Genomic DNA, 57,163 nt, shown 5'->3' with positions numbered 1-57,163 from the left:
AAACTGGCTACAACATATGAAGTTCCCTTGTGAAAAACAGTGATTCTCTCCTCTCCTCTCCTCTCCTGTCCTCTCCTCTCCTCTCCAATCAAGGACCAATCAAGCCAAGCTAAGGCTTTGCATGCTCATTGTCCTCATATCATCCCTCCATCTCCCCTTCCCCTTGACCCCAAAGCCATCATCCTCATCTTCATCCTCATCCCTATTGACACAATAAAACCCATCCACCTGACACAAATAAGACCCATCCACCTGAATTAAGAAGTGAGGGATTACTGGGGCTTCTTGTGACAGTGGCGGCACATAACACCTGGTGTTATCTGTTAATTACTCACTGCTACTTACTTAGACACCACTAGACCAATAACTCTGCCATCTTGACATTTTAGGCTCCTTTCCTATCATTATATTGTGTCTGTCGAGTGGATATGCGGCAATGTGAATCTACTTTATACTTGATTCTGCCATCCAGCATCTCTTCATGAGGCACACTGACTCCAATTCTCAGAATTGTTTTTAACACACTGATTAATGTTGTCTGCTACATGTTATTGGTGTATTGCTTTTGTTTTGTCTTTTCATCTTATGTGAAGCGGCTTTGTGTACCTTGAAAAGCACTATACAAATAACATTTATTACAATTATTATTATCAATGCACCTGATATGACATAAACTCTTGGCTATACTACATGGTACATATAGCTTCTATACTAGTACTAATATTTCATGTTGTGTATATATATATTGTGTGTGTGTGTGTGTGTATATATGTATATATGTATATAGTATAGTATATTTCATATTGTGTATATATATTGTGTGTGTATGTGTGTATATATACACTACCGTTCAAAAGTTTGGGATCACCCAAACAATTTTGTGTTTTCCATGAAAAGTCACACTTATTCACCACCATATGTTGTGAAATGAATAGAAAATAGAGTCAAGACATTGACAAGGTTAGAAATAATGATTTGTATTTGAAATAAGATTTTTTTTACATCAAACTTTGCTTTCGTCAAAGAATCCTCCATTTGCAGCAATTACAGCATTGCAGACCTTTGGCATTCTAGCTGTTAATTTGTTGAGGTAATCTGGAGAAATTGCACCCCACGCTTCCAGAAGCAGCTCCCACAAGTTGGATTGGTTGGATGGGCACTTCTTTGAGCAGATTGAGTTTCTGGAGCATCACATTTGTGGGGTCAATTAAACGCTCAAAATGGCCAGAAAAAGAGAACTTTCATCTGAAACTCGACAGTCTATTCTTGTTCTTAGAAATGAAGGCTATTCCATGCGAGAAATTGCTAAGAAATTGAAGATTTCCTACACCGGTGTGTACTACTCCCTTCAGAGGACAGCACAAACAGGCTCTAACAGGTACTATTTAATGAAGATGCCAGTTGGGGACCTGTGAGGCGTCTGTTTCTCAAACTAGAGACTCTAATGTACTTATCTTCTTGCTCAGTTGTGCAACGCGGCCTCCCACTTCTTTTTCTGCTCTGGTTAGAGCCTGTTTGTGCTGTCCTCTGAAGGGAGTAGTACACACCGGTGTAGGAAATCTTCAATTTCTTAGCAATTTCTCGCATGGAATAGCCTTCATTTCTAAGAACAAGAATAGACTGTCGAGTTTCAGATGAAAGTTCTCTTTTTCTGGCCATTTTGAGCGTTTAATTGACCCCACAAATGTGATGCTCCAGAAACTCAATCTGCTCAAAGAAGTGCCCATCCAACCAATCCAACTTGTGGGAGCTGCTTCTGGAAGCGTGGGGTGCAATTTCTCCAGATTACCTCAACAAATTAACAGCTAGAATGCCAAAGGTCTGCAATGCTGTAATTGCTGCAAATGGAGGATTCTTTGACGAAAGCAAAGTTTGATGTAAAAAAAATCTTATTTCAAATACAAATCATTATTTCTAACCTTGTCAATGTCTTGACTCTATTTTCTATTCATTTCACAACATATGGTGGTGAATAAGTGTGACTTTTCATGGAAAACACAAAATTGTTTGGGTGATCCCAAACTTTTGAACGGTAGTGTATATATAGTGTGTATAGATATATATAGTATATTTCATATTGTGTATGTATACTGTGTATATATATATAGTATAGTATATTTCATATTGTGTATGTATACTGTGTATATATATAGTATAGTATATTTCATATTGTGTATGTATACTGTATATATATATATAGTATAGTATATTTCATATTGTGTATGTATACTGTGTATATATATATATATAGTATAGTATATTTCATATTGTGTATATATATTGTGTGTGTGTGTGTGTATATGTATATATGTGTATATATATATATTATATATATAGTGTGTATAGATATAGATATATATAGTATATTTCATATTGTGTATGTATACTGTGTATATATATATAGTATAGTATATTTCATATTGTGCTGTGATATGATTACTCGTTAGCCCGTTGGGAGGCCAGTATTCTGGAATTATTCTGCTGCACGCTGACGACACTCGCGTGGGTGGCTTTGGATGAAAGCGTCTGTCAAGGAAACGCGAACGCAGACGTGAACGACACGTGTGACCACTTCCTGTCTCCCAGACGCGAGAAAGCGAGACCCCAACAGATGACACGGTCGTCTTACAACCGAAAGTGGGAAATCTCCGCGTCATCTTACCCCCCCCCCCTCCGCCCCTCTCTGAATGACATATGCCACACAGGTGGGAAGGCTGCAAAACGAGAGCCCCCCCCCTCCCCACTCCAGCCCCCCCCCCAAATAAATAGATGAACGTTGAGCGTAATTTAGCCATTTAACAGTAACACGAGCAGGAGGAGTCGGTGTGTGTGGGAGGACGTCTCCTGTTACAGGGGGAAACGCGCGTTCACGATGGGTGCAGAACTGTTTACATTGTGGCGCCACAAGATGGCGCCACAATGCTTCTGATCATCTTGAAGGCGGATCTTAGGACTTGTTGCTCCATCGTGTGGGGAGAAGGGCACACTGCACAAACAACGGCCTGCAAGCGTGTCGTTGCACACTTCGACCAAACCTTGTGGTGCAGTTTATTAACCACATGACACCACATGTAAGCGGCCCGTGGTAAGTGCAGGACCCACTGGGGGCAGTTGCCCGTGGTAAGTGCAGGACCCACTGGGGGCAGTTGCCCGTGGTAAGTGCAGGACCCACTGGGCAGTGACAGGGCGAGGAGCCGGACCCCAGCTGGCGTGGCGAGGGGAGCGCGACTACAACAGAAGACTAATGGGACTGTCCTGTGAGCCGGTCTGTCACAGCTGGTTACACCTTCCCTTTCCGCCAGTGCCTCTGTTCAGAGTGCGTCTGGAAGCTTTGTGTTCAGCTTCCCCTCGCTGGGCGAAGAGAGGACGTTCACTCCAGCAGTTTGTAGTCATCATGGCGGACTCGACGACACACCACACATCAGATGCGTGTATTATTTGCTTTGTTTTGTCTGATTAACGGATTTTCTCTTAGGCCGGCACGGTGGTTAGCGCGGTCGCCTCGCAGCAAGAAGGTTCTGGGTTCGAGCCCCGGGGTGGTCCAACCCTGGGGGTCGTCCCGGGTCGCCCTCTGTGTGGAGTTTGCACGTCCTCCCAGTGTCTGCGTGGGTTTCTTCCGGGGGGCTCCGGTCTCCCCCCCACAGTCCAAAGACATGTAGGTCAGGTGAATCGGCCGTACTAAATTGCCCCTAGATGTGACTGTGTGTGTGTGTGTGTGTGTGTGTGTGTGTGTGTGATGGCCTGGCGGCCTGTCCAGGGTGTCTCCCCGCTTGCCGCCCCAGTGACTGCTGGGATAGGCTCCAGCAACCCTGAGAGCAGGATAAGAGGTTCGGATAATGGAGGGATGGAAATAGCCGTCGTTCCTCTCCATAGGGTTTATATCCAGTGTGTTTAGTGCCACCTGCCTTTGGGTCAGTATAAAAGTCCCTAAGTGGGATCAGTGCGTCACTTCCCTTTCGGTCCTCCAGCCAGCCAGCCATGCCCGTCAGTGATTTTAGCTGTTGCAGCATCTCCTATTGAACAGTTTAAACCTTGGCTGATGTGCCGGTGGCGTTTGTGCAGCTATTCACCCCTTGAATCGGCCATTTGCCCTTGCCCCTACCGATAAGCTCTGCTTTCTTGTCTGTATCTGCCACGGCTCACGCCACCTCGCTCCTGCAGCCCGCCTGGCCCGGCGGGGACGAGAGCTTCTACTGAGTTCAGCTGAGGTCAGTATGGCATCTTTTGGCCTCAGCGGGGAGATCCCATCCAAAAGTAAGGGTGTGTGTGTCTGTAATATGTGTGTTACAAGATGGGCGATGGGACACTCTGTCAGGTGGCTCCTCCGGCACTTCCTGACTCAGTCTCCGTGCAGAGACACACACGCGCACTTTAAGTCATCCAACAATTTCCTTTAATACGATTTACGCGCTTTAATTTGTTCTTATTTATGCATGTTTATTTTTTCATGTACAATATGTACACTTAGCAGTTCGTGCCCAACTCTTTAGCTAGCTCTCTCTCTCTCTCTCTCTCTCTCTCTCTCTCTCTCTCTCTCTCTCTCTCTCTCTCTCTCTCTCTCTCTCTTTCTATCTACCTCTACCCCCCCTCTCTCTCCCCTCTCTGTCTTTCTTTCTATCCTCCTCTCCTCTCTCCTCTCCCCTCCCCTCCCCCTCTCTCTTTCTATCTACCTCTCTCCCCCGCTCTTTCTCTCTCTCCCCTCTCTTTCTACCTCTCCCCCTCTCTCTTTCTATCTACCTCTCTCCCCCTCTCTCTCTCCCCTCTCTCTGTCTTTCTTTCTATCCTCCTCTCCCCTCCACCTCTCTCTTTCTATCTATCTCTCTCCCCTCTCCCCTCCCCCTCTCTTTCTACCTCTCCCCCTCTTTCTATCTACCTCTCTCCCCCTCTCTCTCTCGCCTCTCTCTGTCTTTCTTTCTATCTACCTCTCCCCTCCACCTCTCTCTTTCTATCTACCTCTCTCCCCCCTCTCCCCTCCCCCTCTCTTTCTACCTCTCCCCCTCTTTCTATCTACCTCTCTCCCCCCCTCTCTCTCGCCTCTCTCTGTCTTTCTTTCTATCTACCTCTCCCCTCCACCTCTCTCTTTCTATCTACCTCTCTCCCCCCTCTCCCCTCCCCCTCTTTCTACCTCTCCCCCTCTTTCTATCTACCTCTCTCCCCCCTCTCTCTCGCCTCTCTCTGTCTTTCTTTCTATCTACCTCTCCCCTCCACCTCTCTCTTTCTATCTACCTCTCTCCCCCCTCTCCCCTCCCCCTCTCTTTCTACCTCTCCCCCTCTTTCTATCTATCTCTCTCCCCCCCTCTCTCTCGCCTCTCTCTGTCTTTCTTTCTATCTACCTCTCCCCTCCACCTCTCTCTTTCTATCTACCTCTCTCCCCCCTCTCCCCTCCCCCTCTTTCTACCTCTCCCCCTCTTTCTATCTACCTCTCTCCCCCCCTCTCTCTCGCCTCTCTCTGTCTTTCTTTCTATCTACCTCTCCCCTCCACCTCTCTCTTTCTATCTACCTCTCTCCCCCCTCTCCCCTCCCCCTCTCTTTCTACCTCTCCCCCTCTTTCTATCTACCTCTCTCCCCCCCTCTCTCTCGCCTCTCTCTGTCTTTCTTTCTATCTACCTCTCCCCTCCACCTCTCTCTTTCTATCTACCTCTCTCCCCCCTCTCCCCTCCCCCTCTCTTTCTCTCCCCCCTCTCCCTCCCTCTCTTTCTACCTCTCCCCCTCTTTCTATCTACCCCCCTCTCGCCTCTCTGTCTTTCTTTCTATCTACCTCTCCCCTCCCCCTCTCTCTTTCTATCTACCTCTCTCCCCCCTCTCCCCTCCCCCTCTTTCTCTCTCCTCTCCCTCCCTCTCTCTTTCTATCTACCTCTCCTCCTTTCTTTCTATCGCTCTCCCACTTTCTCTCTCTCCCCTCTCTCTCTCTCTCCCCCATCTCTCTTGCTCTCTCCCCACTCTCTCTCCCCTCTCTTTCTACCTCTCCCCCTCTCTCTTTCTATCTACCTCTCTCCCCCTCTCTCTCCCCTCTCTCTGTCTTTCTTTCTATCCTCCTCTCCCCTCCACCTCTCTCTTTCTATCTACCTCTCTCTCCCCCTTCCCTCCCCCTCTCTTTCTACCTCCCCCCCTCTTTCTAGCTACCTCTCTCCCCCTCTCTCTCTCGCCTCTCTCTGTCTTTCTTTCTATCTACCTCTCCCCTCCACCGCTCTCTTTCTATCTACCTCTCCCCCCTCTCCCCTCCCCCTCTCTTTCTACCTCTCCCCCTCTTTCTATCTACCTCTCTCCCCCTCTCTCTCGCCTCTCTCTGTCTTTCTTTCTATCTACCTCTCCCCTCCCCCTCTCTCTTTCTATCTACCTCTCTCCCCCCTCTCCCCTCCCCCTCTCTTTCTACCTCTCCCCCTCTTTCTATCTACCTCTCTCCCCCTCTCTCTCGCCTCTCTGTCTTTCTTTCTATCTACCTCTCCCCTCCCCCTCTCTCTTTCTATCTACCTCTCTCCCCCCTCTCCCCTCCCCTCTCTTTCTACCTCTCCCCCTCTTTCTATCTACCTCTCCCCCCTCTCCCCTCCCCCTCTCTTTCTACCTCTCCCCCTCTTTCTATCTACCTCTCTCCCCCTCTCTCTCTCGCCTCTCTGTCTTTCTTTCTATCTACCTCTCCCCTCCACCGCTCTCTTTCTATCTACCTCTCTCCCCCCCTCTCCCCTCCCCCTCTCTTTCCCTCTCCCTCCCTCTCTTTCTACCTCTCCCCCTCTTTCTATCTACCCCCCCTCGCCTCTCTCTGTCTTTCTTTCTATCTACCTCTCCCCTACCCCTCTCTCTTTCTATCTACCTCTCTCCCCCCTCTCCCCTCCCCCTCTTTCTCTCCCCTCTCCCTCCCTCTCTCTTTCTATCTACCCCTCCTCCTCTTTCTTTCTATCGCTCTCCCACTTTCTCTCTCCCCTCTCTCTTTCTCTCCATCTCTCTTGCTCTCTCCCCACTCTTTCTCTCTCCCCCCGTACTCTCTCTCCCATCCCTCTTTCTCTCTATCTCCCCCCTCTTGCTCTCTCTCAATCTCTCTCTCTCTCCCTCTCTTTCAGACACACACACACAAACACACACATGCACACACACACTGAGTAGAGCAAGTGATACGTGTCTCCGGTTCACGGCGAGGAGAGGGAAGGCCGGCTGCACAGCTCGGCCTGGAGGAGAAATCCACACTAAGGCACTGCTGCCGCCCTGCAGCGGTAGGGGCCTGGTTGTATAACACCAGCTACAGCGTCTTTAAGATTAGATTTGCGAGTTAGCCGGCCCGCTTCCATGTCACGGTGGTCTGAAGCCACAACAGCTGTCGATCAGTGCGGCCGGGCTCCCCGACTGTGAACAACCGTTTTCCTGCCGCGCATCAGCCCAAACTCTACGAGCACGCAAAGCTAACAATAAGCCATCAAGTAATACTGCAAATATCAGAGGGACTTGTCTTGAGCTTTCACTGCTTTCATGCAAACACACTTACACACATGCACACACACACATTATATATAAATATATATATAGCCATCATAATTTGACAGGTAAATATAGCATATCTTTTTTTTATCAAATGAGATGGATGCCTTTGTGCTATGTATAATTCTCATGTATATATGTATGTAACACTGTCCAACATTATGATGCATGACATACGAGTCCACATTTCTGTTACGAGCACCTGCTGCTTTTTACATTCAAAATAGATTGAGTGCGTTAATAAAATTGACCGCTGGAGATCCTCGACCCCGATCGTGGGAATAACGAGACGCGTGATTCCCCAGAACCGCTCCGGTGCGGCGGTACAGTCCAGCGGGAGCCTGCAGAACCTGCAGAAGAAGTCCCTTGTTGTGACATGACTAACCATTAGCATCTCCAACCGGCACAGCGGAGGGGGTGCGAATACGCTCCTTCAGGTCTGTGTGCGGTTTGTTTTTGCAGCTCGTTTGGTTTCAGCGATTACATTGTTGCCTTGTACGAACCCCCGCAGTTATCTGTATACATTATCTGTATACATCACACCGTTTGTGATACATTACCTATTGCAGATGCCATGCAGGAACAAGTTCAGGAGAGAGATATTAGCCGTAGGATTGTTTCATAGTATTGCAATGGCAACTTTTCACACATCTTATACTGCAAAAATTACTTTGTTGCTTTACTTTTAGAAAGCTTATTTACAAACCTGATCATCCATCCATCCATCCATCCATTATCTGAACCGCTTATCCTGCTCTCAGGGTTGCGGGGATGCTGGAGCCTATCCCAGCAGTCATTGGGCGGCAGGTGGGGAGACACCCTGGACAGGCCACCAGGCCATCACAGCCCCCCCTCCCCCCCACACACATCCATACCTAGGGACAATTCAGTACGGGTGATTCACCTGACCTCCATGTCTTTGGACTGTGGGAGGAAACCGGAGCCCCCGGAGGAAACCCACGCAGACACGGGGAGAACATGCAAACTCCACACAGAGGACGACCCGGGACGCCCCACCAAGGTTGGACTACCCCGGGGCTTGAACCCAGCACCTTCTTGCCGTGAGGCGACCGCGCTAACCACTGCGCCGCCGTGCCGCCTGAACCAGATTAACGTCGGTTGAATTAAATTGTGACCGTTACTGATGAAAGATGGAGTCTCATTTAACTTCTCACTAGTTGCCCCCTGATGACTCGCTGCAGTAACTGAGAACGCCTTAAGTCACAATTTAGCAACATATGAATAGTTCAGTTCCTCAACACTATTAGTTTGGACTATAATGGGTGGATGCAGAATTGCAGATAGGTGCCAGGAAATATGATTACAAGCTTAGCTGAAAAATAAAAAATCACTAGGGTAGGATTGCAGATGCCCCCAGACAAGGCAGATTTCATTACCACCGCCCCCCACTTGACTGCATGTCAGAAGTGAAATAAGCCTGAATATATAAACAATACGTTGAAATAAGTGGGGTTGACTCATATTTGCTCTCAGGTACTTATTTGCTAATTGAGACGATCTTTCTCATTTGTGGGCTGCGTACACTTCCTCAAGTGACTCATAAACCATGTTTGGTGAGTGAAAAAGGGAAAATGAGACCATGTTTGAAAACATAATACGCTCTTAATGTGAGTAGTGGTCTTAAAACAACAATCGATGTAGGACCCATTTCTCAAATTTTGATTTTTTTTCTTTTATGAAGTAGTTTACTTATATTGTTTTTTTTGTTATTGTTCTTTACATTATCAAGATCTCTCAATCAATCAATCAATCAGTCCTTCAATCAATAATCTGATGTCTGATGTATATGGAGATCTGTTCGCTGAGTTTGATGTGTGGATTTGTCGATCACTTCAGAGTACTGGCAGTGGATTATCTGTATGTCATATCCTGCTTGTTTACATGTTCGAAATAAATCGTCATTCATTCATTCACTCGATCAGTCAGTTGTGAACAACAGACTACCTGCTCCATCCTCTCCTCTGCCGCGGTGTTTTGTTAAAAAGCAGCAGAGAGGCTGTCCCTCTGATGACTCTTAATTGCGTGACCTCTGTCCGATAAGTAGATTTACAGGCTACCTGTTTCCTGATATAGCAGTAATACCCTTTCTTTGACATTTTTTCGAGGAAATGGTGGTCACCCAGCACACCGTATGTGGGTTAATGTGCTAATAGTCGCCATGGCATCATTTTGGTTGTGTCGGTCTGTCGCTATCCATCCGATCATTATGTCCCTTCTGTCTACTGGCTACATCTATTATATATATATATATATATATATATATATTTATATATATACACTGCTCAAAAAAATAAAGGGAACACCTAAAAACACAATATAGACCTCGATGAATGAAATATTTCAGCTGAAAATCTTTATTTATTAGACAGAGGAATGTGCTTAGAGCAAAATAACCTAAGAATGATCAATGGAAATCAAAATCATTAGCCCATTAAGGTCTGGATTCAGAATCATACTCAAAATCAAAGTGGAAAATGAGAACATAGGCTGATCCAACTTCTGTGGAAATTCTTCAAGACGATTCAAAATGAGGCTCAGTAGTGTGTGTGGCCTCCACGTGCCTGTATGCACTCCCTACAACGTCTGGGCATGCTCCTGATGAGACGACGGATGGTCTCCTGAGGGATCTCCTCCCAGACCTGGATCAGGGCATCGGTCAACTCCTGGACAGTCTGTGGTGCGACATCGCGTTGGCGGATGGTACGAGACATGATGTCCCAGAGGTGCTCGATTGGATTCAGGTCTGGGGAACGTGCAGGCCAGTCCATAGCATCAATGCCCTCGACATACAGCAACTGCTGACACACTCTGGCCACATGAGGACGAGCATTGTCATGCATGAGCAGGAACCCAGGGCCCACTGCACCAGCATATGGTCTGACAATGGGTCTGAGGATCTCATCCCGGTACCTAATGGCAGTCATGGTACCTCTGGCTAGCACGTAGAGGTCTGTGCGGCCCTCCAAGGATATGCCTCCCCAGACCATCACTGACCCACCACCAAACCGGTCATGCTGGAGGATGTTGCAGGCAGCAGAACGTTCTCCACAGCGTCTCCAGACTCTCTCACGTCTGTCACATGTGTTCAGTGTGAACCTGCTCTCATCTGTGAAGAGCACAGGGCGCCAATGGCGAATCTGCCAACCAAGATGTTCTCTGGCAAAGGTCAATCGGGCTGCACGGTGTTGGGCTGTGAGCACAGGCCCCAAGTGTGGACGTCGGGCCCTCATACCATCCTCATGCATTCTGTTTCTCACTGTTTGAGCAGAAACCTGCACATTAGTGGCCTGTTGAAGGTCGTTTTGTAGGGCTCCGGCAGTGCTCCTCCTGTTCCTCCTTGCACAAAGGACCAGATAGCGGTCCTGCTGCGGGGTTGTTGTCCTCCTGCGGCCCCCTCCACGTCTCCTGGTGTACTTGCCTGTCTCCTGGTACCTCCTCCATGCTCTGGACACTGTGCTGGGAGACACATCAAATCTTCTTGCCACAGCACGCATTGATGTGCCATCCTGGATGAGCTGCACTACCTGAGCAACTTCTGTAGGTTGCAGATACCGCCTCATGCCACCTCTAGTGGTGAGGGCACTAGCAAAATGAAAAACTAACCAAAGATCGGCCAGAAAAGATGAGGACAGGCAAATGGTCTGTGGCCACCACCTGCAAATCCATTCCTTTTATAGGGGTTGTCTTGCAAATTGTCTAATTTCCACCTGGTGGAAATTAGACAATTTACCAACAGGTGAAATTGATTCACAAATCAGTGTTGCTTCCTAACTGGACAGGTTGATATCTCAAAAGTGTGATTGACTTGGAGCTACATTGCATTGCTTATGTGTTCCCTTTATTTTTTTGAGCAGTGTATATATCAACACGGATACAGGCCAACATTTTCCTGTATCCGTGTTGATATTCCACTCCTCATTAGTTGAGCACTCACAACACCATTGATGGTTTCGGGAAAAAACACTATACTATATATATATATATACTATTTAGGCACACCTGTCCAACTGCTCGTTAACGCAAATTTCTAATCAGCCAATCACATGGCAGCAACTCAATGCATTTAGGCATGTAGACATGGTCAAGACGATCTGCTGCAGTTCAAACCGAGCATCAGAATGGGGAAGAAAGGTGATTTAAGTGACTTTGAACGTGGCATGGTTGTTGGTGCCAGACGGGCTGGTCTGAGTATTTCAGAAACTGCTGATCTACTGGGATTTTCACGCACAACCATCTCTAGGGTTTACAGAGAATGGTCCGAAGAAGAGAAAATATCCAGTGAGCGGCAGTTCTGTGGGCGAAAATGCCTTGTTGATGCCAGAGGTCAGAGGAGAATGGCCAGACTGGTTCGAGCTGATAGAAAGGCAACAGTAACTCAAATAACCACTCATTACAACCGAGGTATGCAGAAGAGCATCTCTGAACGCACAACACGTCGAACCTTGAGGCAGATGGGCTACAGCAGCAGAAGACCACACCGGGTGCCACTCCTGTCAGCTAAGAACAGGAAACTGAGGCTACAATTCGCACAGGCTCACCAAAATTGGACAATAGAAGACTGGAAAAACGTTGCCTGGTCTGATGAGTCTCGATTTCTGCAGCGACATTCGGATGGTAGGGTCAGAATTTGGCGTCAACAACATGAAAGCATGGATCCATCCTGCCTTGTATCAACGGTTCAGGCTGCTGGTGGTGGTCTAATGGTGTGGGGGATATTTTCTTGGCACACTTTGGGCCCCTTAGTACCAATTGAGCATCGTGTCAACGCCACAGCCTACCTGAGTATTGTTGCTGACCATGTCCATCCCTTTATGACCACAGTGTTCCCATCTTCTGATGGCTACTTCCAGCAGGATAACGCGCCATGTCGTAAAGCTCGAATCATCTCAGACTGGTTTCTTGAACATGACAATGAGTTCACTGTACTCAAATGGCCTCCACAGTCACCAGATCTCAATCCAATAGAGCACCTTTGGGATGTGGTGGACCGGGAGATTCGCATCATGGATGTGCAGCCGACAAATCTGCAGCAACTGCGTGATGCTATCATGTCAATATGAACCAAACTCTCTGAGGAATGTTTCCAGTACCTTGTTGAATCTATGCCACGAAGGATTAAGGCAGTTCTGAAGGCAAAAGGGGGTCCAACCCGGTACTAGCAAGGTGTACCTAATAAAGTGGCCAGTGAGTGTATATATATATACACATATATATACACATACACACACACACATATATATATATATACATACACTATATATATATATATATATATATATATATATATATACACACACACTATATATACATACACTATATATACACTATATACACAATATATATATATATACACACGTATAAAGACTATTTGTTGGCAAGATGTTGGTCAATAGGCCAAGGTTGATAATTTCTATTCAAAGCACAGGAAGGCATTATGTAGGTCCAGACTGCATGCAGGAACTGAAAAGAAGAAAAAAAAAAGTGGACAAAAGAGCCAGAGAAGGAGCAAAAAAGCACGTGATTGCATGTCCATAGACATTCAGCTTTGAATGCATGTTTTCTTGTTTTTTTTTTTTCACCATCTAAGATTTTGCAACACTGATTAATCCAACCTTCAGCCGTCGTGTGATTATCCGCGGCCATTACTGTGCATCGCATAAGTGAATGCAGGTTTTGCAGACGCACATTATGTCCAAATTAAATGTTCTGTTCCGAATGGGCAGATGATGACATATTAAAAGTCAAGGGAATTAATTCCTCATCAAGTTTACGCTTACAAAATCCAAAACGCTTGCTGTAAATGTGTTTACGCTTTTGAAGAACTTGCCTGCGGCCTCCCCCGGGCAACATTTGTCAATGACCACTGATGCTACTTCGAGTCTGTGCGGTATTGAACAACTAAACACTGAATCACCCGTCCATTACAAGAGCTACAGGAGGATATCTAGGTATATAAGGGACGGCTTGCATGTGATTTGTTTTGTTTTTTTGTAATGGGTTTGGTTTCTTGCTCTCCTAAGCAATGCAAACAGAAAGCTCGTGTCAGTTCCCCAAAAACAACGATGCATCGATTTCCAAACGCGTCGTTGGTTAATGCCCCCCTTTGGTTCTCTGTCTGCCTGTTTACACGGTGTGTTATGACTCATTATGTCTGACAAGGGGGCAAAAGGAGACGTGGCTGGAAACAGAGACAGGTAGGGGAGAAAGAGAGGGAGGCAGAAGAACACCGGGGCCACAGAGAAGGGTTTAATTTAGCAGTTTTGCCACTCTACATAGAAACCAGCGCTTAGCAACGGCCATCATCCAAGTCGCCGTTGTCATAGAAACAGGCAGAGCTTTTCAGACACAGCTTTTCAGACATATATCCATAAAGACAATTTCACATCAATACTCGCAAATTCCGAGAAACTATTCAATGCAAAGAACTCCAAACTAAATGTTTGACATTCACCACCGTGTGTCGACGCCGCTCCTCCCAGTTTGTCTCCTCTGGTGTCTTTCCTCCCCTCTTATTCTCGGCTTATCCGTCTTTTTAAAGAGACTTTCACTGGACACTCACATTTGTGTTTGTGCATATTTGGACAGGCGGCTCCACCACCTAAATTTGACAGTAATTGCAGGACTTTGTGTTATGTTTTGATTTTCTGTTTTTCCGCTTTTTAAAAGAAGAAGAAAAATAATTTACAAGGTCACCAGACGGATTTTAATTGATCTGGGTTGGGCCAGCCAGCCTATGCCGGCTATCAGCAACAAAAAAAAAAAAAGCCATTTATTTGGTTGTCTACACCAATGGAGGGGTTGATCAACATTAAATGATCACTATTCCAGAAATGTAGTACCTTTCATGTCTGAGTACGTCTGGTGAGACATTTTTAGTATATGCTGCAGAGACGTGCTACCCGTCTTCAACTTTAGCAACGTGGTCTGTGTGCAGCTGAGACAGACAGATCCGTCTCACATGCTGGCTTGCAACCATAAGACAGTAAGCCCATTTCCATATGCGTGCTTTTATTGTGATCTCGTAAAATATTTAGCGAGCAAGCTGAGAAACTTGTCTGTCCTTACGCAATAAAAGTTGGGGTATGTGTTGTCCATGTGCTGGTTTTGGTGTATTGGCATCGACGGATCAGTGCATACAGAGACACGATAATGTCCTGGACACTAAATATAGAAGACATTTAGGTGTATGTTAAGGCATGATAACTGCCCGGGATGATTTAAAAACAGTTCAGATAACTTCCTGCTGCAGTTGATGTAGATAGATCCTTGTCCGTCCGTCCGTCCGTACTCTTGTCCTCATGATTGTGGACGTAACTTGACATGTACAACTTGAATCCCCCCCCCCCCCCGTTTGCTGGTAGGTGCAGGTGAAAGTTTGTCGACAGTTCAAAAAATATGCCACTGTCAACAGCACACGCCAACAAACAGGAAACTGGTACGACCGCTGCAGCAGAAACCGGAAGTCAGGGGACTACAGTTATGCACACAGCCGATGGGTCGTGTCTGCGGGTTCGAAGCCGGATGTGGGTATGTGTCCTGGTCGCTGCACTAGCGCCTCCTCTGGTCGGTCGGGGGGAGAACTGAGGGGAATAGCGTGATCCTCCCACGTGCTACATCCCCCTGGCGAAACTCCTCAGTCAGGTGAAAAGAAGCGGCTGGCAGCTCCACATGTATTGGAGAAGACATGTGGTAGTCTGCAGCCCTCCCCGGATCGGCAGAGGGGGGGTGGAGCAGCGGCGGGGACGGTTCGGAAGAGTGGGGCAATTGGCCGGATACAATTGGGGAGAAACCCACCCCCACCCACCAAAAAAAGACAACAAATTGAAAAGAAGATATAGAGAAACATCTTCTTTCTGACCTTTTGTGTTACCGTGAGCTCGTTTCGGCAAACAGAAGTGCACCATTACTAGTTTACTGACTGTACGCCCTGCAGAGCTGCGCTGAATTCGAAATCAAGTTCTGTGGCCTGATTACTCTTTGATGTTCGAAACAGCTTAACCTTAATTATGCAACGTATACTCATAATTAAATCAGACCTCTTTCATCCTGAGGGCAACATTTCCATATAAAGCTCATTACCTCGGACCCCTGAGCAAGATGTCCAGTGGGAAACAGGGAGGTATGCTGCGCTAATGAGGCCCTCAGCCATGTACCTGGCCTCAGCAGGCTGGTCATGGGTTGACGAGGAGAGGGTCTGACACACATCAGGGGCGCTTTCGAGAACAAAAGTACATGTGACCACACCCTCCCCCGCCCACAATGCCTCACTGATACTGAAGCTGGGCTGCAAACCCCATCAGGCGGTACCCTCCTCAGCATCCATAGTGTCTTAGCATCGATGGGGATGCGTCCCGTGCGGTGAATTTACAATTACAACTTGTATCCGAAGCCACGTACATCTGAGAGGTTGGTTGGCTTTTATAGCATTATAGTCCAGACCACGGACTTTTACTGGAGGCTGGTCCCAACCGGTGTTTGAACCCGCGCTCTCCGGCGGCACCGCCGGCGTTCTTACCTACTGAGCTGTCCAGCTGCTATAACAGTGCAGTGTTATCAAGCAAAACATCGCATGCTTTTAAAAGAAATGTCTGGTTTTTGTTTGTGGAGGGACGCTTGAGGCTGATATAGTGATGTGTTATTTTTTACTCTCTCTCTCTGTCTCGCTCTCACACTCTGTCTCTCACTCTCTGCCTCTCTGTCTGTCTCTATGTCTCTCGCTCACTCTCTCCGTCTCTCTCTCTCTCACACTCTCTCTCTCTGTCTCTCGCTCACTCTCTGTCTCTCTCACTCACTCTTTCGGTCTCTCTGTCTCTGTCTCTCGCTCACTTTCTGTCTCTCACTCTATGTCTCTCTCTCTCGCTCACTTGCTGTCTTTTCCACTCTCTCTCACTCTGTCTCTCTCTGTCTCTCTCGCTCACCCTGTCTCTCGCTCGCCGTCTTTTTTGCTCTCTCTGTCTGTACCTCACACTCTCGCTCACACTGTCTCACACTCTCTCGCTCACACTCTGTCTCTCTTGCTCACTCTGTCTCTCGCTCGCTCTTTCTTGCTCTCTCTGTCTGTACCTCACACTCTCGCTCACTGTCTCACACTCTCTCGGTCACACACTGTCTCTCTCGCTCACTTTGTCTCTCTCTAGCTGTCTTTCTCGCTCTCGCTCTCAATACCCCCACCCCACACACTCACTCACACACACACTTTCGCTTACATTTGCACATGCATCCTTGAAGTAAGCATTATCAATATTGAAACCTCTGCAGTGATTGTTGCTCTGGGTGAAACATGAAACATTGAAACATGTTGACCCTGATGTAAATATTACTAGATGTATTATGTTAGCTGCCATGACCCTATGGTAAACATTACTGTATGTGTTATGTTAGCTGATGTGACCCTATGGTAAATATTACTGTATGTATTATGTTAGCTGATGTGGCCCTATGGTAAATATTACTGTATGTATTATGTTAGCTGATGTGACCCTATGGTAAATATTACAGTATGTATTATGTTAGCTGATGTGACCCTATGGTAAATATTAATGTATGTATTATGTTAGCTGATGTGGCCCTATGGTAAATATTACTGTATGTATTATGTTAGCTGACATGACCCTATGGTAAATATTACTGTATGTATTATGTTAGCTGACGAGACCCTATGGTAAACATTACTGTATGTATTATGTTAGCTGATGAGACCCTATGGTAAATATTACTGTATGTATTATATTAGCTGACGAGACCCTATGGTAAATATTACTGTATGTATTATGTTAGCTGATGTGACCTTATGGTAAATATTACTGTATGTGTTATGTTAGCTGATGTGACCCTATGGTAAACATTACTGTATGTATAATGTTAGCTGATGTGACCTTATGGTAAATATTACTGTATGTGTTATGTTAGCTGATGTGACCCTATGGTAAATATTACTGTATGTATTATGTTAGCTGACATGACCCTATGGTAAATATTACTGTATGTATTATGTTAGCTGACGAGACCCTATGGTAAACATTACTGTATGTATTATGTTAGCTGACGAGACCCTATGGTAAATATTACTGTATGTATTATATTAGCTGACGAGACCCTATGGTAAATATTACTGTATGTATTATGTTAGCTGATGTGACCTTATGGTAAATATTACTGTATGTATTATGTCAGCTGATGTGACCCTATGGTAAACATTACTATATGTATTATGTTAGCTGATGTGACCCTATGGTAAATATTACTGTATGTATTATGTTAGCTGATGTGGTCCTATGGTAAATATTACTGTATGTATTATGTTAGCTGATGTGACCCTATGGTAAATATTACTGTATGTATTATGTTAGCTGATGTGACCCTATGGTAAATATTACTGTATGTATTATGTCAGCTGATGTGACCCTATGGTAAACATTACTTTATGTAGTATGTTAGCTGATGTGACCCTATGGTAAATATTACTGTATGTATTATGTTAGCTGATGTGACCCTATGGTAAACATTACTATATGTATTATGTTAGCTGATGTGACCTTATGGTAAATATTACTGTATGTGTTATGTCAGCTGATGTGACCCTATGGTAAATAATGTATGTATTATGTTAGGGTTGTTCCTTGCTATTGTTCATTTCACAAGTTTCTTTATATGCTGACACAATACACCGAAGCGCTTTCTCTCGAGGGCTGGGGTGTGTTGTTTTATATGCTACGTACACACCCGTCTGCATGGACCCACCATGTCTTCTGCAGTCAGCACGTAACACATCAGCAGCTTTGACCTCAGCAAAGCTGTGAAAACAATAAAAAAAAAAACCCGGCCCGCATGTTGCAGAATGTTTTTGAACAGTCGGCTCTCTGTTATGTGCTACGATGGAGAGATGGCCCTGCAGAAGGCAGGAGGGTGGTAGGCGGCCTTCTGCGAGTACACATGGCAGAGATCGGGCTGACATTTAAAGGTAAACACATGAGATGCCTGCGGACGGGTGCTGAGGTGTGGCGTGTCTACCAGCTTGGTGAGTGTCTGCACCAGAGACCAGCCTTCGTCATGTTGTGACCGACGCACTGTGTTGCTTTGGGGAAGGTCGGTGTCTTTATCTGTTGTCTGAGAACAGAATTTTATACTGAGTTCTGGTGACAAACACAGAAGATAGCTTTTTACTGTGGTATCTATTGTGTTTATGATTACGCATAGTTTTTCAAAACATAAAAAATATAGTAAATCTTGCACAAACACTGCATCTGTGACAAGAAATCATCCACCAGTCAAAAGGTGTAGTTCGGCGTCATCGGGGCAATAGCTGCATCTGGCTGTTTTAGCATCTTCAGCTAACCAGCAAAATCCCAACAAAAGCAGAATTTAAAGAAAGAAAGCCACTTTTTTTGACATTGTATTCTTACAACAATTTGTTCTCTGCGTTTAACCCGCCCTGTTGTATAGGAGCAGTGGGCAGCTGCAGCACCCGGGGACCAACTCCACTTCTTCTTTCCATTGCCTTGCTCAGGGGCACAGACAGGAGTATTAACCCTAACATGCATGTCTTTTCGATGGTGGGAGGAAACCGGAACACCCACAGGAATCCCATGTAGACATGGGGAGAGCATGCAAACTCCACACAGAAAGGACCTGGGACGGCCTGGGGTTCGAACCCAGGACCTCCTTGCTGTGAGGCAGCAGCGTTAATCATTGGGCCACCGTGCCGCCCACTTTACATATGACACATCTACATTTTTTGTTGCAAATCTGAGACTTCGATGAATTAAAGTTTTTTCCTACACCTATCTTTAATATCCTGCTCCTCATTTATTGAGCACTTTCATCAACACCATTGACGGTTTCCAAAAAACAAAACGCTATATATATATATATATATATATATATATATATACACATACATACATACACACACACACACACACACACACACACACACACACACACATGATGCTTGGGGAAGGGGGGTGTCTGTGTGTGTCTGTGTGTATATATATATATATATATATATATATATATATATATATGTACATCTTCATCACAATCAGACTCCCCCCAACTGCAACTGCCGTGTGAACGACTCGTGCCCCCTCGAAAGAAAATGCCAGATGAAAGGAGTTAGCTACCAAGCTACGGTGACGAGAGATGACAACGGCAAAATAGAGACATACGTCGGTGTAACAGAGGGAACACTCAAAAAGAGGTTTTATGCACACGTGTAGCTTTAGAAACAACCGTTTAAAGAAGAATGTAACATCTTTAAGCCGTTATATTTGGTCATTGGCGGACAGAAACATTAATTATTCAACAAAATCCTCTCAAAGAACAAAGCACATTCAACCAGTAGTAAAATGTGCAATCTCTGTCTAACTGAAAAATATTTTATCATTTGCAGACCAGAAATGTCCACATTGAATAACAGGAATGAACTGGCCAGCAGTTGCAGACATAGATATAAGCACCTATTATGTAATTATAAATCAATCATGACAACAGACAAATACCCCCCCCCCACACACACACACACACACATTGGACTGCTAGTGGTCACGTGTTTTTGAATTTTTGAATGTTGCACCTCTCCCTTCCCCACTGGACTTTGTGCACGTGATGTGCATGACGAGGCAGTAAGTGGTATGTCCTTTCCTGTGTAGCTTTATTGACAGCTGATGATTGCTTATGGCATGAAACAGGCTTGTACTGTCTCATAAAGAAGTTACTTGACTCACTGGATTATTTTGCTTCTTATTTGTTGAACACTTTCCCTACCATTGAGTGTTTCTTTTAACAAAGTTTTATACACACACACACACACACATACATATATATATACACACACACACATATACACACACACACACACACACACACACACACACACACACACACACACACACACACACACACATATACACTCACTGGCCACTTTATTAGGTACACCTTGCTAGTACCGGGTTGGACCCCCTTTTGCCTTCAGAACTGCCTTAATCCTTCGTGGCATAGATTCAACAAGGTACTGGAAACATTCCTCAGAGAGTTTGGTCCATGTTGACATGATAGCATCACGCAGTTGCTGCAGATTTGTCGGCTGCACATCCATGATGCGAATCTCCCGGTCCACCACATCCCAAAGGTGCTCTATTGGATTGAGATCTGGTGACTGTGGAGGCCATTTGAGTACAATGAACTCATTGTCATGTTCAAGAAACCAGTCTGAGATGATTCGAGCTTTATGACATGGCGCGTTATCCTGCTGGAAGTAGCCATCAGAAGATGGGAACACTGTGGTCATAAAGGGATGGACATGGTCAGCAACAATACTCAGGTAGGCTGTGGCGTTGACACGATGCTCAATTGGTACTAAGGGGCCCAAAGTGTGCCAAGAAAATATCCCCCACACCATTACACCACCAGCAGCAGCCTGAACCGTTGATACAAGGCAGGATGGATCCATGCTTTCATGTTGTGGACGCCAAATTCTGACCTTACCATCCCAATGTCGCAGCAGAAATCGAGACTCATCAGACCAGGCAACGTTTTTCCAATCTTCTATTGTCCAATTTTGGTGAGCCTGTGCGAATTGTAGCCTCAGTTTCCTGTTCTTAGCTGACAGGAGTGGCACCCGGTGTGGTCTTCTGCTGCTGTAGCCCATCTGCCTCAAGGTTCGACGTGTTGTGCGTTCAGAGATGCTCTTCTGCATACCTCGGTTGTAATGAGTGGGTATTTGAGTTACTGTTGCCTTTCTATCAGCTCGAACCAGTCTGGCCATTCTCCTCTGACCTCTGGCATCAACAAGGCATTTTCGCCCACAGAACTGCCGCTCACTGGATATTTTCTCTTTTTCGGACCATTCTCTGTAAACCCTAGAGATGGTTGTGCGTGAAAATCCCAGTAGATCAGCAGTTTCTGAAATACTCAGACCAGCCCGTCTGGCACCAACAACCATGCCACGTTCAAAGTCACTTAAATCACCTTTCTTCCCCATTCTGATGCTCGGTTTGAACTGCAGCAGATCGTCTTGACCATGTCTACATGCCTAAATGCATTGAGTTGCTGCCATGTGATTGGCTGATTAGAAATTTGCGTTAACGAGCAGTTGGACAGGTGTGCCTAATAAAGTGGCCGGTGAGTGTATATATATATATGTGTGTGTGTGTGTGGGGGGGGGGGGTTCTTTACGTCATAATAGCACAAATGTAACAAATCTGTGTGATATTACTATTTGTTACAATGTTACACTCAGAGGCAAACCCGAATCAAGATAGATATGTCTTTAAAATATATATAAACCAAAGAAATTAAAAATTAAAAACATGTACATACTACACACACACACACACACAGTATATATGAAATATAATTTATATGTATGTGTGTGTATATATATATATATAGATAGATGAACTATCTCAAGCTATAGATATGTTGATGCTCAGTTCACAATTGTATCCTTGTGTGTGATTTTATGTGTGTGTGTGTGTGTGTGTGTGTGTGTGTGTGTGTGTGTGTGTGTGTGTGTGTGTGTATGTGTGTCTTCTCCTGGATCGCCACCTTGCCGTGGAGGAGAAGCTTGCATGTACTAATGATCCCAAGATCCGGAGCCTGTCTCCTGGTGGGGTCACCCAAGGCAGACAGATTGGTCAAGGGGGAGGTTCCAGACAAAGCGCGATCCAACAAAGACCTCAACAGAACTGGTGGAGGATGTCTCCAGGTCACAACGGCAGTGAGGGCAGATGAAGGCTGCAACACAGGGTGGTCTCCAGTCATCTTGGTTCTCCATGCCATTGGACTCTGGCCACCTCCTGCCTCAGCCGATCCACATAAAAAAAACTGTCACGCGCAGGCGTCCTCCCATTATGCGGCTCCAGGATCAGCCTCTATGCCCACCCAAGGACCCAGAAGGACCTAGGACAGTCATACTCAACCCCGAGTGAACGCCGATGGTAATGTGTGTGTGTGTGTGTGTGTGCGCGTGTGCGCGTCCCTTCCCATTTATACAGTACGATTAGCGCCACCGCAGTGTTACACAGTTTGACGATGTTGTTTAAATTCATTACAGCACAGCCAGAAAAAAGGAAATATTATGCATCACGTGTTTCATGAATCAAATGATAATGAACATAATGAATGGAACACAAACAAACGTGAGCTTTTGTGTAACTGTGCCTAATTGCTCTTATTTGATCTTTTTTTGCAGTCAATATCTATTGAATGTGTGTGTGTGTGTGTGTGTGTGTGTGTGTGTGCGCGTTTCGTCGTCTTTTCATGCATCATTCAGTAGATATGACATGCAGTGGGACGGGGACTGAGCGTCCTCTGGAAGGCGAAGTGAGCAGGGAGAGACCCAGCTGGTTCATCGAGGTGCACCTGTACCCATTTAACCTCTCCTCTACATATATAGATGCATTTAGTTGCACGGGCAGGGAGAGCAACCTGTGTGTGGGCCGACCACACGGCGCCCGGCAGCCTGGAAACACTGTGTGCACTAAAGGGGATTATTTTTGTAATGACTGCTCCACTCTTTCCAGACAGGAACAGAGTTACTGGGGTGCAAAGATTACTGTTAATTCACAGCTGAATAAAATACGAGTTTCGCTCACTTCAACATTCCCGTCCCATTTCGTCCCTCTGTCCAAATGACAACACAAGACCGAGAGCTGTGAGGAGCGAGCGTTTAGTGAGACTCCTGTGGTTTTGTGAAATGTGTTAAGCTGCAAATTACGAGACATGTGTACTTTATCCTTATTATTTCTCCGTTCAGTGCAACACAACTTATTGACTTTATTCTTTTTCAGTACTCCTTTGAAAGGAAATAGCAATAACTCCCCCCTCAGTCTTTCTTTCACTGACCCAGCTGATATCCCATATATAGTTTTGTTTTCAAAGGCTACCTGAAAGGTATGTCTCCAAGCCATACAGCAACCTAGGTTCTGAATAGCCTGTCCTCATTAGGAGCGCTCAAGCTGCATGGTGTAGGTCAGACGGCTACGACCGGCTGACATTTCTGCAGATTATTCACTGCAGCTAACATATCATTTCACTAACAGCAGGGCAACCTGCCGTGCTATCATTAAATAAATTAGCTGTGTCAAGTGCGGGAACAACATCCCTATCGACTGCCACCATACCATATTGCAGTCTGCTCCTGGTCTCCTAATGTGATATTGTCAAGTTAATCTTATTTTTATAGCCCGAGATCACAAATTTCAACTTTGCTTCAGGGGGCTTCACGGCAATACAACATCCTGTCCGTAGACCCTCACATCGGATAAAGAATAACACCCAAAAAAAACCAACCTTTGACAGGGAGAAAAAATAGGAAGAAACCTCAGGGAGCACAGCAGAGGAGGACTTTCTCTCCCAAGATGGACAACATGCAATAGATGTCGTGCTTACACAATTTACAGAACACAACACTGAAAGAAGATAACAGAAGAATAATGGAATTATAAAATATATGAAGAATATGATGAGGTGGACGCCAAGCAGTGTCCAGGTGCCACCGGACCTGAGCCATGTGACCACCATCACCACGTAGACCTGACAGGATGACAGACTGCACGTGCACACAGGGGAGACTCACAACACACCATTCACATGCAAGGAAGAAGAGACAAGAAAAGACATGAGTCACATCAGAGAAAGAGGACACAACATTGAAACCGGATAACAAAATGGATTTATAAGATATATAAAGAATGTGATGAGGAGGATCCCAAGCAGCTTCCAGGTGGCGACCACCGTCACCATGGAGGCCTGACAGGAGGACAAACTACACGTGCACACAGGGGAGACTTCCATCACACCATTCACATACATGGGAGAAGAGACGGGAAAAGACATCATTCATAGACAGAGAAAAGATGTGAGAGAACAGTTGCAATAATACTCAATAATCTTGTCTGCAGAACAGTGCTTAGTAAAGTCATTAAGACAAAAATAAACCTGCCATGCAGTAAAAGTCATAAAGTACCCAATTTAACAGTAACTAATTGTAGGTTAAGGCAAAAAGCTGAGTTTTAGTAAGTTTGGATTTAAAGGGCTCAACAGACTCTGCTTGTCTGACAGCAGCAGGCAGGTTATTCCACAGGAACAGAGCCCGATAAGAAAAGGCCCTACCACCAGCTGACTTCTTTTAACTTTGGATACACACAGGAGACCTGTATTTCGAGAGCGGAGAGCTCGAGATGGAATTAATCGAGCTGGTTTAAGGAGATCAGACAGGCATGATGGGGCAAGCCCATTTAGGATTTTATAAATCAGCAGGCGCACCTTGAAGTCTGATCTAACATGGATAGGAAGCCAATGAAGTGGGGCAAGAATCGGTGTAATATGTTCAAATTTCCTAGTTTTAGTTAGGATTCCAGCTGCAGCATTTTGAACCATGTGAAGACTTTTAGTACTAGCATGTGGCAGACCTGAAAACAGAACATTACAGTAATGAAGTCTGGATGAAACAAATGCATGTATTAGAGTCTCTACGTCAGCCATGGACAGGAAAGATTGAATATAGCTGTGTTACATAAGTGAAAGAAGGTGGGCTTGGTGATTTCCTTAATGTACTTTTCAAAGTAAAGGCTGGGATCAAATCTAACACCAAGATTTTTGGTTGCCACACTGTGAAATCACAGAGTTGTCAAGCGTTACTGTTATTTGATAAAACTGGTGTCCGTGTCTAGTAGGGCCTATGACCAGCTCAGTTTTATCCGAATTTAAAAGCAGGAAATTTAGTGACATCCAATTTTTCACAGCAGCCAAGTAGGCCTCTAAATTAGTAATTTGAGTACAATCATCAGCTCTTATAGTCACATACAGCTGAGTATCAGCTACATAACAATGGAAGTTTATTCCATGAATTTGTATAATTTGGCCAAGAGACACACTATAAAGAGAGAAAAGTAGAGAGTCAAGAACCGAGCCCTGAGGTACGCCATATTTCATATCAGAGAATTTTGATGTAATATTATCATAGCAGACACACTGTTCTTCTAGTTAAGTAGGACTCAAGTCAAGAGAGAGAGCTAAGCCAGAAACACCAAAATTACAATTTATTCTGTCCAATAGTATACAGTGATCAGTGGTGTCAAATGCTGCACTGATGTCCACTAGTAGAAGCACAGAGGTGGAATCAGAGCCCATAGCTAGTAGAAGATAATTTAACACTCTGGTTAGAACAATTTCAGTGGCGTGACAGGCCCTGAAAGCCAATTGAAAAGGTTAATGTAGATAGTTTTCTTCTATATGGTTGGAAAGTTGTTGATACACAACTCTCTCTAGTACTTAAACAAAGAATGGAAGATTAGAGACTGGTTGATGGTTATTAAGTGACTCTAGATTGAGGTGTGGTTTCTTAAGTAGAGGTTTGACCACAGCTGTCTTAAAACTGCTGAGAACAATGCCAGTAGTAAGTGATAAATTAATGACGTCTAGCACTGTAGTTCCCAGAAAAGGCCATAGGTCTTTAAAAAGTTTTGCTGGTAAAGGGTCAAGTAGACAAGTAGTTGGTTTAGAAGCTGACATGAGCTTAGTCAAATTAACAAGAGAGATAGTCTCCAAAGATGTAATAACAGGGACTATTTGAGACTCATTGTATAGATATGAATTTGGTAAGACAGGATCTGCAGTAGCTGGAGTTGAAGAACTAATTTTGCTTCTGTTCTCCACACCCTTATTCTAGAAAAAGTCTAGAAACGCATGAAGGGTGAGTAGCTAATAGATGGCTGCTTTATAGTAAATTTAGCTGCAGTGTCAAAGATAAATCTAGGATTATGTTTATTATTATTGATTAAGCGAGAGAGATATGCTGCTTTCGCAACAGAGAAAACACACTTGTATTTCAATAAACACTCATGCCAAGATAGGTAAAAAACTTCCAATTTTGATTTTCACCATTTGCATTCCAGTCTCCTGTAGTTCTGCTCAAGAGCACAAGTCTCATCATTAAATGAGGGTGTAGGCCTCTTTAGTTGCCTAACTAACACTGATGGTGAGAGGTGCAACTGAATCGAGGAGACTAGAGAGGGCCACACTTAAGTCACTAGTGAAATGTTCCAACAAAGTCAGTCTCTACAGTGAAAGGAGCCAAGACTTCAAGCAGCTTCTGGCCAAAAGCAGCTACAGTGAATGGACCAATGTGACGAGTGGAAATTACATCTTTGCCGACTTTAACAAGACAGGCCAATGATACTTCAAATTTAATGAGAAAACGACCTGACACAGCAGATGTCATTAGCAAGACAGTCAGATCAGAAACAGCTATCCCTCTAGATAAAACCAAATCAAGGTCTTTACCACAGCAATGAGTCGACTCTTGAACAAACTGAGCAAACCAAAAAGTATTAGCAAGTGCCAGAACGGCTTTACTTAGAGGATCACCAACCTTATTCAGATGACTATTGAAATCGCCATGAATTAGAATCTCATCAGAATGAGTAACAAGACCTGAGACAAATTCTTCAAGAAAAAGTGAGTATGAGCCAGGAGGTTGATAGAACTGACTCTGGTCTCCACAATGTGGACTGGGCAGTCTGCTCGTGGCTGAGGGAGATGGATTTAGAATAAGAGCCTCAAAAGATTTGAATTTAGATCCATGTTTAGAAGCTAAATTTAAAATAGACATATATACTAAGGCAACACCCCCAGCTTTCTTATTTGCCAGCATTACATAGGCATAAGTATAGTCAAGTGGAGAAGCTTTATTTATGGTAAGGAACACATTTGGTTTCAGTCATGTTTCATATGACCCAATCAAATCAAAACTATGTTCAAGAATCAGTTCAATTCAATTTTTTACCGTTTATGCTATTATATTCATATAGACAGATAACCAATTTCGACCAAAAGAGAGACAGCTGTGTAATAGAAGATTGGTTTGCTGTTAAAACATAGTTAAACAGATCAATAGATCGATAGATAGACAGACAGACAGATAGATAGATAGATACACAGATAGATAGACAGACAGACAGACAGACAGACAGACAGACAGACAGACAGACAGACAGACAGATAGATAGATAGATAGATAGATAGATAGATAGATAGATAGATAGATAGATAGATAGATAGATAGATAGATAGATAGATAGATAGATAGATAGATAGATAGATAGATAGATAGATAAAAGAGTCATAAGATTCTATTTGTTGTTCCCTTTCAGTAATTTTACTCATGGAGTTTGTCATTGAAAGTAGGACTAGTACTGACTAGTGGCTAACATTAAATAGTATTTATGTCATATCCTGACTGGACGGTAACACTGATACTGTAAAATAGATGCTTTTGTAGCAGTTCAATTGAGCTAAAGTTAGCTCATCTGAATCAAGTTTTTAAGTAACCAAGGGCCCAGAATAATAAGCTGACACATCAGAAACACTTAAAAGCTTTTATCAAAATAGAGTTGTAGTACTTCAGTATGGACTTGGTCTCAGTGTGGACCTGTGATAATTCAAGACTGGTTATGTACAAGACTTTAATTTGGTGGCACGGTGGCCCAGTGGTTTGCCCTGTTGCCTCACAACAAGAAAGTTCTGGGTTCGAACTCCAAGCTGTCCCAGGTCCTTTCTGTGTGGAGTTTGCATGTTCTCCCTGTGTCTGCGTGGGTTTCCTCCGGGTGCTCCAGTTTCCTCCCACCATCAAAAAGACATGCATGTTAAGGTTGATACTCCTGTCTGTGCCCCTGAGCAAGGCAATGGAAAGAAGAACTGGAGTTGGTCCCCGGGCACTGCAGCTGCCAACTGCTCCTATACAATAGGATGGGTTTAATTCATTGGGTTTTCTCAAAAAACCCAATGAATTTACACCAGCAGAGTTAAAGCACCTCGCCCGGAAAAGGGAAACCGGGGCCTCTTCCTGGAACCAGACCTGGGAAGAGAGCTCGCCAGCAAGCGTCTGGTGGCCAGGCCTTGGCCCATGGGGCCCAGTTGCGCCCAGCCCAAAAAAACAACATGGAGCCACCACCCCGTGGACCCACCACATGCGGGGATGAGCATTGGGGTAGGGTGCAATGCAGGCCGGGTGGCAGGGACCGGGTCGTGCCGACTTCCGGCATCGCAGATTGGTCCTCGAGGCATGGAATGAGCCTGAGCTGGTGCAGGAGGTGGAGCGGTACCAAAGAGATATAGTTGGGCTCACCTCCACCCATAGCATGGGCTCTGATACCAAACCCCTGGAGAGGGGCTGGACTCATTACTTTTCCGGAGTTGGCCAAGGTGACAGGCACCGGGTGGGTGTGAGCATACTCACAAGTCCCCGGTTGAGCACCGCCATGTTGGAGTTCTCCCTGGGGAATGACAGGGTCGCCTCTATATGACTACGAGTCGCTGGGGGGAAGGCTCTGACTTTTTTGTGTGCTTATGTACCAAGTATCTGGCCTTTTTGGAGTCTCTTGGTGGGGTCCTGGATAGGGCTCTGCCTCGGGACTCTATAGTTCTGCTGGGGGACTTCAACGCTCATGCAGGCAATGATGGAGAAACCTGGAGGGGCGTGATGGGGAGGAACGGCCTCCCCGATCTGAACTTGAGTGGTGCCTTGTTATTGGCCTTCTGTGCAAGTCATGGATTGGCCATAACAAACACCATGTTCGAACATAAGGTAGTTCATAAGTGTACTTGGTACCAGAACACCTTAGGCCGAAGATCAATGATAGACTTTGCGGTCATATCATCAGATCTGTGTCCTTACGTTTTGGACACTCGGGTGAAGAGAGGGGCAGAGTAGTCAACTGATCACCACCATCATTCTTCTTTTTTTTTTTGTCTCTGAAACTGTAAAATTGGAATCTGAAATATTCTTTCCTTGGCAAAGAAATGCATGTGTTTGTGTGTGTGTGTGTGTGTGTGTGTGTGTGTGTGTGTGTGTGTGTGTGTGCGCGTGTGTGTGTGTGTGTGGGGTGTTAACGCCTCCAAACGTGTTTGTGAGTGAATGCATCTAAAAATATATGCTGTGATAAGACTTTTTTTAAAAATTTCAATTAACATTATAATCTTCATTGATAAGTAAACTGGTAAAATATGTATTTTTGCTCACCCCTTTTATTCTGTCACTTGGTAGTAAAACCCATGCATTCATTCCAGGTGGGATATTACAGAAGTGACAATCGAGAGGTGTAAGCTGTGCTTTATCACCTTTAACATGCTCAACATAAAAAAATTCACCTTGTAGGTGAGACCAAGTCCAGCCCAAGTCTTTAGGGCGGAAGTCTGAGTCGAGTCCAAGACAGAAAGAAGCTTTATCAAGTTTGAGTCGAAGACTTTTTTTTTTCCTTTTAGGATTTTTCCCCTTTTTCTCCCCACTTGTATCCAGCAAATTATCCCACTCTTCCAAGCCGTCCCAGTCGCTGCTCCACCCCCCTCTGCCGATCTGGGGAGGGTTGCAAACTACCACATGCCTCCTCCGATACATGTGGAGTTACCAGCCGCTTCTTTTCACCTGACAGTGAGGAGTTTCGCCTGGGGGACGTAGCGCATGAGAGGATCACGCTATTCCCCCCAGTTCCCCCTCCCCTCCAAACAGGCCGACCAGAGGAGGCGCTAGTGCAGACACGGCCAATTGTGTTTGTAGGGACGCCCGACCAAGCCGGAGGTAACATGGGGATTTGACCCGGCGATCCTCATGTTGGTAGGCAATGGAATAGAGCTCCACGCCACCCGAACGAAGACGTTTTAAAGTGTTGAATCAAACCCAAGACCAATGGAGCTAAAGCTAATGTAAAACTGACTCCAGAACAGTGTTAGTCCAGTTAAACAACATGCCTGGCATCTGAATCCTTCCACCTCATTCTGAACCAACCAAGCTATTGCATGAGTTCAAGGGGAAGCCAGCGGCCGTGCATAGCTAATAGTAGTCACACATGCGTTGCCATGTGCATTCATTGATCTCTGGCAGTAACTTTGATGAGTGTAGCGTGTTCTGTCAATTGGCAAGAGGCAGAAGGAGCAAGGGCAAAGAATGCAAAATGTTTTGTGACATGCACACCCAGCTTGGATGTTAAATTGCGTACATTAATGCCTCCCATGTGCACAAGCAGAGGGAGAGTTGTTACGTATGTACTACAAAGAAACTCACACATACATACACACACAGAGCCACAGATGAACGGATGTGATTGCTCATCCTCCTGAAGGAGTTAAGTCTGATCATTTGGCTCAGTGGTTCAACTAGAGGCTGAATGTCCAAAGTCAGCGAGTCAGACTAGATGGACTTCACTGTCTCCTGCCTGGGCTCTGTGTAAAAGTTTTATGTATGTGCACCTTCAGCAGGGCATCTGTGTAATAAGCACCGGATATGTCATGTGTTACTAGTACAGGTTGGTTTGTAACCACAATAGCGACCTCTCTAAGAAGCATTGTTGTTGAGGTATCAAGATGCTAACCAATGCAGTCAACAGAAAAATAAGAAAGGACACACATTAATGAGCGAGGTATTAGTGACAACAATCCATACAGTAAATATTTCTAAAACACTAACACAAACGGCCCACTTAACAATTAACTGTGAGTAAAATATACTAGGATTTTACAAGAAATGTTTGATATTTTGGTAGTCACAAACTGATAGTATGTAAGGAATTCCTTACATCTGCTTACGGTGGAAAAGTTTGTTTTCATGCCCAGAATTTGTCAGCTCCTATTTCTAATTACCTACCTGGAAAGTAATATTTTACTGCAAAAGTTTTAATTATTCCATCTTCCCCAACAGGAAACCAATGCATTGAACCAAGGACATACACAAGAGACTTATTAAAATGTCAATCTCAATATTGATTCAACTAAAAATATCTTGTTCATAAAATCTCAACTCACCTCTTTGGTTTTTGAGGAATAGGTAGCATGGAAACAGCTGTGATTTTCCCCCCCCTCTGGATACTGACGTTTATTTTAATCTACATTTAGCACATATGTGTTCTGCATTTTATATTTTCACAATTCAGTAACCCACTCTGAAACAGTTTTACACAATTCACTACAGGGTTTTCCCTAACCAAAACCTTTAAATCCCTCTCACCGGAGTAGCAAGAACAGGCCTCCATTAGAATGAGACATTGCATCTCATAGATAACTCAGAATTTATAGTACCCCTCCACTGAGAAATCAGTTTTTCTTATGTTTGTGTGCCCTAAAATGTCTGGCCTTGACTATATTGACTTGTATCTGTGCTGAGTTTGTCATTGGCGAGGCGTTTTCACATTACTGGAGGAGGAGCCGTCTGTGCACGTCCCTAAAATTTGAGATTCAAACGAACCCTGGGTAAACTAGATTTGATACATCACAAATCCAAAAGCCAATCGCTGTCTAATATGCAAGTACAGGGTCATCCTCTTCGCTCTCTAAAAGTGGCGGCTCGTGCGTAACTTTGTTGCAATTTAATGAAACTTCGTTGCGGTGCAGTTTCAGGTTTAATGTGGGAATTACAATGTGACAGTGGATTGTTGAGATTATTTGTTACATGTGTTCTGATTATCTGTGCATGACTAAACTTGATGCCTTTAATGCGGCTTTAAATAGGCTACGTTGCTTTTTTTCGGCACAGTGGCGCAGTGGTTAGCGCAGTCGCCTCACAGCAAGAAGGTTCTGGGTTCGAGCCCCGGGGTAGTCCAACCTTGGGGGTCGTCCTTTGTGTGGAGTTTGCATGTTCTCCCCGTGTCTGCGTGGGTTTCTTCTGGGGGCTCCGGTTTCCTCCCACAGTCCAAAGACATGTAGGTTCAGGTGACTCAGCCATACTGGATTACCCCTTGGTGTGAATGTGTGTGTTTGTGTGTGTGTGATGGTCTGGCGGCCTGTCCAGGGTGTCTCCCCGCCTGCTGCCCAATGACTGCTGGGATAGGCTCCAGCATCCCCGCGACCCTGGGAGCGGGATAAGCAGTTCAGATGATGGATGGATGGATGGAAGCTGTTGTTTTGAAGGCGCAGGTGATTTGGGTGCATCAACCCCGGCTGGGATGCAAAAGGGGACGCGTTGTCGAAAAACTTCGGGGGAACCACTGCTTCAGGTGCACAGACGCCGAGTGCCACCTCACCAGACTCCGAAAGTGCTCCAGGTACCTGGAGGAGCCTTCCACTGGGACAGGAGACATCTGCTGGGATTGTAAACTGACAGCGTGTCTGAAACGTCCTCCGAAACCAGACCGGCGAGTGCTTTGTAAACCAAGAGGGGGATTTTGAGTTGTAGTTGGATGGGAGATTAATGACTTGCGATGTTGTTTTGTGAAACATCTGACACACAAGTTTCACAACCCTGTTACGTAAAAGCCAGCCTTGGCCGGTCAGGCCAATTAGTTTCATTCGGAGATGCCTATGGAGAGTTAAACACTTCCGATTAAAGCACTTTGAATGAGTACACGTTCCTCTGCCGCTTTACTCATCCGTTCGATTTCCTCACTTCGTTGCTGTTCACTCCAACCTTTCATTCCCATGTCACCTCCTCCTCGTTGTGCTCCGGATGAGCCGGATAAAAGCCCTCGGTGAAAAAGGTGTCAGGCGTCTTTAGCGAAGGCCTTATTAACTGCGTCAGTGTCGTCAGGTCACCGGGGGGGGTGGGGGTGGGGGGCCTTTAGGATATCGAACGAGGTGAAGTGCTACCCTTATTGAGTCCAGGTAAGTGTGGCGTTAGTGAATTTGCGATCCCTAAAGCGAACCGGTACCCGTGAAAAGAAGCAGTTTCTGTATTTTTTGTTTTGTTTTCTGTGGAAAGGTCACGCTTTGAGATGCAGGGACCGTGAGCGAAACCATTTCCTCTTCCGCTGAAGCGTGTAGCCCATCAAGTGTCACCTTTAGTTCTGCGAACCAAAAAGAATGGAGGAACGGGTGGGGGAGGCGGGAGCTAGATCTACTTTCATAATTTATTTGTTTTCATCTGCAAGCCACACTGAGCACGTGTCTGCCTGCAGAGCTCTGCTAACCATATACTGTGTCAATGCCACAGTCAGCTCTGTGTGGAAACTGACAGCAAATTCTGTCGGCGCAACCTGTCATCGCTGCATCGCTGCATCGCCGCATCGCCGCATCGCTGCATCGCCGCATCGCTGCATTGCCGGTACCGAAGGAAAAAGTCAACTTGGCACACATTGTACCTTGTAGTCGAGTTCAGCTTGGTCAAACCCATGCTAGGATGTCATTTAACTGCAGACGGGACTGTGCTGTTCACACTCACACACACACACACATATGCATAAACACATACACACACAGGTACATACATGCACACACACATGCATACACACACATATGCATAAACACACACACACACACACACAGAAATAAACACATGCATAAACATGCACACATATACACACACACACACACACACACACACACATGCATACACACACATATTCATAAACACACACACACACGCACACACACATATGCATAAACACACACACATATACACACATACTTGCACTCACACATACACACACTTGCTCACACACACACACACACACACACACACACTTGCGCACACACACAAACACACACAGTTGCACACACATGCTCACACACACACACACACACTCGCACACACATGAACTCAGTAGGTGGATCCAGGTGGGTCAAGTCACTAGCTCAGGCAGTCACTAAACAACGGGCACAGCTGTGTCACATGAGGAGGCAGAGTGTACTGTGTACTCACGTGCGGCGGTGATGGCCATCACAGGGCTGTCAGCTGAACTGTGTGGGGGTGTGAGTATCAATGTTTGTGTGCGTTTGGGGGGAGGGGGAGGGGTCATGTGTGGTTTTGTGTGTCTTGTGTATGCATATGCGGTTTTGCATGAATAGTGTGTGTGTGTGTGTGTGTGTGTGTGTGTGTGTGTGTGTGTGTGTGTGTGTGTGTGTTTATCAATCATATAAAATGGTTAATGGGATGTCCCGAGAGAAGTTTCATTTAATATTATTGATTACACAGACGTAGCCCCCTTGTCTCTATTTCCAGCACCGTCACCAGGGTGGAGGGTGGAGAAAAAGATCAATGATGAGGCGCGGGGGGAGTAATGAAAGTCCTAATTGGAGTCGCACGTGCAAAGAGGAGGTGTTAATACATGTGCCCACCATTTCAAGAGCGTCACGTGCCCAACGCGGCAGCGAGAACACTGAGGCCGGAGGAAGCACCTCACGGCGCCGTACATGGGAACAGCAGTAAGTTTACGAAGGGCTTTATCAGACAGGTGGAAGAGCTGTAACTTCCTGTAAGGGCCGTCTTCGGTGAAACAGAGCGCCACCAGAGAGAGCGCCGCCGGAAGGCGACGCGAACGGAGGACAAAATGTCCCTCCTGTGTCCACGACCGAGCGTTCGTGGCCATGCCTGAATGGTTGTCGGTGCAGGGTGCTGGTTCACAAGGGGGAAAACGACAGAAAACGGTCAATCCTGGAGGATAAAAAGCCAAAGGAGCAGAGCTCCCTGGAGATGTGCCCCCATCAATAAGTGAAACCCCCACCTATATTGTTATGAAATGTACATTTTCGTTTTCAGTGACTGAGTCCCTGCAAATAATGATAGTCACAGACAGGTTTAGCATGTGTAAGCTGATGTATGGACAAACCACCCCTCGTAAATAATTAATAATCAAATAGGGTTGACTCGTCATCGGGCGGTAGTGTTATGCTGACCCGAGTTGCCGCTCGAAGCGGTTTTGCTTGGTCATGCCAAGGCTGGGCCTGCTCCGTAAAGACGGAGGGGTGCTGACTGTGCTGTAACTATTGTGTCACCACTCGACTTATTAGGTAAATTGTGCAGCTTACGTTTGACCTTTTGAAATTTCCCCCATGAAAATGTGAAAATATGTGAATGGAACGGGATCATGTGACGCGTTCATCTCGCCCCCACCAACCCCGCAGTAAAACCCAAGACCGTCCCATGATCAACCCTCTGCTCAGCCCTAATGGATTTAACCACAGGAGGCAAAGATCAAGTGCAGGAGATGAAGTAACCGACCGGCGTAGACGCCGAGGCGACGTCACACAGGGCTGGTCAGATACGGCACACACTGAGGCGGTGACTAAGAGGAAGCCATTTTGAATATCTTTAGTAAGTGAAGAGCATCCCATGCAAAAGATACATTGCCCTTGAGAAAGGACGTGCAGCGCTGAGGCAACCGCTAATACAGATACAGGAAAAAATAAATATATAAATAAGATAGTGAAAATAAAATAATAAAATAAAATGAAATAATAATGATTATAATTATATATTAATTATTATCATAACAATTATAATAGTTAATAATAATAAATAAATAAGATAATAAAAAATAGAAAAATAGCAGAAGGTGAAATAGAAGAAAAGTATCCATGCACATTCATTCTTCCACTGGGAAAAATTCTTTCTAATCCAACTTTTTATGACACGGAGCAAAAACACATATTATCGCAGCAGAAAATGAGATTAAAAAGCAACCTAAACGACAGCTAATGATATTTGGTACAGTGAGGTACCGTTCGATAAGAGCAGCCATTCGCAGGAAAAGTGTGCGAGTTGACAGCTGCTTGGTTTCAATGATTTCCATGTGTGCTTGTCTCTCAATAAGATATGCAAATTGTGCCGCCTAATTGTCCCCTCGGTTCACGGACTTGGAAGTGGCACGTGCACCGCCGGTAGAAGAAGGAAGTAATGGCGAGGGAGAGGAAGGCTGGCACATCTTAAAGGGAAGCACAGAGTTATCTCACTAGATTATCAATAATAAAAGGGGAAAAAAATAAACGACAACCCCAGTTGATGTTTTGCTCTGTGAAACAATAGCCGTGCTTCTTCTTCCTCAGCTGCTCTCGAGCTGTTTTTTTCCTACTGAACAGCAGAAAACAGGAAACAGCCACTTGCTTCTGCCCAACATTGACTCCTTCTCTTCTCCGGGTTGCCCGAGGGGGCAGTTTTCTAGAACCAGAGGAAACCAAGTGAACGTCAGGGTAACGTCCACGCTACGCTCATGCTGGCTCTCGTAAATTCGGGCTGTCCGCACCTCACAATACTTCCATTGAGCATTAATTTGGCGGTTTCCTCACTTGCGTCCCAGTGTTGGCTGCCACAGTGAGAGCCATTGTTTGTTTTTCCCTCCATTACGCACTGAGAGGTTTGAGCCCCCCCCCACCACCCCATCCCCCACCCCATTAGAGCACACACAAACACACACACATACCCTTCACCCAGGAGGCAGGATATTGGCCCAGTTTGTTTCTGCCAGAAATTAGACTTCCTAAACACCACAGCTTAGCAGGATCTCTGGGACGAGAGACGGGAACGAGCCACTTTTACTTAAAGGCAGAAGGAGATGTGGCTGTCCCCCTCGGGCAGACATCTTGTGTTTTTGGATAGTAGCTAAAGGTGCATCTTGCAGTTCTGCCCGTCTACTAACCAGAGCCAAACGATGCCAAGTGGTGTAATTAAAAGATAAATCCTTCTCCCCCCCCCCCTTTTTACAACCTGGGTGTTATTTTCATAGTGTTTGCGATCATACTTATTGGTCATGATATAATTTTACTTTTTTTTTTGACGTTTTGGACAAGGGAGCACCACTGGACGCAGCTTCCCAATGGTGTCATATGAGCCGTAAACCTGTCCTTTCAGTAACAACAACAACAACATAATGCCTCAGTTAGACTGTACATGAGTTCACATTATCCACGACTTCTCAATAGCGCCGGCCGGGTGGTGTATCAGTGTATCTACTACCTGCAGTACTACCTACAGTAAGTACTACTACCTACAGTAATTACAGGCTGCTTTCCTACAAGTTCAACCAGGAACGTGATGGACCATTGTTGATAATATTGGACATTACTGGTAATAACTTCTAACTTGCACTTATGTTTTCACTTCCTAGTGAGTGGTTTAGATAACTTGGTCAAATTATACTTGTTGAAACACGTGTGATGCTCATGTTCACAAGACGCCATTGAATAGCTGAGTCCCGCGGTGGTCCCGTACCCAAAATCCCCATAATGAAGCTGGTAAAATTATATAATAACTGATGTGTGCGATGGCAAAAACGATGAAAACAACACTCGGGTTTAGCCTGCAACGCTGGATGAGGTATTTGTACAAGTAACAAAACGAGCCTAAGGAGTTGTGCGGGTGGCTTGGAAGGCTGTATTGTGCGAAGTGCAGTATTTTTTCAGAGTCCTGATAATTTGGATGTCGCTCGAAGCCAGTTGTATGATGTCAGCTTTTCTTTCTGTCCCTCCTCCCTTTCATCCCTTGTCATTCCCGTCTTCATTACAGACCATCTCGCGGAAGGCGGAGTACAGAAGCTTTTTAAAAAATAACATATTTCTCCATGTTTGTCATGGTTACGCTCAACTAAAGGAGGAGATAATGCGAGGGCCTGTCTGGGCATTTGGCAACGCCAGCAGATGTTCTGTGAAGAAACCTAACCAGACAACATCTGAACACGCGCCCCGAGTGGGGAGGTCCCCTTGCTTGGGGCCTTTGTTTTACTTGTTGTGACAGCTGTTCATTTTACTTTGAAGAACTTACCTAGCGTTAGCTTAGCTAGCTTTAGCTTGCAGCATGGGGTGTTGGGGCACAGGTAATGCAAAAACTATGCCTGAGTGAGCCTTTATGAATCAAAACAGTTGAGAGAACATTAGTGGACAAAGACGTATGTACCTGCAGAGACATGTGCATCACATGTAAAAAGAGATACGATGCACATTGCGTCCTTCGACTACAACCACCTCAGCTGCTGAAGTGAGGTCTTCGACTTGAGCTGCTCTCAACGTCATGTTCCTGTTCCTGTAACCTGGACTGGTCTGGACATGTGCACATCGAACTGGACATCCATCCATCCATTATCCGAACTGCTCATCCTGCTCTCAGCGTCGCGGGGATGTTGGAGCCTATCCCAGCAGTCATTGGGCGGCAGGCAGGAAGACACCCTGGACAGGCGGCCAGGCCATCACACAGGGCTGACCTACACACACACACACACATTCATACCTAGGGGCAATTTAGTATGGCCGATTCACCTGACCTACATGTCTTTGGACTGTAGGAGGAAACCGGAGCACCCGGAGGAAACCCACACAGACACGGGGAGAACATGCAAACTCTACAAAGAGGACGACCCGCGACGACCCCCAAGGTTGGACTACCCCGGAGCTCGAACCCAGAACCTTCTTGCTGTGAGGCGACCGCGCTAACCACTGCGCCACTGTGCCACCCCGAACTGGACATATTTATGTACGTATATTTCTCTCTGGATTGGTTGAGATTTTTTTTTCTGACAGATGTCTGCAGACATGTTACCCACATCTGTAAATACCTTTTCATTGTGAGATATGATTCTGGTGAACATTTGCAACTCTGAGCACGTCTCTGTACGTATGTTATCTCAATGCAAAATCCGAGATGGGAAAATAAATGGGAAAGGCTTGCGGTTGACATTGGCACATCTTCACATATATGTATATTGTGAATCATAGATCTGTAAAGTGGGAAAGTCAGCTTACATAAACTCCTGTCATCTCTAAACTGTGAGAGATCTCGCAAGCTAGTTTGTGAAACCTGTGGCATTGATTTGTTGCTCAATTTGTCTATTGTTTGCTCGACCCAATTTTCCTACTGGACCCACAAAACTTTCATCCATCTATCTATCTATCTATCTATCTATCTATCTATCTATCTATCTATCTATCTATCTATCTATCTATCTATCTATCTATCTATCTATCTATCTATCTATCTATCTATCTATCTATCTATCTATCTATCTATCTATCCATCCATCCATCCATCCATCCATCCATCCATCCATCCATCCATCCATCCATCCATCCATCCATCCATCCATCCATCCATCCATCCATCCATCTATCTATCTATCTATCTATCTATCTATCTATCTATCTATCTATCTATCTATCTATCTATCCATCCATCCATCCATCCATCCATCCATCCATCCATCCATCCATCCATCCATCCATCCATCCATCCATCGATCTATCTATCTATCTATCTATCTATCTATCTATCTATCTATCTATCTATCTATCTATCTATCTATCTGTCTGTCTGTCTGTCTGTCTGTCTGTCTGCCGATCTATCTATCTGTCTGTCTCTCTGTCTATCTATGTCAAGTTCTGCAGGATGTAAGTGTTATCAAGGAGGGCTAGCCTGAAAGTCGGTAGATCAGGTGGTGTTTATGTTATACAGGTGAGCAACCTGACAGGAAGTGGGTCAGGATAACGCTGCACCCATAATCTAACATGACTCTGTTGATATGCCCTTCATTCGTCGGTTGGCCTTTCTCAATTTGGGGACAATAAGCACCACTCTCTGAATATCTGTCTTGAAATTACATCTTACCAATATCCTTTCTGTGACGACACGGCCGGGCTGACTGGGGCTTGGTTTGGAATAGTTCAACATGAGAATAAGGAAATAGAAGAAACACTTTACTGCATGGTACTATGATGGTGGTGATGATGATAGTGCCATTATTTTCATTTTTATTATCAATGGCTTATTTATTTATGCACATTTTTTGGGTTTTCTTGTTTTTGCAAATAGGGGAAACAATGAACTGGCAGACTCCCGGCTCTTTTTAATCAGACTGACCTGTAATAAACTTGACATAAGCAAATTTTTAGATAGAATTCATTGAGCAGAAATGCCAAACAGACTTAATTGTTCAGATCACAAATGCCCGCGAGGGAAATTGAGACAGAAACCGCAAGAGAGCGAAGTGCCTATGAGAAATGTTCCGGCAGATGCCCCCGCCACACGTGACACGTGCCAACCCTCTCTGAGTGGAGCAACACAATTAATCAAAACACCAGGGTGCAGGTGATATTAGCCGCTTCTCATTTCATCTGGGAGACCTACAGTGCTCACACATCGGGCGGCTGCTGTCAATCACCATGACTTTTCTGTTTTGTTTTTTTTCTCTTATATATTTCCACATGCAAAGCATCTCATGAACTGCCTAACCCACCCACAAGCTGCTACTGAGCAGCACTGTGGTATAGCTCAGGCGATCACATGAACCCTGTCACGCTTCTAAGCATCTGACCATGTAAAACTGCTGTATATTTACATACATAATGGGAGAGTGTGAGTCACAGATGGATAGTAAATATGTCGTGTCTCTCAGATTGATCACAAGTTAAATTATAGGCTTGTTTTACTCAGGTGTTCTCAAACACAACTGATGGAAACAACCTTTTTAAAGTATCAGACGACATTAGGAACCTATATCACTTGGAATACATCATTACTTCATGATTACCTTAACGTTAGTTCCCATAAAAATGGGGCACAAAATGATAACTAATGGCGTCCGGGTAGCGTAGCGGTCTATTCCATTGCCTACCAATACGGAGATAGCTGGTTCAAATCTCCGTGCTACCTCCGGCTTGGTTGGGCGTCCGTACAGACACAATTGGCTGTGGCTGTGTCTGTGGGTGGGAAGCCGGATGCGGGTATGCGTCCTGGTCACTGCACTAGCATCTCCTCTGGTGGCAGCACCTGTTCTGGGGGGAGGGGGAACTGGTGGGAATAGCGTGATCCTCCCACGCGCTACGTCTCCCTGGTGAAACTCCTCAGTCAGGTGAAAAGAAGCGGCTGGCGACTCCACATGTATCGGAGGAGGCATGCTGTAGTCTGCAGCCCTCCCCGGATCGGCAGAGGGGGCTGGAGCAGTAACGAGGACGGCTTTGAAGAGTGGGGTAATTGGCCGGGTACGAGTGGGGAGAAAAAGGGGGGGGGGGGCAAGATAACTAATGGTAAGGTAATCATGAAGCGGTGATGCATTCCTAGCAACTGATGTAGTAGCTCACTCAAGGGGACACGAACTAATACAAACTAATATGGTGGTGATAAGGAAGCCATGATTTGCTATTGGTTACATGCAATTTGGCATCTGAGTCGATATTAATCAGGGGCAATTCACTGAGTAAGGGGTCATTATGCAGATCAATAGATAGCCAGGAACTCATCATTAGATACTAGTTCCTCAATATGGTCTCTATAGTACTTGATTAAGCTATTCAGGAACACACTTGTTAACTATTTGTAAACTAAGTGTTTATTCACTACGTGTCCCTTGGTAACTACTCAGGATTTTGTGCACTTTTGCAGCATTTTGCGCAGCACTGTAAGGTGTTACCAATTTGGTAGTTGCTTTGTGTTCGTGCATTTATTTAGAGACATGTCAATCAATTTGGGAGCGATGGCAGGTTTCTGTGTTGAGGCCAGGGGGCTACCCTCTTGTTTATGGTTGAATTGGGGATAAGAAACATTTGACATGGGGGGGATACTTTGCTGAGACTTCATAGGTCAATGACCGGCACATGACGGTGCAACTGTGACGTTTATAAGACGTGACGGTGGTCACTGGTCCCGCCTTCATCTACTGTACTGAACGGGGTCTGAAGGAGGGATCCCTGAGGGGAGTCACGGGATAGGTGTGAGGCGACCCATATTTCTCAAGCGCCCCGTCACAGTTTCAAGAAAAGTCTGATGTGGGGCTACTTTCATGAAACTTAAGAGCCCTATCAAACCGTCCCTCTAATTTTTTCATTAATTTTCCACTACTTGCATTGACATATGCATGAAGGCCTGTGTGTTGTTGTTTTTTTTTTAGTGGAAGCCATGATCAAACTGTTTCTTGTTCTAACGGGAACACACTATATGGAGGATGAAAATTCTCTGAAATTATCTCAGAAATATGAATTCGAGTGCTTCTCGTGTCCTTAGCAAAAAACGGATACCGTTGAGAGTATCTACGCATCACAGAAACGCTCTCTGAATCTCCAGAGATGTATGAAAATTAGATTAAGCACGGCTAAATCTTTCTTCTTTTTCAGTTGGATATTGGCTGGCCGTTGGACACCAGGCGAGTCCAGTTTCCATGTATGCCTAATGCTGGTAACTCTCCCGGTTCCACAGCGCCTGTGCCCATATTCATGAGCCTATGAGGTTTTCATAAGAAATGTTGTGAAAGCCTTCCCTCGTTCAACTTGTAGAGACCGTGTCTGTTGAAGGCCCCCGCACACGTTTCCTGCTTCTGACTGGAAGCAGTCACATAAACTCGTGATTTGGGACGCTTATCCTGCATTATATATTGTTTTACGTACGAGCTCATGGTAATTTTCCTAACTGTGGCCACTACATCCTTCCCATTCAGGATGCAGCCTGCATGAGTCTGACGCCTGGATAACAGATTTATGATGAATCGTTTTCGATAAATGGATGCCGTTCATGAATCTCATCAGGCTGCTGCTACAACTGTGTGTATATATATGTGTGCACGTAACCGCTGTGTGTGTGGGTGTGGGTGTGTCAGTGTGTCTAATCGTACCCAAGTATGTGTTTCATGGCGCACTGGCCACGTTTCTCTGTGCGTGAGCTCTGCTGGGGGAAAACATCGACGTCAGCGGCGCAGTGGGCTACGACACTGCCTTCATGTTCTCAGCAGTGTGCCGAGCTCTCCTCTGTATGGGACGCGGAGCACTCTTCCAGCGTGGACGCCTCTCCCTGTTCTACCTCTCTGTCATAACAAATCCGTCGAAAACTCCACAGGCGCCACGCACACCTGCCTATCAGAGGCCCATCTTTCCTACCCCCCCCCTCCCCCGGACATTTAAACCCATGCTCAACGCAACTGTTTTCGTGCAGCTGAGCTTCACTCGGCATCAACTTGAATCAGTTCATTTCATTCTCGGGTTGCAGAGGCTGTCGTTTCCTTTCTCATTTATGTGTTTACAAATGCTCTTCGAAATTTATATGCCAGCCGTGCTCCATATAAAATGCACAAATAAACCGCCCGCGCGATAAAAGAAGTTGGCTGTCAGAATTATAAGCAAGCAGCGCCATGATCAGTGCAAAAAAAAAAAAAGTAGCGGACACATGACAAGCAGGCAAATACCGATTCTCTCTGCCGGGGCCCGGTGCATTACCATACTGAGTCACCGGCACAATTAAATTTCACTTTAATCCGAAACCATTACCCGTTATCTGTTATCTAGTATCACCATTTGTTCCCTTGGTCAGGATCTAGGAAATGCTTTTTGAGCATGTCTCATCCTTCTTCGACGCTTATCTCATACAAAGGCACTACGCATCAGCGGCTGTTAAGTAATGACGGAAAAAGGGGAAATAGCATGTCCTCCCTTGCCAGTCCGGCTCATAACACCACCCCCCCACCCCCCCGCCGAGTACAACACCCGTGTGTTTTAAGTGTCAATAATCCAGGTAAGGAAATCAAAGGAGGTTGAATCAGGTCATCTGGAAATAACGTTTCTCCAGATGATCCGGATCACGGTCCAGATGAACCGCTTCAACCTACTTTGATGTGTGTTCTAAGGTTCAGCTGAATTAGGTTTTTGTCATTCTTGGATTTCACATACAGTGATGCAACAGAGTTCACAAGTGTTTGGTAGACTGAAGGGTTTTTTTTTTTAATCAAAGATATTTGGATTTCCCTTTGCTTTTGAAAACAATAAGTGATTTCTCAAATAACTGGCCCACTAAAATAACTGATAAAGCCAACACTGAGACAATTGGAAGTTGTTTTTTTTCCCGTCTCCGCTGAGCCTCTCTGTTTATCTACTAGCAGAAGCAGAAGATCTGAATAACATGAGCTCAGATAGTTGGTAAAAATGGGCCTTAAAGTTAGATTAAACCTGCCATGGATTGTGACACTGGACACACCCGAGAGTGCTTTTAGTCAACGCTCTACCAGACTTTTTTTTTTTATAATATTTTTTCCAACGTAAAGTGCTCCTGTATCCCTTCTTAAGACTGCAAGTAAACAGGCATGATTACACAAAATTGCATGCACACAATCACCAGAACAAAGAAAACCTTTTTTTTAATTTTTCTGAAAAGGGGCTGTGAAGATCATTTCAATCCATTTATTGTGTTATTGGTAATGACGTCAAATTGATTAAGATCAATTTTTGCCACCCAGTACCAAGTAAAACAGTACTACTAATATTGGATTTAGAAGTGTGGCCCAACTGTCTTTGGGGCAGTTTGGAGAAGCTGCCAAGTGGCAACATCATGAGACCGTACAGGCACATCCAACAGGTACATCCTTGTGGAGCTACCGTAGGACTCTGAGGCTAATTGACTGTGATGGTTAGATGCTTTTCCAGTGCTCAACATGTTCAGCGTGAACGAATCAGTTAGCCTTACTTATGTTCTGGATATATGAGCACACACTGCCAGGAAAGACAGTTCTGTCAAGATGTGGCTCTGCAGAACCAACTATTTTGGAGACCTTTTTAGTATTTTTCCCAGCAACTTACCATTGGTGTCCACATGGCATCAAAAGGTCCTCTGGTTTTGATTTAGATCATGACCAGTTCAGTAAGAAGCTAATGTCTTCTTTTAACGTAGCACCACAAAAAAGTATCTTCTAAATTCTGTGCTGCCTCACTTATCCCTCGAAAAGTTCAGCCCAATGGTGCGTTGTATCTGCTGTGACCCTTTGGAGGCCCCGGGTCTGAAGAGATTGAGACAAACCTGTATAGTATGCAGGTTAGCTGGTCCAAGGCTCTGGTCACACCAGCATTTATTTTATTTTGTTTACATATTTATTTATTTGGTAACAGTTTAGTATGGGGAACATATTCTAAGTAAAAAAGCTTAATGACTAGTGAATTAGTAATGATGAAGATGTCACTTTAGTATGGGGAACATGTTCTAAGTAACAACAACTGAATTTAGAGTAATTTAACACTATTAACACTTGTACTTTTGTGTTTTTGTTATGTAAGAACAGACCATATTCATTATGTGTTAGTAAGGGAGAATAACTCTTCTTGTGGTACTACCACCTTATAAAGTCCATACTAAGCAAAGCATATTGAGATGGTGCTACTAATAAGCAATAATTCCGAGGTTATAGAGGGAAAACTCATAGCTAATGGCTTACTGGTTGTATAATAAGGCCATGCAGAATACGGCATTAATAAGTGCTTAATAAAGACCAATGAAGAGCCAATGTGTTGCTAATTTGCATGCTAATACGCACCTAATTAATGGTGTATATATTCCCCATACTAAAGTGTTACCATTTATTTATTTTTACCCTCCCCCCTTTTCTCCCCAAAATATTTGGCCAATTACCCCAATCTTCCAAGCTGTCCTGATCGCTGCTCCACCCCCTCTGCCAATCCGGGGAGGGCTGCAGACTACCACATGCCTCCTCCGAACATGTTGAGTTGCCAGCCCCTTCTTTTCACCTGACAGCGAGGCGTTTCGCCAGGGGGGTGTAGCGCACGAGAGGATCACGTTACCCCCCCCCCCAGTTCTCCCCTCCCCCAAACAGGCACCCCAACCAACCTGAGGAGGCGCTAGTGCAGTGACCAGGACAGATACCCACATCCAGCTCCCCACCCGCAGACACACGGCCAATTGGGTCTGTAGGGAGGTCCGACCAAGCCGGTGGTAACGTGGAGATTCGAACCGCCTTCCCTGTGTTGGTAGGCAACGGAATAGACCGCCATGCCATCCGGACACCCCGTCACACCAGCATTTATGATGTTGATATTTCATGCCAAATTTGATTCATTTGGATGGAATCCTTACGATTGGTGGATTCGATTTGAGCAGCAAAGTAAATTTGCACGCTGCCTTTGTGCAGAGTTCAGATTTGTTGAACTACAACACACATCGACCAATAGCAAAACTGCTCTGACTGTGTTTACCTCTGACGGCACGGTTGCTAGGGTGAGTAAATAGAGGAAGCCATCATTTTAGCAGTCTATAATTCAATTCAATTATATACTATTGTGCTCTGCCACAATATAAATGACTACACAATAATACGCAGCGTGCTTTGCAGTTAGTTGTGAAGGCGAGGCAGGAGTAGATTATATAACGATGTTTCACTGGAAGCTTAGTGGCCAAAACCACTTAACACAAATGAATGTGTTGAGTTTTGTTGGTCGTAGGCGTCCAGTCCTGCAAGGTCAAGCAAGTAAATTTCGCTCTGCCAGTCTTTGGTGTGACAGGAGCCTCAGCATCTGTGTTTGGAGCCAAGATGATGAGCAAGGTCCTACAGTTAACATCCTCCAACAGTGTCTAGACAGGTGGATAGTTTTGAATAAAGGAGAATTGAAGTTGGGCTTCAGGATTGTCCTAGCCTTGCAAATTGTTCCCCTTTTGGTTGCAAATGGAAGAGCTAATCAAATGTACCGTAAAGCAGTTTATCTTTAGAGCGTAGCAAGAGCTACACAAGATATGGTAGCAATTTAAACACAATTTGAATGTGTCATGAGTGTGACAGCCTCTTAGTACTGGAACACAATCATCGAAGATTAATCCAGATTTGCGCTGAACTTGTCTCTGCTTTTCTTGCTCCCCCTGAGGTTTCTTCCTATTTTTTTTCTCCCTGTTAAAAGTTTTTTTTTAAACTTTTTTTTTAGGGAGTTGTTCCTTATCTGATGCGAGGGTTTAAGGACAGGATGTTGTGTTGTTGTAAAGCCCCTTGAGGCAAACCGACTTGACTTATCTGAAAAGTGGGGAAAGTCCCACTTACATCAATAGCTGTATTAAGCATAGATCCTATTTAGCCAGTTCATTATCATACTCTGCAAATTCTGAAAGGGAAACCATCACAATTTTCCAACATTATCTCTCTCTATATATAACTTGTAAGGATAACACCCCATTAGCAGCCATGCTAGGCTACTGCAGTCTCCTGTGTGTCTGAAATGCTGCCGAAATTGTGCAGGAAAGTTTCTGCCGGGGACGTCACTGATGGACACTCCATGAATGGGAAAACAGACTTTTTGTCATAGCTAAGATGGCAGAGGGAGACAAGAAGAAGACTGCTAGGGAGAGGCACAGCAGCCGGAACCCGATTCTGGCCTGTGGAATCACCCGTTACTCTCGCTCCGCCATGTATGCCCGCAGAGCCATGTACAAGAGGAAAACCAAGACCACTGAAACAAAGACTGAGAAAAAGTTGAAAGTTAAGCCCAAAGCCACCGTCACCAAGACTGTCAGAGGAGACAAGAATGGAGGCGCTCGTGTTGTGAAGCTGCCCCGCTACTACCCCACAGAGGATGTTCCCCGCAAGCTTAAGAGCCACGGGAAAAAACCCTTCAGCCAGCACAAGAGGACGCTGCGGGCCTCCATCACACCAGGAACGGTCCTCATCCTGCTCACTGGCCGCCACCGTGGAGGGCATATGGTGTTCCTGAAGCAGCTCTCAAGTGGTCTCCTGGTTGTCACTGGTCCTCTTATTGTGAATACAGTCCCCCTGCGTAGGGCGCACCAGAAGTTTGTCATTGCAACAAACACCAAAATTGACATCCCTGGTGTAAAAATCCCCAAGACTCTGTCTGACGCCTACTTCAAGAAGAAGAGGCTAAGGAGGCCCCGTCACCAGGAGGGAGAGATCTTTGATACAGAGAAAGAAAAGTACCGGCTGACAGAGGAGAGGAAAGCAGACCAGAAGGTTGTGGACTCTCAGCCAACCCCCCGCCCCCATCAAGAAGGTCCACCAAATGAAGGGCAACCCACGCTCTTCTTTCTGTTTGACCAATGGCGTTTTTCCTCACAAGCTGGTTTTCAAAAGGATGTGGAATAAAAAGTACCACAGTCCAAACCGAAAAAAGAAAAAAAAACCCTACTTTCTGGTTTGGTAGGCTGCACTGTGGGAGAAAATACAAATAACATCATTATATCATACATCTGTATTTGGAGTTGTTATTTGAACTTTCTCACACAGTTCAGCCCATCGGCAAACCCCGAAATAAGTTTTCCGATTCATGGCTTGTCTGTCAGTAACCTCACAATTTCAGCAGGGTCACAACTTTGGCAGCATTTCAGAGACACACAAAAGACTACTCAGTGTTATGGTTGCCAATGGCGTATTATCCCTACAACCTATGATACAGACAGATAATGTCGAATATCATGTTTTTATTTTTCTTTAAGACGGAGAGTTCAGGGGGGTGTCTGGGTAGTGTAGCGGCCTGTTGCCTACAAACACGGGGATCCCCTGTTCGAATCCCCGAGTTACCTCCGACTTGGTCAAGCACAATTGGATGTGTCTGCGGGTGGGAAACCAGATGTGGGTATGTGTCCTGGTCACTGCACTAGCACCTCCTCTGGTCGGTCGGGGCTCCTGTTCAGGGGGGATGGGGAACTGAGGAGAATAGCGTGATCCTCCCATGCGCTACGTCCCCCTGACGAAACTCCTCACTGTCAGGTGAAAAGAAGCGGCTGGCGATGCCACATGTATCGAAGGAAGCATGTGATGCTGTGCAGGCCTCCCCGGATCGGCAGAGAGGGTGAAGCAGCAACCGGGATGGCTCGGAAAATAGGGTATTTGGCCAAGTACAATTAGGGAGAAAAAGGGGGGGGGGAGGGGGGTCCCCCCGAAAAAAATGGGGAAGTCAGATCTTTTTATGGGACCTAACAAGGTCAGCTCTTGAATATGAGGTGCCGTACACAAAAGTTAGGACTGGCACACCCCCACCCCGTTCAGGGACAACATTTCACCAAATGGCGCGGACTGCTGTTCACTTTTACACACATATAAGCAGGTTCAAATGAAAGATGAAAACTTAAACCAAGAATAATCAATTAATTGAATCAAATTGGATTTTGAAAAAGTACAGAGAGGACCTTTATAGGATCCCTCTTTTCTTCCACCGCGTGAGGAGCACCGAGGAGACATTTGGTACTTTTACGGTGGCAGCAGGGTGGCGTATGCGTTACAGCTGGAGACAAAGAGCCTGGAGTGGCTTTGTTGCATCAGCAACCCGCAGGGTGTTGTAGTGATTTGATACAGCTGTAGCACATCTGCCGGTAGCCTCTCTGCATACATACGGCTGTTTCTCTTGCAGTGAGGCTGGGACGGCGGAGGCTCGGATGCACCGGAGTCTCAGAATGGTCAGCCAGCAGCAGATCTGTCCGAGAGCTGATATGAAGGAAAGGGCTGTGTTTCATAAACTGTGTATCTGTGTAGTAAGCTGGTGCCTTCTAGCCATGTGTTGCGTGCCTATCTGTCTAGCGACAAACCTTCTGCATGCACACTGCGCATGAACTGTGGTTGCAGTGGATTTGCTTTGCCTACTGATCTGGAACCTCATTCATTCATTTATTCATTCATTCAACCTATGTCTCTCCCCCCCCCCCAGCTATTAAGCAAATCTCAAACTAGAGGAGTGCACTCAGTAGAGTGCAGATCCCCACCAGGCATATGTATCTCCCCGTATCCATACAAACACACACAGACAGAAAAACCAATATGTTTCCTGCCATTACAAGACTTTTTATGTGCGGTTCCCAAATTGATCGAATGGGAAATATGGCAAAATAAAAGTTTTAATATGCAGTGCTCAAGCTAAAAAAAGCTACCTCATAAAAACATTTAACCTGTGAGTCTGTGAATGTGCAGCCAGATGTGGGCCCAAAACTGGCAGAAAAAAATCAACGACACACAAAGAATCACAGAGGGGGGTGATAGTGATTATGGGGACAGAAATCCAAGTTCCATCTTTCTTAGAGCGGTAGAAGAGAAGGAAATCGTGGACACTGTAAACAAATGCGAGAACAAAACACAAAAAAAAAAATCTACAGGCTGGAAAGATACTGATACTGACAAGAGTTAAGAAAGTAATCGAAGGTATTGCAAAACCACCAACCCACATCTGTAACATGTCCTTTGAATCTGGTAAAGTTCCAAGCAAAATGAAAATCACAAAGGTCATACATACCCTGACATAAAACCGGAGACGGACACCAATTTACAAACAACAGACCGGTTTCATTATTGTCACAATTCTCCAAAATATTGGGAAAACTATTTGCCGCTAGACGAGACAAATTCATTGAGAAGCACAATCTGCTGACCGATAGATAGCCAGTACGGGTTTCAGCCAAACAGATCGACATCTCTGGCGCTCATTGAATTAATTGAAGAAATAACTAATCGCATTGACCAAAAAAAAGTTTGCTGCTGGAATATTTATAGATCTAAAAAAGGTTTTTGACACTATTGACCACAATAGATTAATAGAAAAATTGGAAAGGTATGGTATTTGAGGTTTTTTTTTTTCAATTTTTCTTTCTATAACACCGCGTGGATATTTGGGTTCTACGTAGCAGTGAGATCTGTTTATTCTCGGTACGTGACATTAGGATGTGGCCAGGACTCCACAGTCTACACCCATCTACAGGCCAGTTGCCACTCTGTCAGGGATGAGGATGTGCACATCCAGGATAGGGAGGAACGATGGTTTGAATGGGGTGTCAAAAATGCCATCTGTGTTAAGGGGGAAGACCATCCCAGCCCTGGACCAAGGGGGGGGGGCTAAGAGTACATCAGTCGCCATCTTACAATGCTCTGATTGCAACTATTTCCCAATCCTCTGTGAATATTGCACATGGCCATCGAAACTCTAGTCAATGGTCACACCCATATTTGCATATGAAACTGGTCGTTGGTTTCGGTCGTTAGGCAGCTATCGTACTGTGTTGTTTATAAGGGCGGGGAACCTGCAGTCAAGTTTAGACTGAAGATGTCATTTAGATGAGTGATGAAGCGTATCTGTCAATACATTTTGTATCCAGATGAACTGAGTCAACCTTCTCCAATGAATCACAAGTGGATTTTTTTTTCTTGTTTCAATGAGAACATATATTTTTTTGCAGAAGCGAGCAGGAAAACGTTTACATACTCATAATAACAACTGCCCAAAACTAAAACACTTTGGCCAATAAACAGTTCACCTGGAGCAGTTAAGGGATGTGTCTTGCTCAAAGGCACTTTGGCAATAATTGTAAGTGTGATGGGAGTGTCATATTCACCAACTCTGCCCAGATTTTCCTCAACAAGCCAATGCATTTGAACCAGCAAGGGAAGATGAGCAAACGTTCTCCTCCAGTCATTCAGCTATTTCCAGCTGCTATCATTGCCCAGTTAAGGTCCCAGAGTGTGCCTTCAGTCGCATCATATCAGAATGAATCACTGGAAAGCCTCTTAGTTTCTACTCATCTATATGTGGAACAATGACCCACAGATGCAGAAATAGGTTGTCTTTTGTTCGAATGTACTCAGAAAAAAGGGTGAAATACTTTTTGATGTTTGACGTGTTTTGCTTACTGTATATCAGCACCAGTATAACCTACTGTCTGAGCTATAGCTCAAGGAGGTGTAAAGATGGACGAAGGAAGGAAAGGCTTGGCCACTGGGTAAGTATACCAGACATACCTAGTGAAAGGTAGAATCTCAGTGCAAAGTGGCAGAGATTGGGAAGGACATTGCTCTGAGGAAAGCAGCATACATTTTGAGGAATTACTAACGTAGCGAATTCAGGGGGCAGCCGGGAATCCGCCGCAGCCAGGAACTGAACCCGGATAGCCCAGACCATGGGTGACTGTGCTAACCAGTCAACTAAAGGGTCCAACCCATTAGCCAAGGGCTAACGAGTCTAGTTATCCGTGGTCGTTACACTACCCCCCTCCTTCGGGAAGTGCATTCCTGCGCTTCAGCATATCAGCTCCCTCACGCCTCTGGGTGACTGTGCTAACCAGTCAGCTAAAGGGTCTGACCCGCTAATGGGTCAGACCCTTTAGCTGACTGGTTAGCGCAGTCGCCTGTGGTCCGGGCTATTCAGGTTCGATTCCCAGCTGTGGCGGATTCCTGGCTGCCCCCTGAATTAGTTACACTAAGGATGATAATCAGAGGACTGGAGGAATCTGGCAAGCCAGAAAGGCAATTTCCATCCCGTCTCAGCCTATGGTCAACATGCTGCCTGCTCCATCTTTGACCCACACTGTCATGATCCAAACCCCCACCCCCTCTCCCTTGCCTTCTCTCCGCTGTCTCTGGGAGAATGGATTCAAACCGTGTGACCCACGTAGCGACAGGAAGAGCTGCTTCGTGCTGTTTCCTGCCAGTACACAGCCAATGACAAAAAGCGCTCAAATTGAAAACCAACCCTTGGTGCGGTGGTCTGCGAGTGGCACAGCGTGTCCGTGTATTTTGAAATGAAATGTTATTCCATGCCATGTCATCAATTACCGGCCCATTTGCACTTCAGTAGGATTAAAAAACCCGTATGTCTGAAACCGGAGACTAAACAGCTTGTTCTCAAAGCTAGACGTGAGGTTTTACAGCCTGTTACATCAAATTCTCTCCCTCTCCCCAATGGGAAACACAGAGGTGAGAGAGTGCAAGATCTTATTCATCCTTGCATACGACCGATGGGGATTAAAGGGGATCTGGTTGTGCTGTTTGGGGGAAAAGCTGTTCTAAGTAATGAACGGGTTTTCCTTTATGGCCGAGTAATGGAAAAAAAAAAAAGGCATAGTGTGTCTGTGTAATGCAGACATGACGGTAAATCTACACAGCATGTGAATGTGGTGCAGCAGTTTTGTTCAGAAGGCCCAAAAAAAAAAACTCTTTAAGAAGTACGCAAGCAAACAAGGTCTAAATATGAGACCAACTGTATAAAGCAGTGCAGAAATTACACACACACACACACACACACACACACACACAAACAAAAACATGAGAGGACCAATAGATCCAGCAAGCTAACCCTAACAACCCCCCCACGCACACACACAAGCAAACCCTAACAACCACACGTACACACACACACACACACACACACACACACACACACACACACACACACAAAGAGGTCAGACTGCTCTGCTCAGCTAAGTCCGGAGAGAGAACAGGTTGTCCACTCTGTGTGTGTGTGTGTGTGTGTGTGTGTGTGTGTGTGTGTGGGGCAGAGTGCGTGTATGCACTGGCTTGTGAGTATTGTCTCGCTGGATCTACGCGTCCTCTCCTGTTCGACGCTAACCTTTTCCACGGCGGGCTTTACCACGAGCCCGGGCCTTGTTAAGCACCGAGGATAATGTTCTGCTCTTTTAATTTAATTATGTCCTGTTTGTGATAGCCTCGGCATGGCGGCCCTGTGATACTGCCAGTGAGCTTATGAAAGTAGGTACAGTTTACATAGGCCTCGCCGCCACGTTTCTTCATGCTTACTTCTGTCCCCCTTAAAAGGAAAGAAGGTGATGCGGAGAAAAATCTGACATTTACCATAAGATTTGCGTAACTAATGGACCATCGACTGCATATGAAAACAATGTCCTTAAGCGTGTCTCATCCGCTGTGCCGGATTTGCACTGATAGCCTTTGTCATAATGAAAATGTCTGGTAGTGGGAACATTATGATTCACGATGATCTAATTAAAAGTACGTTCGGAGATGAGCCCTTGCACTTCTATCTGGTCTTCTACATTGTAATAAAATGAAACAGAATACCAAGGGTGTTTTTTTTCCCCTGCCCATTTCTCTTCGTTGTCCTTCTCATGGGTCACTTTTCGAAAATGGCTCAATTTGGAAAGAGTATAAATTGTTAGTAACGCAGTAGATGACGCAGAAGAGGCAACGTGTGTAGAAATTTGTCTCTTGTGACTTCGTCTTTTCCTCTTCGTAGACAGGCACATTCATGTTATGTGCTCACCATATTTACTGTACTCTGTATTTAGCCATTATCATTTATGTATTTATTTATTTATCGTTTATTATTTATTCTCATTTATATATTTATGATTATATTCATTATGTATTATTACTATATTAATTTATTATAATTCATTATCATTTATGTATTTATTATTATATTTATTATTTATTATTATTATTATTTATAACTTTGTTTAAAGAAACACTCAATGGTAGGGAAAGTGCTCAACAAATAAGGAGCAAAATAATCCATAATTTTGTCTGATACTGCACTGTCTCATAAAGTACTGATAAATACTGCCTCATAAAGTACTCCTAAAGTACTGTCTCATAAAGAAGTTACTTAACTCACTGGATTATTATTAATTTATTATTTATTATAATATTAAATATGTATTTATCCATATGTATTAGCTCTGTGCTTATGTCCTGTTTCTCTTATCATATAAAGGGCTTGCAGCATGTAAATGCAAGCGGGCCCCAGCAGGTCCTGTACTGGGAACTGCTGATGTAAACACTCTTTGGGTGACTAGCTTGTAACTTGGATTGGAAACAGCATTCCGATAACGACCGGCCGGAGGCGTTTATCCACAAACAGACGTGACCTTCTGTAACACCGAGGCAATCCTCCTGCATTTGGGGACTCCTGCGTGCACCGGTGTTACGGTTCATACGGAGCAACGGTAATGGATATGCTATAGGATGCACCCACATGAGGGCAGGTGCTCTCCTATCTGTTTCTGCTGAGGGACTGCACATCTTGGATGACACTTGACCCGTCAGTGTACTTTACCGCTCCCACTCCCCTCCAGCTGCTGCATATGCCGTCACCCGGTGTTCAGAGCTGCCCGCTCCGTACATGTGTTCCTGCCACCGAGCTTGCTCATTTAACTGTTTGTGATAATTACTCCAAAATGTTATGTTCTTCTGCATAATAATAGCCCGAACAGCACAATTCATTACACGGGGTAAACAGAATAATTCTCCACGGAGTCCTGTTACAAAAGAGACTGGACCATCGGACTTTGTTTTTCAAAACAGAATTTGGTGTTGGCATGGAGACACAAGCAAAATTTGGTTGCACTCGCCGGTGACCTCCCCTGACCATGCAGATGCATGAGTCAAGGATTATGTAGGTCATGAGAAAACAGCTATCGAGCACAGACCGACTCCACCACTGTCCAATTAAAACTGAGATTTAGCACAAAAAGCAGGGTTGGCAGACAGAACTCAGTAATTTGCAGATGTTTCAAAACCAGAGCCGACAGGAGAAACTTTAAAGCTGAAATGCGTGACTTTTCTCCATTCATAGATTGTTATTTCCTCCATCTGTAGCATGGGGGTCAGGTTACATAATACTAACTGGCATCATTACCAAGGGTGGAAGCACACTCCGGTGTCTGTGCACCACCAGTGAACTGTTCAACTTGGTAGGAGGCTGCACCAGTGTTCAGTAGGATAGGTACATTCTGTAGGACTGACTAGAGGTGCTAGTGCAGCAACCAAGACACATACCCACATCCGGCTTCCCACCCACAGACACGGCCAATTGTGTCTGTAGGGATGCCCGACCAAGCCAGGGGTAACACGGGGATTCGAACAGGCGATCCCCGTGTTGGTAGGCAACGGAATATACCGCTACGCTACCCGGACGCCCCCATGGTGATATATTTTGATGAAGTTTGTAATACGTTACACTGCCTGCGTTAGCTTTGGCCACAAGATGCCATGTTTACCAAGGTGGGAACAGTTTACTGCTGAGGTGACGGCACACGTGCAGCCGTGGCTGCTGCACCTTGTTTGTAGTCTGAGAAGTTCATTCGCAACAGGTCTGTCTCTCTCTGCGTCCTGCATCGAACTGCATCAGATCACTGTTCTCCAGTATTACTGATCACCCGGCCAACCGAAGCATCACCACATCGTGATCATGTTTGAAATGGATAAAAAAACTTAATGGGAAAAAATTGTGGATCGCATCTTTTTAGTCACAACTTGTGCGACATCTTAGGCCCAAGTCGTCCCAACTTGTCTCTTTCCTTCTCTTTTTTCCCTTTGCAAGTCTTCCTGAAGTGTCCTGGGTCTGTGGTTGAATCCTAAAAGAGGCCCTAGATTAGGAGTTACCAAACGCTTTGGCCATTAATGTTCCATTAAAGTTAAGAAGCTTTATGGGCCAAACACCAGCTGGAGTTTAATGCTATTCGCACATTAAAATCTTTTTAAAGATGTTTTTACAGATCTCCCTTGATACAAAAAGGCCAGAATTATCTGGAGTGGACAGTTACTGCAACATCATGGATGCAACACAAATAACAAGTATTACTTTATAAATTGTGAAGAACTGTTGAACCAGAGAATGGTTGTGGTCCGTCCCCAAAGACCCTCCTGTAAGCTGAGCAGCTTCACTTAGCCACCGGGGCTTCTGCATCGTTCAAAGTCGTGTATTCTCATATCTTTTTTTTTTTTTCAATTAGTTTAGATATTACAGCCATTTTGATCATATTTATATGATTTATAAGTCATGATGATGATTAAGACAGACAACTAAGACCCTCTGGACAGCAACCACTGACATGAGGAAGTAAAAGTGTGTTAACGATTTGGATGGCCATCAGTTCTCTATTGTCTTTAATACCCCAGCGAAGGTGAAATTTATCTGCATCAAGTCTTCTGGATTGTAGGTGTGATGAAAGATGAAGCAGAAACCGGCTAGACCAAAACTCACATTGTGCGCTCATGATGTTCTGCTGCCATGTGTACTGTGTGCTCCTTTAAAGTGCTTAATTAGATACAACACAAAAACAACTGTGATGCTAAAAATCATGAAACAATTACTGTGTACTGTAGGTGGGTATTGTCATGTTACCGTACGCATGTTCCTACTCACTAGACAACAAATGGCCCACTCCCACTGCACGCCAGAGACTGGTATCTATTTTAAGACCCAGCACCAGAAGTCATGAGTGAGTTAAACTCTCATTGGCTAATGAGCGTGCATGCACATTGGACACATATTTATAGTAGACTACATATATTTAGATGGGTTTACTCCACTATGCTTTAGGGTGTCATAATTGTTCTCTAACCAGTGTGTAACTCAGTGAGGGTGAGGTTATCACAAATGTGTTTTACACTATTAACAACACATGCGATGATGCAATTGGGAAATATTAGCTATTAGATATTATTCCCTCCGGTGCCACTTTCATATTTAAATCTGTTGGCGCGGTTGAATA

At 45.0% G+C, this 57,163-nt stretch overlaps 1 pseudogene; it reads left to right on the top strand.

Annotated features, from left to right (window-relative positions):
- The first annotated feature begins 47,231 nt into the window (after window positions 1-47,231).
- Window positions 47,232-48,078, top strand: LOC130119855 (60S ribosomal protein L6-like; annotated as a pseudogene).
- The last annotated feature ends 9,085 nt before the right edge of the window (window positions 48,079-57,163 follow it).

The sequence above is a fragment of the Lampris incognitus genome, chromosome 10 (assembly GCF_029633865.1).
Source record: "Lampris incognitus isolate fLamInc1 chromosome 10, fLamInc1.hap2, whole genome shotgun sequence".
In the NCBI taxonomy this organism is placed as follows: Eukaryota; Metazoa; Chordata; class Actinopteri; order Lampriformes; family Lampridae; genus Lampris; species Lampris incognitus.
The sequence above is the reverse complement of the archived record's forward strand: the minus strand, read 5'-3'. Positions and strand labels throughout refer to the sequence as shown.